The following is a 72,089-nucleotide window of genomic DNA, read 5'->3' as shown; positions in this document are numbered from 1 at the left end:
TGTTGTGTTTCTTCAATTAAAATCTAGTACATTCGTGGCGATTCAAAAGGAACCGGAGGTACGAGTTAGTTTCGTAATTTATAGCTCGTGTTATGAGTGATGGCAACTCATTTATCCAGTTCGTCATATGAAAGTGTTATTAATTCATAAGGCATTGCTCATACTAAATTGGTCAAGTGCACGACTTAAATCTTAATATATTTACAACATTGCTTTGTTGGTGCGGTTTTGTCTATGATTTTTTTAAATAGATTTTTAACCTATTTGGTTGGTAAGCATGCGTACAATCCAAGAATCTGTAAGAAGACATCGTAACTATCCTATGGATGCTTGCAACATCAGTAGCATTGCAAACGCGTTGCAGATCTTACCTTCATGATAAATGTCATAGTAGATAATGTCATTAAATCATCAGTATATGATCAGTTTTGAGGTGAAAATTGTTTTTATGCCATTAGGGTGGCAAATAAGCTAACGGTTCTTTTTTTTTATATCACTAGTTCGGCAAACAAGCGTACGGCTCACCTGATGGTAAGCGATTAACGTAGCTTATAGAGGCCTGCAACACCAGAAGCATCGCAAACGCGTTGTCGACCCAATCCCCAATCCCACCTTACTCACCAACAGGAACACAATACTGCTTGAAAGCAGTATTATTTAGCTGTGATCTTCTGTAAGGTCGAGGTACTACCCCAGTCGGGCTGCTCCATATTTTGAGCAAGAAATTCCTGCTGTGCCCTACCTCAGTTAAGGTTCGAGGGATGGTAAGCTGTTACCGTAGCCGATGGACGCTTGCAACGCCAGGAGCATACAAGCGCCTTATTGATCGTACCTATTATAAAACGCATCCCAGAAAGTTCTGGCAAATTTAGCTACTAAGTTCCTATTTTACTTTTTAACCGGATTAAAAAAAAAAGATTTTTCTTTATGTCTTGTTAGCTAATAAGTTTTTACCGAGTGTACCAATTTTAGCGAATCTTTGTTTATTCAAAAGCTAGTCCTTATCGTGTCACTTCAGCCTGTAAAATCCCACTACTGGGCATAGGCCTCTTTCCTCATGTAGGAGAAGGATCAGAGCTTCATCCACCACATCATCGTTACTCATATTCCATACTATGAGTAACGGTCGCTATCAGGTGTACATGAAAACAACCGGGACCGATGGCTTAACGTGCTCTTCGAGGCACGGTGGGCAGACCCACAAGAAGTACACAAATACTCAGAAAACGGCAAACACCTGTATGGACAATACAAATGTTTGTCATGTGCGGGGATCGAAACAATTATTAGGCATATATAAGTTATTGTTTAATAGTATTAAAACAGAAGTACAATTTCAATTATTTATATGTAATGACTTATGAATTATATAAATAAATTCATTACGTTGCCATAAACGTACCACCTGTCATCGTTTCCCGCCAAGACTTTTTGACAGTGCATGGCGCGAAATGCGAAACGGCGCGCGTGGTTTCGTTTTCGATATTTGAAATTGTTTTCTTTTTTTTTTTGTTTCTGCCCAGTGTTTGTTTGTGTAAAGACTCTATGCTTGGATTAAAAAATAAAGTGACATTTGAAGAAGTAATTAAAAAAAACTAGTGTGCTTTAGACTACGCGACTGAAGTAAAACTTCTGGATAATAATAAGAGAAAGAAAACTCGCACCTCTCTCTCTCTTGCTCCGTTCGCCTCGCCTAATCACACTTTTCGTAACGCTCTCGTCACGCATTCACCAGCTTACTCCTCAAGTCAAGCGTGCGTAAAGAAGTTTACTTCAGTTTCACTTCAATCGTGTGGTCTAAATAGACTTGTTTTTTTTTTCTCTATTTATATGTATATTGTCAGTATTTGTTAATCTGTGTACATAAAGATGTATTACTTAATTTATTTTTATCTATAAAAAATTTACATGTTGCCTATGTTTCTAGTTTTCTTTTGATTTTCAAAATAATTTCCATTCTATCAATTAACTACAATATAAGTGACTCGACTTGGTGCATCTGAACTTTCACTTTCTTAAACTTCTCCAGACTTCTTTATATTCTAACATCATCATAATTTGTATAATGGTTTGATCATCATAGGGTAACAAACAGAAATACAAACTACATTATTAGTAGATAATATTAATATCAGGTAGGTTTTGAGAAGTATGGATTATCAATTTAAATTTATAGACGAACGTAGTACAATGACCCATCTCTGCTTACCATCAAGATTGTCGTTAGGTACTTAGTTGAGATGAATAAAAACTGTAAAATACTAAGTGTATCCCTCGGTCTCATCTGCGGTAGCTGTTAAGCTAAGCTAAATAAATAAAAACTGAATGGATGATAACATTTTAGTTTACTTAGAATACTACGTTATCATTGACTGACGTAGAATGTGTTCTAACGAGAGGAAACGGAACACATAATCGTGTAAACCGCAAGGAATACGCGAAAGCTAGTACCTACATAATAAAATAACCTTATAAATAAGTCGTCTCAGAATTAGAAATCAATTTCAAAGATCCTTACAACTACAGCTAGGTTCGTTTTATTTTCAATTCCTAAACACTAAGTCATCTAGATAGACTAGACTGCATGTTGGACTTCAGCCAGCGGGTTCGATGAACTATCTTGGTTTTCTTTTTTTCGTGTCGCCATTTTAGGTACATTGCGGATTGGTTGAGTGCTTTTTTTAGTGTGAAGGAGGTTTGGACGATGGAGGTTTTAGTTTATCTTAATGGACGCGGTTGTTGTTTATTTTTTGGAAGTGATTTGTTCAAAAAAGTTCGATTATTTTTCTCCTTTTTTTCTTTTGTTACATTTGTTCGAATAGGTTTGATTATTTTTTCCTTTGATGCGTGGAACCAGAACTTATTATGTATCTTGGCGTGTAAATAAATAAATAAAGTAAACAGAGGAATAAAAAATAAATAAATATGCTTTATTTTCATAATTATGTAGACGGACGCTTCGTGGTCTGCTCCTAAAGTTGTCAAACTAATGCCTATGTTTTAGATCACAGTCTAATGATATACATATTTGTTTGTATATCTGTGAATAGCAAATTTGTAAACTAGGTTTATATAAATATGTGTGTATTAAAAATATATATATAATAATTTTTTAAATCTTTGGCTAGTTACATCAAGTACATAATTATTATATATCTTTTATGTAAAATAGCTTAGTAATTTTTACTGTATTTGTTTTTTTATTTAAAAAACATAACTTCGTTATTGAATATTTAAGTAAAATATACAGTAACAAAAGTTTATCAATTCAGTCAGCGAGTGAGGGCTTGATTCTAAATGCACCCATTTGCGAATGTTTACTGTATCATAAATTGTATAGACGATCTCTTAGGCGGTTTCATCACGTGCTTAAAGGTCTTTTACAGAAATACAATATGACTAAGCTTTGACCGTGTCTTCGGTCGTATCTTTATACTTATAACAGTTTTTTAAAAATAGTAACAGCGGAGATTCTTCTCGATTCTTTGAAGAATTGCGAATCGGTGGTTGCTTCACGTCAACTGCAATTAATTCATTATAATTGTATTTGCAGGCAAACGAAAAAAAAAACGACTTCAATTATATCGACAAGTAGTACAACGTAGGTAGACGAAAAATTAGTCAAGTAAATACGCATTATCAAAGATTACTCCAAAAGTTGTAATCAGATCTCGTTGAAATTTAAATGTGACCATATAATAAACATCGTCTTTCGATTAAATTAAAAATCATCAAAATCGGTACCCCCAGTAAAAAGTTATGCGAATTTTCGAGTTTCCCTCGATTTCTCTAAGATCTCATCATCAGATCCTGGTTTCCTTATCATGGTACCACACCAGGGATATCTTCTTTCAAAGAAAAAAAGAATTATCAAAATCGGTTCATAAACGACGAAGTTATCCCCGAACATATAGACATATATTAATACGCTAAGGTTAAAATGTTTGCCTCCCTTTTTAGAAAAAACCTCACAATTAATCCACATTAATTATAAATCATTTTATCTACACTAATGTTGTAACATTCTACTTATGTTTCCAATACTTGACTTATAATTACTACTGTTATAGTGCGGACAACAAAACACTCAATTTAAGCAATTTCACATGATGGTATAATATCCACATCGATATCGTAAAATCTCATTATTACATCGCGCGCATGCGCGCAGCTGCGCTCTCATTGGTTAGATTTTAATGGCGGCAAAATCACTGTGACAATACACGTACGCGTGAATTTAATTTAATAAATTAAAAGTTAAAAATGGATAGCGACGATGATATTTGTACGCCTCCGGATATTCTAGAATTGGCAACAAAATTAACTCACAATCTTTTGCCAGAAAAATCTAGAAAATTATATGAAAAAGAATATAATAACTTATTCCGACTCCGTCTACGAGCTCTACTGCTTGCCCCGCGACCGCTACAGCTGCTGGATCAATAATTAACATTAACTTTCAAAATTGTACCATCCAAAATTTGAACAATTATTATAAATAAAATATTGTCAGCTTTTACTCTTGTTGTTTGATTAATTGCATTAGTGAAGATAAAGTAGTGTATGCAACTGCATATAACACGGGTATTAAAACACTCGTTACTATTATGAAACTCGCTGCGCTCGTTTCATAAACTCACACTCGTGTTTTAATACCCTTCATTATATGACAGTTGCATAAACTACTATTATAGATAATAGATTGCTTTAACGGCGTCAACAACTAAAAAAATTATTATTTCTTTTGTTTTTGTAAATTAATTAATTATTAAAAGTATATATATATTTTTTTTTTTTTTTTTTTATAAATTTTGATCCACGGGCTCAAAATGCCCGTGCCTTTGTTTATCATGCATGCATTATAATACTACAGGCGATTTTTCTACTTATTATACTACAGATCGACAGTCCTGTGACTGCCTAGTAAAACTAGGACGTGGTCCGACGCCGACGGTTTTTTTTTTTTTTTTTTTTTTTCCTTACTAAATACTGTTTATGCAGAAGTATACACATAATTGCTTTCTAATTTCTAACATTATTATTTTTCTTATCTATGTCTATATTTACACTTATTTGCCTAGTTATCATATATGTACACTTATTTCCTAGTTACCATATATGTACACTTATGTTCTACTTACAATGTACACTTAACCTATGTTACTGTTAGTAAGGATTTTTTTTTTTTTTTTCTTATATATATATATATATATATATTATTTTTTTATATAGTTATTATTTGTTTATCTATGTATAAGTTATCTATTTCTGTTATTTACTTAAATTTCACTACATAACTATTTATTTATCTATTTTTTTATTTTATTTTATAGGTACATCCACAAAATACATATGGAACATTATATATAATTCACTATTACATTATTATCTAATATGTATCCCATCACGGGGTACACAACATTCCACAATATATTAATGCCGTGTAGCAAGTATAATTAAAATTACTTCGCATAAAAATTAACAGTAAAGATCCTACTTGTTAATAATAAAATTCATTTAAAAAGGTCATCAATCAAATTTATATAAAGTGTAAAGTTGAGATAATATTAATAATCAAACTTAGCTTAACTAAAATTTAAATAAATATATCAACATGCAAAATAACTGCTATTTGTAACTATTTGATAAACCAAAAGGATATAAGAATTTATATATTTATATATCTACTTTCTTATTACTATGAGTCACGCCTGATCCCAGCATCTTGAGCAGAGCCCTTGCCAACGACATATCACGCTTGTGGATGGTTCTTTTCAGGTTGTGCTCCAAGATTGTTTTTGTCGAGGCACCCAGCGCTCGGCTAACGAACCTGCCGATTGCGTCATCACCGTCGTCAGTGTAGTAGACACAGGTGTTAGTGTGTCTTGTTAACGCTACTACCGCATGAGGCACACTATCGTGGATTTGTAGCCTCTCGGTCTTTGTCTGGACGATGATGACCTCGCTGTAGGTTTGCCCTTGTGCTTCATGAATGGTCATGACGCGCGATCCCTCTCCAGCACCGTATCCCTGGTCCATCAGGAATTTTTTCTCTTCCTGCGTATAGACCAAGTATAGGGTGGCCTTTTGAAGTTTTGGTATTGGCGCGCCAGTGTATCCATTCATTCTGAGGGAGTGGATGGTGGGATTTGACGAGTACATGTTTATATATACCTCGCAGATGGCATATACAACGTCCATGGGACTCCGGTATGTGCAGGACAACTCACGTGAGATGTTGATTGTCAGGTAAGGTCTACAGTACCTTATTTCGAACAGATTTTCTCTGTCTATATAAGGCAACTGGTTGACATCTCCGATGAGAACAACTTCGCTTGCCCCCGAAAGCCGAGCCGCCATTACTATAGCTCCAAAATGGTTCATAAGGGCTTCGTCCACCGTTAAACGGTTACATTTCGTGCCCTTTTTGAACCCATTTGTTAAAATGGAGGCCATAGTACGTACCCTAGACCTGATTTTGTCGCCAAAGCGGCGGGCTAGTTTCTCTTTAAGATCTTTGGCAGCTTCGACCGTCGTGGTAACTACTATTTCTACATTCTCATCGAAGTTCCTAACTATGTGTGTCGTTTTTCCGCACCCAGGTACCCCGTTTATCCACTCCAGCTTCGGCAATTGCCAGCCCACGAGGCCCGCGTCGACATCAAGATCAACTGAAATGGATTTTGCCATCTCAAGCATCCTGTCATCCAGCATTACTCTTGTGCACTTGGCAACCACCAAAACCGGGTCCCTCGGAGGTGTTAAAAATTTTGGTGACGTGTTTTCCCGCCCCGTAGCCTCGGCCGTGCCCACAAAACCACCCGTGCCGCTATAGGCTGCCATATATTTTCCTGACATGTGTCCTTTGATAACCTGGGACGTGTCGTTATTATATATGGCTGCCTCTGCCTCATCGAGCAGCACCATTAGCAGACCTTCGCTGCCTCGCTGATGGGCCTCCAAGATCTTTTTGCATGTGGCCAAGTTGACTTCTCGATTGGCTTTTACTATGGCTAGGAATTCAACCATTGCGTTAACAGCATGGTCTAGCGGGTTCGACGCCGGTCTTAGCCTGGGCGGGGTTACTTGTCCCTTATCGGCCCTAGTTCGGTGAGTTTTCGGCTTAACCGGTTTTCCTAGATGGTCAGCCCTCAGAAACTCCCTTAGAGCCATAGCCTGTCGGTCCGTCGATGTTGAAGGTCGAGGCGCGCGGCGAGACGAATTAAACGTCGTCTTTATTGGAGAGACCAATCTGTGGATGGAATTCTGCAGTGCCACCAAGCGGGTATCGGAAGTCCGCTCACTGTTATTGGTCATGGAAGTGGTGTGTGATCTCTGTGCTGCTATTTTCAGTTGTAGGCGTTCGGATTCACTCAGTGGTGGCTCACTGAGAACCGGCCCCTCAACTGGGGACGATGGCTTAATTTCTGCTTTCAGGAAATTCAGATCTTCCCCCCTGTCTTCATATACGATGATTTCGTGCCTTTCTGATGCTATTAGGCATCCATAGTAATTTGTTATGTCCCCTTTAAAGAAGCCGGTCCTCATGGCATCCACACTAATTTTTCGCGGGCCATTGTCTTGGCCTTCTCCGCAGAGTTTTGAGAGTATTGTGCATGCCCGCGCGAATGGGGTCTCCTCGCCCCATTCGAACAGTACGATAACCTTTTCTTGCAGCTGTACGCATCGATAGTCCGAGCCACTCACCATCCGCAAGTCCAGAGCATCAATCTTGTCACGCTTAATGCTCGTTTTTGCGGTACTCCCTTTTAAGAGCAGGGCGAGTCCCGGCGACACCGTCACTCGATCCGAACTCTCCGAGCGACAGAAACTGATACCTATTTTTTCTGCGGTGTCACTCATGAAAAGGGCTACACCCCGCGTCCTTATACTTGGGTCGCCACGTTCTCCTCTTTCTCTAATTAGCTCTTCAAACGTGGCGTACAGGGTGGTGTGTTGAGACGTTGTCGGTGTTTTTGCCCTCCCAAGAAGTCTCCGCAGCAGTTTAGGGACAGCTTGCAGTGACCTCGCAATTGGATTTTTTGGAATGCTGGATTGTGCAACTGCTGCATTCTGTAATGTGGGCTGTGTTGTATGGACGGCAGATAGTGCAGCGACCGAATCATTTGCTCTGGCAGCCATTTGAGCGACCGTTCTTGCGAATTTGAGAAAAGGCGATCTTGTAGTCTCTTTCTCCAAGATAGTGTTTAGAGAAATTTGGTCTAGTTTTATCTGTAGCTGGGTTTCCAACTCCAGTCTCCTTTGGCTAAACCGTGAACATTCTAAAAGAATATGGATCACCGTTTCCTCGCACTCCGAGTCGCACACGCATGAGGGACTACTTTTAAGGCCGAAGCGATGCAGGTACGCCGAGAAGCCCCCGTGACCGGTTAGAATTTGGACATCGACTGGTGTTAGTGTCATATTCTTGATTATAGTCCTGGCGGTTTTTACGCACGGTAAAAACACCTTCGTGACCGAACCAGCCACAGACGACTCATAGCGCCGCTGCCATCTCCTCACCGTCTCCTCACGTATACGCCTCCTAACGTACGATATTGGGACTTGATCGTAGTCGGGGGCCAACTTGTTCATTAGTGCTGCCTTCTTAGCTAGTTCGTCCGCTCGCTCATTGCCCGGCGTTCCTGCGTGGGCTCTGAGCCAGAAAAACCTCACAATTCTGCCGTCCTCTTGCATATCACGTATGCACTTTTTCATATCGAGAGCGAGGTGGTGGGTGACTGATGGGCTTCTTAATAGGTCGAGCGAGGATCTTGAGTCGCTTAGGATGTTGATCGAGGTCCAATTTGACCGCTTTGCCATAATTACCGCTCTGTAGAGTGCATACATTTCTGACTGAAAAACAGTATTGTGGGGCTCAAGTTATATATATTGTAGCATATATTTTTAATAGCACGTAGTTTCGTTCCTGCTGATGTTTAATAGCACAGTTATGCATTAGCGTTGCTATTTACTTTTTCTAGGCGACTGATTTAAATTTTTGGAATACCCTCGTATCGTATTACGTTGCGGTTCACCTTAGGAGGTAGTTGTGTGGCGACGCGCTGGGTTTGCTGTATATAAGCCTCAGGGCGAGTGTTTGCGGTCTCTTTGCTCTTTTCTTTTTTGGGTTGGTTTCTCTCGCCGTCTTAAGATCTGAGTGCAATTAGTTGTGGGTGAGTCATTGTAGTTTCTTATGGTATAAGCTTTGCTTAAGTGTAAGTTGATTTTTTGAGTTGTTGAAAAAGAAGATTAAGATTCTGTAGGATTTTTTTTTACTCTCTCTCTTGTGTCTCGTGTTAGGAGTTGTGGGTGTCTCTCTGGCCCAACGAACAATTTTTTAACACGTAGCAATATGACGGCTTTAATTTTAAAACAACGGCAACATGATTGACGGTCGGTAAATTTTTTACTTATTTAGTGCGAATTATTCGCACGGGTATTGCTAGTAAAGGTAAATTTTTGATATAGGTACATTTTTTTTACTTTAAACTATACTAACTGATTATCGTAATTAGTAGTGCTGACGCAGTGACGCTAGACCATTTCCTTAGCCCTAAGGTTGCCTGGAAGAGATCACTTTTTAGCGTTCGCCTTAGTTTTATAAGTTCGCCCTTTATACCTAATGAATATATTGTTAAAATTTTTCTTTCTTTACTATGTATTATTTTTTTGTGCTGTGTGGCTACGGCACTAAAGAATTTAGCCACCCCCTCTCTTCCCGTGGGTGTCGTAAGAGGAGACTAAGGGATAACAAGGTTCCACAACCACCTTGGAACTTAAGAAGCCGACCGATGGCGGGATAACCATCCAACTACTGGCTTTGAAATACACAGGCCGAAGACGGGCAGCAGCGTCTTCGGTGCGACAAAGCCAGTACTGCGGTTACCAACCCGCCTGCCTAGCGTGGTGACTATGGGTAAAACACATGAGTTCACGTTATTTTTGGCGTAAACTTGTGGAGGCCTATGTCCAGCAGTGGACTGTGATAGGCTGAAATGATGACCTATGTATTATTTTTATTTTTGGTGTACAATAAAGTGTATTATTATTATTACATATCATTTTTAAGCTACGCACAGCACATTAGTCGAATAAGCCACCGCAAGAATTTACGGGGGTCCGGAAACACTTATAATACAGAAGGACAGACCATAGCCGCCAGTCTTATACTCGAAATTATTATTTATTTATTTATATATATAGGAAGCCAACGTAGTATACATTGGTTTCTATCATAATTACTTAGTTAAACAGAATATCTTACAATATACACCACACTTATAGGCTAATTTAGCATAGAATATACTTTAAATATTTGTTTCGAAGCTTATACTAACAATAAATATCTATCTTATGAAAAATTAAATCATCAATAAAAGTATAAAACAAACTATTAAAAAAAATTATAACAATTAAAATCCATGCTAAAACAGTAAAAAATATTTAAAAGAAAAAAGTAACGTTTAAGTAAAGAAAAAATATAAACGTTTGCCATGAAAATAGTTCGAACCCGCGACCGTCAGAGCAAGTAATAGCTTACATTTCTATTCAAAAAAGATAATTTCGATTCGATTTTATCGATAAATAACGTATTTTTTTAACAAAAACAAAATATAATTTATTCAAGTAAGACAATACCAAACCTTGGCACGTTTGCCAAACTGCGTAATATCAAACAATACTTTCAAGGCGAGCGTTGGTAACGCTTGTAATATTTGAAACCAATATACAAATATTTGGACAAATATTATATTACTTTTGTACTTTCATGGTCACTAATAATATTTAATAATTGTGAAAAAAATAACCGACGTCGATTTACGTCGTATAGTAATACCATGTATATATATAATTATAGTCGTTGGGGTTAACTCAAAAAGTAAGCTTAGCCTACTGCAGTCCACTGCTGGACATAGGCCTCCCCAAGTTCGCGCCACAGACATCCCGGTTTTCCGTAATCCTCATCCAGCCTACACCGGCAATCTTACGTAGATCGTCGGTCCAACGGGCCGAGGGACGTCCCACACTCGTTTGAAACAGAAACGCTGATTTATCCTGAGAATGACGTTTTAACGCGCAACACCTCTTGGAAGTAAGAGATAATTATATTTTTAAATATTGACTGACTGACTGACTGACTGACTGACTGACTGGCGGACTGGCTGACTGACTGACTGGCGGACTGGCTGACTGAATGACTGAATGACTGAATGACTGAATGACTGAATGACTGAATGACTGAATGACTGAATGACCGACCGACCGACCGACCGACACAGAGACACAGTGCAGGCATATTGTGCAGAAGTTTTACTTCAGTCGTGTGGTCTAAAGCACACTCGTTTTTATTTCATACCACGGGCGTTACATCGTTGCTCTAGGAGTAAAATCTTAATGATTCCAATAAATAATCCTTTCATGTGTCTGGTCATTATCACAAACGCCGACCACGACACACGTCTGTAAAAGTATTTGTTATGGCCGCTAACACAATTTCTAGATAATGATTATGACCACTACGCCAAAACAGCCTCGTTAAAATATAATATAATATTTCTTTGTTACCCACGCATAAATTAATTAAAATAGACACTAAGTGAACACACACAACATATTAGAAATACAGTTGTGTGTGTGTCAGTCAGTATAAAAATGAATCATAAGAGCGATGCCAAATATTACAGGAAAGGAACTGTCACTAAAACAGTATATGATCTGTTTTGAGATGAAGCTCTGAAACTATACGTGGAAAAAGATTTTTGAAGTAAAACTTCTTTACACGCGCTTGACTTGGGAGTAAGCTGGTGAATACGTGACGAGAGCGTTACGAAAAGTGTGATCGAGTGAGGTGTACTTAGCAAGAGAGAGGTGTGAGCACATATTTTCTTTCTCTCATAGCCAGTTACGTTTCGTATATGTATTACACTGTGCAAGCCTATTACTAAAGAAGTTTTACTTCAGTCGTGTGGTCTAAAGCATGCTCGTTTTTTTTTTTTTTTATATGGATCAGGTAGCAAACAAGCGTACGGCTCACCCGATTAAGTTTTGGTTGGTGGTAACTTGTTACCGTACCCTATAGACGCTTGCAACATCAGAAGCATCGCAAGCGTGTTTTCGACCCTACCCCCGACCTTGACCCTTACTACATGAACATAACACTAATTGAGAATTGTGATTTTCTTTGAGATTGAGACCTTCCCCAGTCGGGCTGCGTACAATTGAGTAGTTGAGTTATAAATAAATCCAATGATTTCATCTTAATTTTTTTTATATGCTATATAATTTTTCATTGTGCTATTATTAACATTTCGTAAAGTTAGTGTTTATAAGTCGGTCGACGCGTTAGTGCGACGCTCGCGCTTGTCACGGGACTCGGGATAGTGGGTTATAAGTAAACGGTATTAATATTATATCTAATTACGGGAAAATCGCTTAAAAAAATAGCTCAAAACCGTGTTTGTGTGTGTGTGTCATACAGTGATAGCGTTTGTTATTATAGTTGAATTTTGGAGGGACTTTTTTTTCTTAGCCCTTGCGATAAAAAGTTTTCATCATCTGCTATAGATTACGTACGTTGACGCTCAATCTTACCGCGTAGCTTATAATCTGTGCTTGTTTACATTAAAAAAAGATAAAACTTTCTGGATAACCATTTATTTTTATTGTATTCTCTGCTATGGATTTAAATCAGATCTTTACTCTAAAGGCAGTTTCGTTTAGTCGGTATATCCCATCAATTATTTATAGTTCAGGTTAGATACTCAATGCTAATCTCTCGTTAGCTTAGCATTCAGTAGCTCACCACAACAGTTACAAATGATTAACTAATATTTAACTTCAATATTTCATTTTGACAAGATAATATCAATAGAGAGACTTAACGTTGAAAATAAGTCTAATAACTTTTTTGGTTTATTATTAACAAAGAAATATAATAAAAAAGACTAAAAAAATACCCTATAAAAGCTTATTGTACTAAAAAATATTTGAATTTGTTTTGAAAACCAACGATCTTAACGCATTTTAATTTGTTATTCGATTATTAAACATCAAGTCAATTTACATTTCCGAATAGGATTCATAAAGTTGAATCAAATTAAAAAAAAAAAAAAACATAACGTTGTATCAACATCGAGCCGCGTTTGTTTTGAAGAGAGTTTGAATGTGGAACGCTTTTGTTTCGTTTTTTAGGATGTGCAAGATCAAAGATAATACAGCCCTAACTTGTTTACCGACTTCAAAAAACGAGGAGGTTCTTAATTCGACTGTTTTTTGTGTGCTACGTCAGAACTTTTTACTGGGTGAACTGATTTCGATGATTCTTTTTTTAATCGATAGTAGAGATTATTTACATTGATTGAAATTTGACGAGTACTTTTAAATCATCCCTAGAAATTAATTAAATTGTACATTTTTTTGACCACCTAACTTATATTCGTCGATGTAATTGAAGTCGGTTTTTTTTTCGTTTGCACAATTATTTTGTTTCGTAATTTTACTATCGATTTGGGTTTCCGTATTCGTAGTGTGAAATTTATGTTTGGATACATTTTTATGTCATCGGATGATGAGAGGTTAATGTAGCCATATTTTTGGTGAAGTTAATGCTTAGAGGCATACTAACTTGGGTTTTTGATTGATTTCAGTCGTATAGTTTCGTTCTTTATATTATCATATGAATTTTTTAAAAAGCTAAATAAATTACGTGTATATTTATTTTATTTTATTGACACATCCTTAGAAATTTAGAAGTATTATTTCAGATATCATTGCAAATTAAGTCTAGAATATCATATTTATCAAAAATAATACTTTCTTAATTTGTCGCTAATATCATAAATTTTCTTTAATTTAGATGACACACTCGTATTTTATAAACGATTTCAAAAATGCAGACTATTTTCGATGTACAGATTAAAACACTAAAAGTCATATTTACGCGCCATTTTGAACTTTTTGAAAATGGCCGCCGTTTGTCAGCGAGATGTTACAGATTATAAATTCTAATTATGAAGATCCCGTGTTTTGTTTCCTCATTCCTGTTAAATGTGGCTCTGGCTGGCGTCTTGCCAGGTGTTTTTGATAGTTACGTCATAAATAGGTAACCATTCGATCGAGAATGGAGCGAAGGAAACATCTTATTAGTACTAGATCTGTTTTAATTTTTTTCTTAAAGCCGTGTATTTATCAATCTTTTTGAAAAGCGACGAGCTTAAACGACGGCGACAAAAAGACCGTGAAGTAAAATAAATATCTTATAACTTACACACACTGGTTATCTGTTAATAATAATAATAATCATCATTATCTTTATTGTACACAGCAACACAAAAGGTGGTCTTATTGCTACAAGAGCGATCTCTTCCAGACAACCTTTGGGTATATAGGACACAGCGTTGTGAAATGTCTGTTCCTATGGTATGCAACTTAATGCTTGTATCATAGGTACTAGCCGACTGTTATTCTTATTTTTATATAAATAAAAAGGGGAATCGAACCCACCAACCCCTTAGAGAAGAAAGCAGGACCACTACAAACTGCCAATGATATTTTAATTTTCTTCACACACAATATGATTAGTAGCACATATCGCCCAGACCATTTTACACCATATCTATGACTTCAACGAAATATCATTCTGATTTTGGTGTCTTGCCAAGTGGTTACGTCAAATTAGTTACATTTTTTTAATCTGTCAACGTGTATGTCTAATTTCCTTTTCCGTAAAGGTAATAGAGAAAGGAGTGCAATTGAAGGCATAAAATAGTCAGTTTCCTCTTAACAAATAAAACGCTTAACATAATCTGTAATGCCTGGTAACAATTAAAAATCCATAAGATCGCTTATCGATTGCTATTTAGCAATAACATTGTTATTGAGTTTACAAAAACTTTTTAACGTGCAGACGTCAACGCGATCCTGTTGCACTTAGCACTTCTATAGGACTCTCCGTAAATATAGATCGATTGACTCAGACAGACGTACAATATTTTATGTATGTGTACACATATTATAGTAAGTTATTTCTATGTGAGTGTATGCGTGTTTCTGAGATTTGTTGTAAAAGTGACACAAAATAGATATATTATAGAGTCAATAAAAATGTGTTATTAACTAAAGTTTTGGAGTTTAACTTCTATAATAGCGCTTACTGTTTTAGTAGTATAAGTCATTGCGTCATATTTTATAGCCTATATTTTCCTTTTGGTTGATATGAATTAATTATTATTTTGTGCGATCTATAATTTTTAGTAATTTGTTGCCTCAGCCATACTTATTGACTCGGTCGTCCACCTGGACGATATTGACTTGACTGAGGTATAGTGCACAGCAGGAAGGCACACACACAGGTGACTGAGGTATGGTGCTCAAAATCTGGAGCAGACCGACTGGGGGGACCTTATAGAAAATCACAGCTAAATAATACTGCTTTCTAGCAGTATTGTGTTCCTGTGGCTAGTAAGGTGACCAGAGCAACTAGGTGGGGGGTGAATAGCGCAACGCGCTTGCAATGCTTCTGGTGTTGCAGACGTCTATAGGCTACGGTAATCGCTTACCATCAGGTGAGCCGTACGCTTGTTTGCCGACTTGGTTGTTTAAAAAAAAATACAAGAAACCTCTTTATTTTTATTACAAAAAAAATGCTGGATATGGGCATCCATTTCAGCGATTTGAAATTTTTTGCTGATTCTTCTCTGCAGAATCTACGTTCTGAATCGCTGGTAGGTTGTCGCTGGTACCTTCAAATTAACTATAATTAAATAAAGACTTTTTATTTTATTGAATAAGTATTGGGGACTAAAAAAGTTAGATAAAACCAATTTACTATATTATACCAATTTACTATATTATTCTTCATTAAATTTTTAAATAAATAAATAAATTTATCTATTAATTTTTATAGTATAATTATAAACTGAAAACAAAATAAATGTCAACCCGTAAATAATCACGCACAGACGGACAACGAAAATAAAACGAACGCCAATGCATTCTCAGTGCAGTGTTGTTTTTTTTTATTATTTTAAAGTTCTAATTCTGTACGCTGGCACGCTCCAGTATCGGCGCGTACGCACCCGAAGAAACATCTTAACGTTTTTAACCGTCTTCAAAAAAAGGAAGAGGTCTTCGATTCAATTGTATTTTTATTTGTGTGTTTTTACTTCATAACTTCTTAATGGGTGTATAGATTTTGATGATTCTGTTTTTTCGAAAGCAGCTGCTTGTTATGTGGTCCCATTTAAATTTGAGTAATATCTGACGTAGTTTTTGATTTATCCCACACATGTGTGTTTATTTGACTGTTTTGTCGACTTTCGATATAATTGAAGTCCGTTTTCTTTTGCGAGCTAACACAACTATAAATTTTATTCCTTTTTATCTGTGGCAACATTTAACATCGGTAAATATTTACCTATTCAGTTATTTGTATAAATATTTCCCCTTTTTACGTTATATTTGTGATTAACAAGTTTTTTTAAATTGATTTTGTGGTATATACAGTGGTTTTTAAAATAGTTCTAAAGCAAAAAGTTTGCACTTTATAGTACCCAAGCATAGAGTCCTGTGAAGCAGAGCGTTCCAAATTTAAACTAGTTCCATAAATAAAGTGATGAGTTGAGTGGCCGTGTTCTGGCATAGACAATATAGAATTTTATGTGAAAAGCTTACGAAATTAGAAAATATGGGGAAGAAGAAGAAACCGAGCGGGAAAAAGGGCACGAATAGGTTTTTTCGTTGGATAAGAAGGTAACATATTTTTAAAAAGTTGGCTATTTAAAGTAATGCCTTTGTGTAATATTAATATAAAATAAAAAAAAATAACTTATGCATGTTTTTTGTTTTTTTTTTTTATTGTGTGAATTATTTAATTGTGACTAATTAACATTGAACATGACGTAAATGAATAATATTACCTGAATTGCATACTTTGAATGATATGGTGGGATTTTCCCTATTACACACAATAATACCTAGTAAAGAGTAGGTAACAACAATTTGTTTTGTATTTTCTAAAATCATTTTTTTTTTAATTTTGAAAAAATGATATTCCAATACTCTATGAAATAATAAACAAAAATATTATTTAACCTTCATTGAAAAAAAAAAAATGAATCATACTAAATAGTTATAATAGAAATATAATAATTACAGTAAATTATTCTGATACTACAATTTCTTAAGATATAGTTTAACACTGAGTATGTATATTAATGAAAAACACTTAGCGTATTTTTTGAGTATCTTCAGAAACGGGTTGCCTGTGTTCTTGCCAAAAAGTTGAAACTGTTTTGTACTAGCATCGTATACAGTAATTTGTAAATAATCTAATTTTTACGTAATTTATTATTATTATATATTATATAATAATATATATTATATATTTATAATATTATATATATATAATATTATATAATTTATAAGGCCTATGTCCAACAGTGGACTGTATAGGCTGTAATGATGAATGATGATATATTTATATAATTTATTAATTATATATTAAATGTTGTTATCATAAATACCTGATAGTGATTGTTACTCAAAGTAATAATTCCAACTTTATTCATCGCAACGTTAAGAACGTAGTTACTATATCATAGATAGTTCTGTCGTAGTAACTATTTAGTAGTCTGTGGTTTTGTATTAGACAAAATAATAAAATAATTATCTGGCTAACAAAAGCTATAGGGATGGACGAAAACGTGTAACGACAAGTAATAATTTATAATTTTGATGTTTATGTTGTCTGTGATTTACTAAATTAATATTACTTGTTTATTATCTTTATTTCTTACAAATTTAAAGTATGACAGAGATATTCGAAGATTATATTAGAAAGGATTTAATATCTTAAACATTAAATTCAAGAGTATATTAATGACGAAAAATTTGTTGAATTAGTGGCGCTGTATTCCATGCAAGATATTACTAAATTTATAGCAAAAGACGGTTTTAAAAAGAGCAAATGCCGAGTTTCTTGCCAATTTTCTTTGCAGAATCGACATTCTGAATCGACGGTAGCTTGACTTTAACTTTAATTAATTAATTGTAACAAATATAATTTTAATTAGTACAATGAGGAGTCAAAAGTGCTTTTGAAGCCTTATTAATAATATAATTTTTGATTTTGACACACATGAGTTCACGCCATTTTTGGCGCGAACTTGTGGTGGCCTATGTCCAGCCGTGGACTGCGATAAGCTAAAATGATGATGACGATGATAGTGATGTATTTTCGATTTTTATTTTGAATTATTACCAATTTAAAAACTTTGCAGTTTTTGTTTATTCAACACCAGTTGTCGATCCCAGAAAAACCGTCACTTGGTGGTTCCCAAATGAAATTAATGAAAAAACTAAAAACATCATAAACGTTACCTACGTCGAAAACATTTTCAAATGAACACAATATTAGGAATATCTCGAAAACTACTCGTTAGATCCCTATTATAATTCAAATGGGACTATGCGTTAAGCACCAGCTTTCGAACAAAAACGAATCATCAAAATCGACACAGATTAAACAGCTATGAGGTACCACAAATAAAACATACAGTCGTATTGAGAATCTTTTTAAGACGATTTAAAACAGGATGATAATTAAATAGTTGAAAATGGTACGGCAGATACGAAATCAGAAAGCTAAACAGATTAACAGAATGTATTTGTGCCGCGTATTCCTCTTCTAAATATAAGACGTACCATTGCATGACTGTGATATTGAGGAATTCTTAAGAAGGAAGTTGTAATGTAGTTGAGTTAAGTCGGTTTTAAGTAATGGAATTCAACTCAATTCTTGAACGTGCTCATTTTATAATCTGCTGATTCAATTTAGGAAAAAAGTCCAGAGACTATTACCTACTAAAGATTTCTTTATTATTTTTCCACTGACTGACCTGGTCGAATTTCGTACCGCCTTATTTTTTTTTTTGTGGATATAAGAATTATATATATAAATAACTAAGGGATAACACAGTTCTACTACCACCTTGGAACTTAAAAAGCCGACCGATGGCGGGATAACCATCCAACTGCTAGCTTTGAAATACACGGGCCGAAGACATGCAGCAGCGTCTTCGGTGCGACAAAGCCAGCCCCGCGGTCACTAACCCAGCGTGGTGACTATGGGCAAAAACACATGAGTTCGCGCATTTTTGGCGTGAACTTGTGGAGGCCTATGTCCAGTAGTGGACTGCGAAAGGCTGATTTGATGTGATGATAAAAAATTTTTTGCCTATATTTTAAATTGGACAAAGCTGTATATATCTGTGCAAAATTTCACTAAAATCGTTCTAGTAGTTTCGGAGATTAGTCCGGACAAAAATCGTGACACGAGATTTTTATATACAGTGTTCGACTCCTGTGTCCCTTGGCGGGAAGGGTTCTGTTGGTGTAAATAGATCTCGTTCCGTGTGACGAAAAATTCCTAGCATTTTTAAATTTTACTTTGTCTTAATATACGAGCTACTCTTGCAAGGTACTTCTGCATATCCAATGAACGCATAAGCATGGCTATAATCTATAATATAAAAATGAGTCGCTGAATGTGTTGCTAAGCGCAAAACTCGAGAACGGTTGGACCGATTTCGCCGATTCTTTTTTTAAAATGTTCCTTGAAGTACGAGGATGGTTCTTACGGAGAGAAAAATTCTAAAAAAAAAAAAATTAAATTTCCTGAAAAAGTCTAAAAACAACACTTTTCTATACTCCGATACAAAAGATTTGTGATAATACTTAAAAGTCAATTTAAGCTTTAATACCATACGATAAAGTTTGTGTTAGGCGATACGAAGTTCGCCGGGTCAGCTAGTTTACAATAAATAACATTCTACGAAGAAAATCATTACTTCCAATACGCAGTTATTTAGTCGTATTCTTTGGTTAGTAATAATTATGCGGTGTTAAGGAAAAAGGAGATAAGTACATACATTATATATTTGAACTTTTCACGGTGGGCAATAATAAGAAACCAAGTTATATGATTTCTTAGAGAAAGTTAAATTTATTAGTGGCACTTTTAGTATTTACTTAAACATTCGTTATTGATTAGATGTTTTTACTTTAAAAACTAATAAAAATAAATTATTTAATATTCAAATAATTGACATATCCCATTTTACCTTATCGATAAAAAAAATGCAATTATTAATTACATATAAAATGTTGCAACTGTAAACTTACAAATTTAAAATTGTTTTAGTATTCATTAAATTCTTCAACCTTCATGCTGTTCTCTACATGGCTGCTTGAATGTCTATTTGCTTGCACAGTCATCGTAAAGAATTACACCCAATACAGTTCTTAGTAAATCTTAATTTAACAGAAAATTTTGAATAAGCGAAGTCAAAAATTTCAACTTGTGTGTATTTTTTTTAACTATTGTTTCTCTTACTAAGTAATGAAATAGACTATTAAACCAATTAAAGAATTAGGACGGATTTCTTTAAACGTTTAAGAATATAGGCCGCCATTTTGTTTTTCGCGTAAAGTGTCATAATCTTTGAGGGAAATCGACTATAACGTTATTAAACTAGTTACTAGCTGTCCAAGACTTCCTATAAAATGAAGGATGAATCTGAGAGTAAGATGACCCGTACGTTCAAAGGTTTCTTTACGTTATTCTGACTTTTAATTTATTTGGACCTAATTCTGAGGAATCTGATATCTATAACTTTTGAGTTAAGGAGTCAAATATCTTGAAATATTATATGACCATTCCTTGAATTATTTATTGTTAAAAAAAATAACGCGGCCAAGTACAAGTCGGACTCGCGCACCGAGGGTTCCGCACAAACAAAAATTTTATAAATATTTTTATTACGTGATGTAACTAAAAATGTATGCTTTTCGCAATTTCACCTTTACCTGTGCTATAAGACGTTGCTTCGTACCAAATTTCAAGATTCTGAGTTCACGGGAATTATCTTGTAGGGTTGTAGGTTTTGATTCCCTTGCGAGTGTCGAAAATTTGCAGCATAAACGGCTGTATCTTTTGATACGTTGACTTAGAAGTTTGATTTTTTCACAACTCTAAAGGACAGTAGACTTGAATATTTGGTATAAATTTAAGTTTGATACGTCTACGCATTCCAGAGAAAAAGGGTCTCGACAGACGTAGAACAAAGCGATCCTATAAGGGTTTCGTTTTTTCCTTTTGAGGTACGGAACCCTAAAAAATGTAAATAACACCGGACTCAATCGTTAAAAATAACGATAAATTTACAGAACAAAAGCGAATGAAACCACGGACCTTATTAGTCGTTTAATATGTTCAACTCTAATAGACAATAGGACGTTATCAAAGTGTTCTAATCCTGCATCCCGCACTTCCCGCCATCATTCGGAAGATACATTTGATTCAAATTAAACAATGCCTATGACATAAGCGTGTAATTGAGTATTGTAATGTATCCGGCCATTCAAATGGCCGTTATATACGCCGAAGGGCTTGTTTTATATTAAAATTATATAATTCAAATCTTTGTAAATAAAATGAAGCGCGGAAATGTATGTGCATAGTTACCAAACAATTGCACTAAATTGGCATAAAAATAACAACGCGCTTGCAATGTTTCGGGTATTGTAGGGGTATCAAAGGGTAAAATACCATCTTTTATCATCATCTATGAAAAAAAAATGCAATTTATTGACCCAAAACGGCTAGCAGCAGAAACAATTTAATATCAAGTGGTTCGATCTGCTCATTGCTCTTCCTGTATGCTCTTTCTGTAACACTTCAGTCTAACACTCTGTTGGACATAGGCCTTCCCAAGCGTGCATCAAACATCATTGCCGCGAACCCTGTGTATAAAAAAAATATAAAAAAATACGAGCTAAACTGAAGTCCTTATTTAATTTGTATATGACATAATATTATTGATGTCATTCAAGTATTAGTATAATCCGATTACGAAATAGGAAACCTTGTAGTTTTATATTTGATAAAACATTATCTTGTAAACTGGTTACTGACATTGAACTCACGAAATTTATAACAATTATACAATTAATAATCAAATGTCGTTTTGGTTTATCATTTTATCTATAATTTAAATATCTTTTAGCCCTTTTTGTCATCAAGTTATGTCACATACTCCTTAATCTAAAAACTAAATTGTCTTATAAATTTAAAGTCTTCAAAAAAAATATTACAAAACATTCAACGAGGATTGTATTTTATATTTACGACATTTTGACAGAACAATTATTCTTTTCACGGTTAACAAGATAATTAGTTTAGAAGAAATAAATGTCGAACAATTTAACGCCTGATTTATTTTATTACATCCTGTCTGTTACAAACAAGAAATGTATACATTTAAAAGTATTTAATGTAAAACACAGTAAAAGCGCATTCGTTAAAAGATATGTACTAATTGTGTGAACAATAACAAAACGAAAGCATCTGGTACGGTAAAATCATCACATAGAAAATGAAGCACGTGCCTACTAATAAAAAAGTACGTCTGGCCCATGTCCCCCCTTTCATGTACCCACTTAAAGTTAAATACAAGTTAATATCTTGAAGCGAAGCATACATCGCCGTTTTAAAGTATAAAGTACAATGAACGTGGATATCGAACAAGCGTTGGATTGCGTGTAACACGATTCGTTCGATGGTTTCAATTTGTGAGCGAAGTATTTGGTTGATTCCAAGCGTACCGAGACCACGTCATACTGTTGTGCCGCCTACTTGTAAGAGGACGTGCGCCCGAGTTTAAAGGGCTGGCAAGTGAAATTGCCTGGAATAGTGCAAGGGACTGATCTAGTGTCGGAATCATTTTTGGTATATTAAAATCGTTGTGAGAATAATTGTGTTGTCCAAAAGTGTTGATATTTACTTTTTTTTTTTAAATTAGTTTTTTTTCTTATTACTTTAATTATTTAATTGTTAATAATTTTTTAGAATGAAACTTTATTTTAATATGGCAGCGATGTTTTAATGGTTGAAAATGATTAATTAATACATATATATTTTAATTGGAGTTCAAAATGCACGATATGTGTAAGTATTGAATTAAACGTTTTTGTTTTATTTTGTTGTTTTGTGTTTATAATTTGAATATGATCGTTTAACTAATGACTAAGCGGTAAAAAGTAAGTAGGTCGGTATTATTGCTCAAAGGAATATGAATAGTAATACAATACTGATAAAGTTTAATTTTAAACTAATATTCTTTGTCGGTTTGTCAGTGCATTGAGAATAGACGGAACGATTGAATTTTGAGTATATTTCTTTCGATAGACATTTTCATTGCATTGATTAATTTTTTATCTGAATATTAGTTTTAGAAAATGTGGCTCGATAAGATAAAATAACATACTGTATAAGGGCTTATGTAATGCTTGTTATCTATATTAAACTAAAATGAAGTGTCTGTTTATTTGTACTTAGAAACCATGAAGTATAAAAAATTCTTTAACGTTAGAAAGTTTAAGGCTAGGCTATAAAATAACGTGGGATATTATGCAAAAATGTCAATATTAAACCGGATGGAGCTGCGGAAGATGCCTAGTTTCACATGCTTTTATTATCTTTTCATAACGGACAACGGGCGATGTTAATCCGATTAGTATATACGTAATAATGATAATGGAGATATATTTTGACTTACTCAATACATTTTTTTAATTCCTTGTCGACGTGTTGGCGCAGTACGGTAGCAGTTACATGAGTAACTGCGAATGATTGGCCAAAAATTGTTGTAGGTTAAACTGGTCATACAAATATTTGTCGTAGTCTGGCCGTCTGTATGGTCACGGTAACGGGCTAATCCCTTAGGCCTTATTGGCAATAAAGATATTTGTCGTGGTCTGGGCGTTTGTGATTGTGGTATGTTACATGATCTCTGACATAGAATACGTTATATAATGGGAGCCATTGAGAGAGAAGCGTTTATTTATTTAGTTATTTGTGTTATACATGAAGATAGTGAGAGACTGCTAATTGAAGAGCTAGAGTGGAGACCGCGTCTTGGCAAACGCAGTGTGGGACGTTCTCCGGCCCGTTGGACCGACGATCTACGTATGATTGCCGGTGTAGGCTGGATGAGGATTGCGGAAGACCGGGATGTCTGGCGCGAACTTGGGGAGGCCTATGTCCAGCAGTGGACTGCAATAGGCTGAAGTGTGTAAGAAAAATAAATAAGTAAACTAAAAAGGAACTAAACTGACTAGTTCTCCTCATTGAAGTGCCTGTTCTTTTAATTTAACAGAAATTAAATTACTATGGATTAAAAGGTACTTCCTTCCTAGTTGATTAGGTAATTTTTTTATCAAATTTAAGAGAGTTAAGTGTTCACGATTCTTTCTGTTACTAGGGTTATGTAGTAAAAGAAGGAATTCTTCAAGTCTGTGTCCGGCTTCAGTTATCTACGTACCGAATTTCATTACCATCAGATCAGCAGTTTTTTCGTGAAAGAGTAACAAACATTCGACATCCGAAAGGGCGTAAGCGACGCGTTTTGTGTGGCGCTTACGATTTTTTTCACGCGACCGTGATCATTGTCGATAGAACAAATCGCTACGGCCTACCTTCTTACGAATTTTCAGCTTCACTTTTTTCTTTTTTTTATATCACTAGGTCGGCAAACAAGCGTACGGCTCTCCTGATGGTAAGAGATTACCGTAGCTTATAAACGCCTACAATACCAGAAGCATCGAAAGCGCGTTGCCGACCCAATCCCCAATCCCCCCCAGGAGCTCTGGTCACCTTACTCACCAACAGGAACACAATACTGCTTGAAAACATTATTATTTAGCTGTGGTCTTCTGTAAGGTCGAGGTACTACCCCAGTCGGGCTGCTCCATATTTTGAGCAGGAAATTCCTGCTGTGCCCTACCTCAGTTAAAACTTCTGCCGTGTGTGAATTACACACACACACTTTTTTGTTTTACTTATATAAAGTTGATTGTGTTTTACGAGTTCATCTCCTTCATGGAGAAAGAGGGCTATACCCAGTAGTGGAATGTTACAGGCTGAATCGTGACCGTGTAACGAGTAATAAATATACCTCTATGGTGAGTCCCCTTCTTAGTGCCCATTATTATGACTGACACCTGACACAGGACCCATCTGCGTGAGGCCGAATACCCTCCTGATTGGTTGTTTACTATAACAATTTTTTTATGGAATTATATATTTTAATAGAATTCAATGATTATTTTGACTTATATATTTGAGTTATCGCATTTTAAATTAGATTTAACTTTATATGATCGAAAGATGTTTCTTTTTTGTATCTTAAACGTTAAAATTTCATCGTCATCAATCATTTTTTTTTCTATCTTAAAGTTTAAAAGGTCGAGATTGGAATATAGGTGTGGATAATGTCGAATTTTTAATGAAATTTCTATTAAAAAGAACTTGGCACCGCCATATTTTTGTCTATGAATACATCGTTTTTTTTTCTTTCTTACTATCTTTGGCCTGATAATAACGGACACAACAAAAAAAACTAATTTGATGCAACGGTTCGGAAATGATGCGCGTACGTACATTTCGTGAGTTGGTTTTTATTATTATAGTCTTATACTAATATTATATTATTATCTATACTAATATTATAAAGCTAAAAAGTTGGTTTGTTTAAATACGCTAATCTCAGGAACTACTACTTCAAATTTAAAAATTATTTTTGTTATGTATATTTGTCGAGGAACGCTATAGGCTATACTTTTCTTCACATTAACGTGTATGAAACCGCGTGGCACAGCTAGTATACAGATATAGATAAAACAGTTACAATACATTCGTTTACGAAGATCTCGTGATCTCAACTCTTTAACGACGGTTCCACCTACCGTTACAACAGGGTTCATTGTAGCCATCATTTGATCCGTATCATGGCAATTATCATTAAAATCGATGAAACAATTGCTATGGTCTATTTGCGTTAAGAAAATTATGAGGTATCGTTGTCACTTAACTTACCCACGCCCCTTGACTTATCTTGATAATTTCGTAGTAAATTTAGATGCCATATTCAAGTTGACCAGTTGAACCCTTCGGACAATCGTTCTAATTTTCTGCATTTTAAGTGGTCAAATTGTGTGTTTAAGCCAAGTAAAAACGATGAGTCACAATTAACAAAACGCGAATAGATCATATATTGAACTAGAGAACAGCAGAGGATATATTACTCAAAATTTGGAGCTGCCAATAACAGGAACACAACACTGCTTGAAAACACTATGATCTTCTGTACCGGCGACTCTATCTATATCTGCATGAAACTTGATGCCCATTCGGTAAATTTGGAACAACCCAACTAGGAAAGTACCTTAGTGAAGATCGCAACTAAATAACAATGCTCTCAATTAGTGCTGTGTTCCTGTGATGACTAAGTTAGCAAAATCTATCCCAGCCTGGGGAGGCCGGAGAAAGGATCGGCATCGCGATGGCAATGTTTCTGATCATTTTTGAATATCATATCAAAAATTGACCGCTCCAGCGGGGTTCGAACCCGCGTCTCCGACTGACCTGAATGTTTCTGATGTTGCAGACATTCCTACTCCCTAAGATAAGGTATCCGCTTACCATCAGGCAGACCGTACGCTTGTTTGCCAATTTTCCAGTAAAATATCTGTTCAGTAGTTTTCATTCATCCTCACAAACTTTTGCATTTAAAATGTTAAGTAGGATAAATATTTTGATACGTCACGTGTCCACCTCGCGCCTGAGTGGGTAAAAATAAAGTTTTCTTTAAAGCTGACTCAAGGTGTAGTAGTATCAGATCAGATTTCTAATAATAATAATCTTTTCTGTGTTAGAGTTTATTTGTCTTTATTATAAACTTTTTTTTATATAACTAGGTCGGCAAACAAGCGTACGGTTAGCGATTACTGTAGCTTATAGACATCTGCAACACCAAAAGCGTCGCAAGCGCGTTGCCGACCCTACCCAACTACTCTGGTCCACAGGAACACGCCCGCGCTAATGAGCAGTATTATTTATCTTTGAACTTCTATAAGGTTGAAGCACTTCCTCAGTAGGGCTGCTCTGGATTTTGCGCCGGATTTTTTCTTCTGTGCCCTGTCTTAATGACACATTTAAACGTTAAAAGTAATATTAACTAAAGACATCCTCTTTATCCTAGTTTTGAAACACACTCAGCACACATGAGCAGCAGCAGTCAGCTTTAGTCAGTTCTGTACCGTCATACAACCAACAATAGACTGAATCCTGAATGATGAATCATTTAATCAATTGAACCTTTGAATATCTCTCTGTTGAACAACAGTCTCTTTGTAAGGGAAAAAGATTGGAACTCAATCTGCCACGTAGGCTTTCTGCAGCATAACCAATAATTTCTCTACCGTAAGACGATCAGGTCTCTATTATAATAACCAGGACCTAGGGGTTTACGTATTTGCCGTGCCGAGATGGGGAAACACACGAGGACATACATCCAGACTAGTAGCAAATATTTGTACTAATGTTTAGGCAACTTCAAACAAAACTACTGCAGAATATATTACACTTTAAGGGGTTTAAAATTTTAATAGAATTTCTTATAGAGGAATATTATTTTTTGACGACGCGTTAGCGCAGCGGTAATAGCGCTGGCGGTCGCGGGTTCGATTCCCGCTCACGACAGACATTTGTATCGACCATATAGATGTTAGTCGTAGTCTGGGCGTTGTGTTTGTGTATTGTATGTGTTTCCAGACCCCCAACACAGGAGAAAATCCAACTGGGGGATCCGTTGAGTGTAAAGCGCTTATAAGTTTTTAATTTTTATACTTTTAAATATGGCACTTACTGTTATTACCCACCGTGCCTCGGAGAGTATGTTAAGCCGTCGGACTCGGATATTAAGTTGTTATCATGTACACCTGATAACGAACGTTACTCATAGTATATAAGCCGCCAACGCGCATTGGAGCAACGTGGTGGATTAAGCTTTGATCCTTCTCCTACATGGAGAAAGAGGCCTATGCCTAGGATATTACATGCTGAAGCGAACGTAAGTTGTCTTTAGAACAAATTAAAGCAATTAATTAATATCAATGTTAAGCAACCGCAGACAAAATAACAGGAAACTAACGAACTAAAATAAAAACAAATCTTGTCTATGATCGAATAAAAAGATAAAAAGTCTGTGGGAAACACGATACATTCTATGCAATAATGAAAGTTTCCGAGTGTAATGAAACAGTACACAGTGGAAACACTTTCTAACGTATTATATTACAATTATTGACTGGTTCCGTTTTTACTTAGTTTCTAGTTTATCGACTGTGGATTTATAAATAATACTTGCTGTGTACCGCGGTTTTCGTCTGCGTAAATTTGAAAAAAAAAAGACTAATATATTCCTTCCTAAAAAATGGATGATATAACACAAAAATAATGTTTCAATTCGTACCATTACTGTGTGGCTACGGTACTAAAGAATATAGCCACCCCCTCTCTTCCCGTGGGTGTCGTAAGAGGCGACTAAGGTATAACACAGTTCCACTACCACCTTGGAACTTAAAAAGCCGACCGGTGGCGGGATAACCATCCAACTGCTGGCTTTGAAATACACAGGACGAAGACGGGCAGCAGCGTCTTCGGTGCGACTAAGCCAGCCCTGCGGTCACCAACCCGCCTGCCCAGCGTGGTGACTGTGGGCAACACACATGAGTTCACGTTATTTTTGGCGTAAACTTATGGAGGCCTATGTCCAGCAGTGGACTGTATAGGCTGTAATGATGATGATCGTACCATTATTTAATGATAGCGCGTTCAAATAAACACAAAAACAAACCTAACCTCGACCGCACCGATCAATCTCCTTCGTGTGTTCTGCATTCTACGTGACATTGGCGAAATCATCTGTGCTCATTTGGCACTATTGAAAGCCATTAACCCTGAAGAAAAAGAAGACAAAATATTCAGCTTTATAATATTAGTATAGATATCTGTAACGTGTGATATAAGCTGTAAATTTGATTATTTCTAGGTATCTAAAGGTTAAATTAAAAAATGTAGGATTTTTTCTCTCTAATCGATTTTATATAACGTACCACGACCACTCTGACAAGAGTGTACGACTAAGAAGAAGAATACTACTTTATCACTGAATGACGTAGGACAGAATTTTTTTGATTTTTATAGCTAGGTTCTTGTTAAATTTATAAGGGCAAGTCGCGGACGGATACCTAGTCTATATAAATAAAAATGAATCGCTAAATGTGTTTGCTAAGCGCAAAACTCGTAAAAGGCTGAACGGATTGGGCTAATTTTATTTTAATATTTCTAATACCCCGAGTAGAAATTTTCGTCTTCCTTAGAAGGACCAGACCAGGCATGCCTGATCAGGACTAGATAAGGCATGTAACGCAGATGATTGATCTGGACCCGATCAGGAAATCTCATCTCATCCTGATCAGCCGGTTCGGTCCGGTCCTTTTAAAAAACACGAATATATATCCTTAAAAAAATTGCTTAACAAAAAAACGCGAATCGATATTATAAATATGTTACTTAACATATTTATTATGATATTTATGTTTTCACCTTAAATATTAATTATTTTTATTTATTTTATGTTATTAATTAATTATTATTATTAATTAAATTTTATTTATTAACTTCTATTATTATACACATTCTATATTACTCACTCACTCACTCACTTCAGCCTATCGCAGTCCACCGCTGGACATAGGCCTCCCCAAGTTCGCGCCAGACATCCCGGTCTTCCGCAATTCTCATCCAGCCGACACCGGCAATCTTACGTAGATCGTCGGTCCAACGGGCCGGAGGACGTCCCACACTGCGTTTGCCAAGACGTGGTCTCCACTCTAGGACCCGTCTACTCCAACGGCCATCGGTCCTGTGACACAGATGACCAGCCCACTGCCACTTCAACTTGCTAATTCTGTAGGCTACGTCGGTTATTTTCGTTCTCTCGCGGATAGTCTCTTCTATTAATTAACTACTAATTAACTATTTCCTATTACTTACAACTGCTCCACTGTGTAGAAATGGACTCCCTGCTAGACTGCCCTGATAACTTTATATATTAGTATATAAAAACATTAATAGCGCGATTCAGGCTCAGTTCGCGTAATTTCTTTCAGGCTATCCTGATCTGGAACGGACCGGGTTCTGATCCAGTATGCCTTACCATACTTGATTATATTTTACATCAGGCTATCCTGATCTGGACCGGACCGGGTCCCGATCCAGTATGCTTTACTATACTGTATTATATTTGTATTCTTGTCTGGACCAGACCTGGTCCTGTTAGAGCTTGCCGGATCTGGCATGCCTCCGTCTATCCTGATCCGGTCCAGATACATGATTTGGTTGAGCCTGACCTTTTTTCTAGTCGGGACTTTGAAGAAGGTTCTTATATAATAAAAATTAAATGAATATTTTGTTTAAAATTGTAAAATTTCAGAAAACAACGATTATTATTATATTATGTACACTTCATTCGTGTTTTTTTTTTGTTAGCATTTAGTACTACGGTTCAGCTCGTATAAATAATAATTGTGTTTGTTCGTAAATGAAAAAAAAAACCCAATTTCAATAACATCAACTAGTAATACAACGTAGGTCGACGAAAAAATAATCAAGTAAAAACGAAAAGTGCTTGTCAGATCTGAATTAAAATTAAATAGGACCACATGACACGCACCATTTTCGATTAAAAAAAAATACGAAATCGATCCACTCAATCGAAAGTTCTGAAGTAACACACTTTGAAAAAAAAATACAATCGAATTGAGAACCTTCCCCTTTTTTGGAAGTTGGTTGAAAACAAATATTTTCAATTCGAATAATACGAAACCGATTTTCATAAAACTTGTAGTAGCCCGAGTAGAAATTTTTTCGTGTTCCTTAGAAGAACCGGACCGGGCATGCCTAATCTAGACCGGATAAGGTATGTAACGCAGAAAATTAGTCTGGACCTGATCAGGATGATCCTGATCGGGTCCAGATCAGGAAATCTCATCTCATCCTGATCAGCCGGTTCGGTCCGGTCCTTATATGAGCGTAGTAGGAGCGCAGTAGGAGCTTCTGTATCTAGTCGAAACTTAGGCTATAAAACATCCTGTTACGATTTAAACAAGTACAATTATTAATTTCCTTTAACGTAAGTAAAACAATTCGTATAATTTAGTCTTAATAATGTGACAGGGTGACTATAAAATTTATTCGTAACTTAACTCGGTAACGCTGAAGCCACAATAGTTTAACGGTACTTTAAATTGATCTTTGATATTCAATGATCGCTTCTTTACGATCTTTGGGTTTGCTTACTAACGGTTGATTTCTGAAATAAATCATTAATTTAGGTAATTACACTTCTAACCGCTGCTACTGTATCGTGTCCTGTGCCCAAAGGTTATCTGGAAGAAATCGCTTTTTAGCCATAAGTTCGCCTTTGTACATCTTGTATTGTATCTTTTTTTATATTACGTGTCTGTATTTTGGTGTATATTAAAAATAAAAAAAAAATCTATACAAATAAATAAAATTGAAGTGTCTGTTTGTAATATTAAAATTACCGCTTTCTACTAAATTCATATGTTTTATAATTTTTGTCTCTCTGTCTGTCTGTTTGTTCCGGCTAATCTCTGAAACGGCTGGGCCGATTTTGACGGGAGTTTCACTGGCAGATAGCTAATGTAACAAGGCGTTACTTAGGCTACTTATATTTTTTTTTAACTGCTAACTGACCAATTGTACTGTGTGGCTACGGTACTAAAAAATATAGCCACCCCCTCTCTTCCCGTGGGTGTCGTAAGAGGCGACTAAGGGATAACACAGTTCCGCTACCACCTTGGAACTTAAAAAGCTGACCGATGGCGGGATAACCATCCAACTGCTGGCTTTGAAATACACAGGCCGAAGACGGGCAGCAGCGTCTTCAGTGCGACAAAGCCAGTACTGCGGTCACCAACCCGCCTGCCCAGCGTGGTGACTATGGGCAAAACACACGAGTTCACGTTATTTTTGGCGTAAACTTGTGGAGGCCTATGTCCAGCAGTGGACTGTATAGGCTGTAATGATGATGATGATGAACTGACCAATAACTCTTTTGTTAAATTCCACGCGGACAAAGTCGTGGGCACAGCTATTAAATAAATAAATAGTCTCAATGCTGTAATTACGTTGTGTACTTGAAATGTCATGTAAACTTTGTTAGGGTCGTAATAAAACAGAACGCGGCAGGAAAAATCATGCTCAAAATTTTTGACCAGCCCGACTGGAGAAGTACCTCGACCTTACTGAAGATCACGTCTAAATAACACTGCCAAGTAGTGTTATGTTCTTATGGTGTAGCGATTATGTCGTTTTTAAGTTATGTTATTCGCGTGTATAACAAAAACCCACAATCAATTTTATAATTGCCAGAAAATAAATTTAAAGTTTAAAAGAATTAAATATCTAAAGCGTATTTATTATTCGGTTCAAGATTGTATTTATGATAAAGGTGTGTGGGCTTAGTGACGCTGTATTTCATGCAAGATATTACTAATCTATACATCTACTTATACCTACATATAAATAAAATTGAAATGTCTCTCTGTGATTTCAAAATACTTGTGCTTTTTCAAGTGCATATAGATATTACACGATACTAAAACACAAACAAACGATTTTAAAATTTTTGTCGGTCTGTCTGTATTTCTGTTTGTCCGAGCTAAATTTCGGAAAAGCTGAAGCATTTTTTATAGGACTTTTACTAGAATATAAAGGAGGTTGTGGAGCAACATATCGGTTACTTTTTATCACGAAATTTCTGTGAAATCGAGATTTACGCGAGGAACCCGTGTTTACCGCGCACAAATACCTAACGCCCCAGATTGATACGAAATAACGAAACTTTTCCTATGAAATACAACAATTTTACAAGCCAATCTATACATCTATACTAATATTTATAAAGCTGAAAACTTCGTTTGTTTAAGCGCTCTAATCTCAGAACTACTAGTTGAGATTGAAAAATGCTTTTTGTGTTGGATAATTGGAATTTGTGGAGCTTAATTACCGAAAAAGTTATAAGCTATTTTTTCCTCAAATTAATGTAAGTAAAACCGCAGTGTTGAGATAGTTTTATTATAACCAACATTTTTTTAAAAGTTTAACTGCGGAGTTTCTTGCCCATTCTTCTCTGCAGAATGTACCTACATACATTCCGTATCGGTGTCAGCTTCACTCTAACTATTATTAAATATCTTAAATATAATTAATTTATTAAAAAAGATTATAATTTAATCATGAAAATTATTCATAAAAATATTAATAAAAAAATAAAAATAAAAAAAGATTATAATTTTATTTTCTAAAATGGCGATCAAAAACTGCTTTTGGAGCCTACTCGGATAAAGTTATTTTTCATATTGCTATTTTGAAAATCCCGATGTCAGTCGCCCGTGACTATGGCGTCAACAACATCGAATATTGGGAATTTCAAAATGACAATAGCGATAAGGCTCGTATAAAAAAGCAATGAAGTATTTTTAGCAATGATATATGATTAAGACCCGTTAGATGATAAACGTAAGGCAAGTTTATTGAAGGCAATTGGTCAAATCGCTGTCGTTTTGTCAATAAACGTAATTGAATCAGCGTTCACCTCGCGCTCAAAGACGCTCGCGAATGAGGAACAGGAACGATTATTGAGTTATTATGAGTACGTAATGTTGTAAAACCAGTTTTATTTATCATAACTTATGTAAATTATCTATTGAAATAGGAGCAGTAATCGATTTTTATGTAAGTGAAGACGCTCGAGTATTATCTCTATATATATAAAAGCGAAAGGTCACTCACTCATCACGAAATCTCCGAAACTATAACACCTACAAACTTGAAATTTGGCAGGTAGGCTCCTTATAAGACGTAGGCATCCGCTAAGAACGGATTTTACGAAACTTGACCCCTAAGGGGGTAAAACGGGGGTTGGAAGTTTGTATGAAAGTCCTATGTTTTTGAAGTAAGAGACTTGAAATTTAAAATGTATGCTCTATAAATGGTGAGAAGGTGTCTCAATAATGTTTCTTTAGAAATCCATTTCTTTTTGGGGTTAAAACGAGGGATGGTAGTTTGACTTACTCATCACGAAATCTCCGAGGCTATAACACTTACAAGGTTGAAATTTGGCAGATAGGCTCCTTATTGAACGTACTATGTTTTTGAAGTAAGAGACTTGAAATTTAAAATGTATGCTCTATAGATGATGAGGAGGTGTCCAAATAATGGATCGTAATCTATATATATAAAAGAAAAATATCACTCATCACGAGAACTCAATAACCACTGGATGGTCCATCCATCCAGGATGGACAAATATGAAATTTGGCAGGGAGGTAGATTATAGTTAGTAGACGTCTGTTAAGAACGGATTTTGTGATATTCCACCGTTAAGGGAGTTTAATTGGGGTTAATAGTTTGTATGAAACATATACAGCAGCTATAACTTCGCCTGACAGGTTATTCGCCTGATAGGCATTTATACTGCAGCGTGAAAATAAAACTAAAAATGTGGTCTGTAGAGAGGTGTTATAAAAATAACTATTAAATTATACTAAATTGCACCTTTTAAAATGTTACTCAGTGTGATAAGCATTTCAAGTGACTGAAATAAAAAAATAATTTGCGTTAAACATCTTAATATTAATGCGTATCTTCATAACCACGCTAAAGTAGTCGCGGGCGACAGTTAGTGTATTATAAAACAAAGTCCCCAAAAGAATATGTGACCCATTCCTTCAAAATCTACTGAACGGATTTTCACGCGGTTTCACCAATGGAGAGAGGGCTTCAAGAGGAAGGTTTACGGAACGGCTAAGCCGATTTTGATGATAGTTTCACTGTAAGTTTGCCGGAAAAACTTTGTGACACACTGATTACTACGCGGGCGAAGCCGCGGGCACAGCTAGTATCATATATAATTAAAAGTAGTATATATTATATATGTATTCTTATCGAGTAAGTTTAGCCAAAAATTTGGGGGCGGCAAACTTTATTGGCCCGGGGGGTGCTGAATGTTAAAAGCCCTCCCTGATAATATTTATGTAACAATAACAAAGACACACAAATCAGGAGTTAATTTTCAAAAATAATTGTCTGAAAATTTAAAAATTTTAAAGTATATTTTTATATGCTTCCATTGAAGTCGGCAACGCACTATAATGCTGTCACTGAGTGATAAACAGTGGAAAAAAACAGTGAAAACTGGTAGAGTCGAAATCATGTAGCCCGCATAGGCAATGCTGCTCCGAATAGCTAAATATTGATAAACAAATTGGAAAGGACCTTCCTCGAATGGCGACTACGTCTCGGCAAAAGGAGAACAGGCCGTCCCCCAACCAGGTGGACAGACGACTTGAAGAAGACAGCGGGAAGCCGCTCGACTCAGAGGTCGCGGGGATCATTAGGGACGGCCTATGTCCAGAAGTGGACTTTTAAAGGCTAATGAATGGAATAATAATAAATTTTAAATATTTTTTCTTCTGTTGATATTCAATAAAATAAAATTTTCATCTTTAATTTATAAAAAGAATTGAAATGTTCATCCGAAAAATCATATAGCACCTCTTTTTTTAAACCTTTATGTTTTATGTTATAAGGTTTAAATTGAAATGATTGTTTTTTTTTATAAAGAAGCTCACAATAAAATCACCTGCGAGTCACGAAGCCAATTACGAGTTCAACGACCCCCGTCAAGCAATAATTCATTTGAATAGTATATGGTATTTTATGTAATAGAAAAATGTTTTGTTTTTGTTCATTTAGTTTAATTTTGGAATTTTTGTATAACAGACCGCCGACAACATGTCAAAGATACAATTTTTTTATCTAGAATTTTTTTAAACAAATACCATCATTATTTAATTTTCTTTTATTTTAGTAACAAACGGTGTTACAATAGTACCTATATAAAAATACGTCAAAGGTGCGACTCTTGAAGTATTAAAGAAGAAAATAGTTAATACTTTTTTTTTGAATTTTTTTTTTTATTAATAGTGATGTGAAATGTACCAAAGATTGATTATTTATTTAAGAAAACCGAAGTAAAAAAATTTTGGGCATTCAAATCGAGGCTTGTTTACCATTTTTTTTAAATATGACAAAAATATGTGTATGTTTGTTAGTATTAAAGCTTAATTGATTAAACTTCATAGCATCTTATATTCTTATCTATACATCTATGCATATAAAAAAATGGTAGGAAAGTCAAAACTGTACATTGAATATATTTTTTAAAGGATTCTTGGGGTGTGATCTACAGTCGATATCGAAGCCAAAAATATAGTTTTTAGAATTTTTGTCTGTTTGACTGTTTGTCTGTTTGTCTGTATGTATGTCCGGGATAAACTCAAAAAGTACCGCATGGATTTACTTCAAATTTGGCACGAATATTATTAAGAAGTCGGGTCAACATATAGGCTACATATTATCATGCTATCACCTACCGGGAGCGAGCAGTGAACCTTTATTTCCTCAACGCATTCCGTAACAACGTGTAATCTAATGACGCATATTTGAATGTTGTTGTTATTATGTTAATAACCATGCTATATAAGCTAGCTTCACACTATAAAAATCACGCAATATAAGTAACTAAGCTGATAAACATGATTAAATGAATATAAGTAGACAAGACAATTTTAAAGCAGCGCCATCTATGAGATTTTTCTGTAGATATGAAATGTAAAGAAGAAACCGGTAAATGAATGTGATTTTAAAAGGTATAATTGTAGGTATTTTTGGTGCTGTATAGCGTTCACGCAGACGACGTCGCGGGCAGCAGCTAGTCTTATATAAAATTTTACTCGTAATTCACTTCACACTTAATTTGATTATCGCTTTGAGGAAGTTATGCACTGTGTAACAATTGCCTTCGATAATTGATCAGTTGTAAAAGAAAGCTTTGGAATTATATACGCTTATTTTAATGCTGGCAATTAGAATACATGATTTGTAATTTTTTTTAAATGTTTTAAAAACGATGTAAATTTAAAAAATAAATGAAGTATAATACATTAAACAATAACGACAACTCTTTTTTAAACACGAAAAAATCTTATCAAATCTTAAGTACTTACAAAGTAAAAATGTTTACGAAGAGAATATACAAGAGGCGGTTTTACAGTCAGTTTCAATATGCTACCTATCTCTGAATTCGTTTACTACAGACATAATATTGACGTAAGCTCCATACAAATTGTGTCAAAAACCTATCGCTGGCAAACAAAACCACACATATTGAAAACGCCGTTCGTGTTAAAGCAGCAATTGTTCAAACCTCCTGACTTTGAAAAAATTGATATTTTTTATAATTAAAGTAATACTGTAAGATTGACACACCTGCTATGTATTGTTTCTTAAAAAATAGTATTTTGAAAAGCAAATAACATTAGAAATATAAAACCTTATTTGTTTACTGTTCACAATGTACATAATTTATATTTTACACATTAAAATAAAAATAAAAACATGTGTATCTTGGGAGATAAAAATTGTCCGTATACTAAATCCTCACTAAAGCCTTTCCCTATGCCAAATTACACCCAGATCCGATAAGTAGTTTTGTTTTGACTGCCTTACAGATTTTTACATATATAATAGTAACTAAATGATACTGACAAATATGTCTTTCTGGTTTGGGTGTATATCCTCGTAGGTTTCCTTGTGTTATCATAAATACCTGATAGCGATCGTTAGTCATAGTCAGGAATATATCCACCAACCCGCAATGGAGCAGCGTGGTGGATTAAGCTCCATTCCTTCTCTTACAGAGAAAGAGGCCTATAGCCAACAGTGGGATGTTACAGCCTAAATCGTAATCGTAATGTAAATATGCTGTTATGTAGAATTTATGTAATGTAAATAGTAATGTTGGAATCAGTATAACTGTTCTCCAGTTATCACGTGACGCTGTATTTAATGCAAGATATTACTAATTTAGTACTAAAACACAATTGTTTTCAAAAGAGTATCTACGGAGTTTCTTGCCCTTTCTTCTGTACAGATTTTGAATTTCGAATCGGCGCTAGTTTCACTTATAAAAATAATAATCACTTAAAATTGTAATTTGTAAAATGACGATTCGAAAGTGCTTTTGCGGCCTATTTGAATAAAACTATTTTTGATTTTGATTTATATTTTAAGCAAAAATGGGAATTCATTTTTACACATACATATAGATAGATATATGTACATAAAGATTCATGTTTAAAAAGTTTTTAAAACCATTAAATATTACGTCCAATACTTCGCTTTATTGAACACACTACTTCCGTCTCGACGAAAACGTCTAGACAGGATATAGGCCTCGGCAGCGTTCTACGTTCATGGTGCACGGAGTTTAAAATTTTCATTTGTGTTTATGTTAGCAAAAGAAAATTATAAATCTTACTATTAAAAGCTTCGATAATTACTTGCATTATTCTACGGAGGACATTATTTCTATTATTTTTTTTTAATATAAAAATAAAAATCAGGTGATTATAAAATAAAAATTATCAATCGCTGAATAGTTTGGCGTAGATTTTTATACGCTTGTTATTCTTAAGATTTTCATTCTATCAATCGTTAACGAACACTAACGGATAGTTTCAATCATCGTCGAATGAGCAACGCTTAACGCGAAAACCATAGTATGGAATGTTTTAGTTTTATTTATGACAGCACTAGTGACGTTACAACGATGAATAGGTATCGATATATTTGATTCTGTCGATATTATTTTGTTTAATTTGCATATGTTAATCTACCCTCAAAAAAGATAAAAGTGATTAGGTCATTAAAACATTAAGACAATGGATTGTGTATTTAATATTTTAATACCGGATAGTATAATAATGTCTAAACGTACGAGCTTAACTTTTTGTCTTTGAGACAAAGTTTCGTAAAAGTTTTTTTCTGTGCTATCCAAGTTTGTAAATTAATAATGAGAAATAATTATGACCACATGTACAGATTTAGAATCTTGTTCTCGATAGTATAAGGAATGTTCTAACAGAAGAAAATTTAAAGACTGCAGTATACATAGCATCAATTATAGATATATCACATGTTATAATCATGTCATTAAACTGTTAAAACCTTTTACAATGAAACTTTTTCGGATTTCATCGTGGTTTATTGAGTTTTTTAGATGCCCGACGTTTAAACCTAATAAAACACGATAAAATCCGAAAATTTCCTTCTACGTTATCAGTGAAATTCGTGTTAACGTTAGAAAACAATATGTTACAACCTATTATGAATATTATAAAAAAAGGCAAGGTTTTAAAATATCTATTTCAAAGTGAATATTTTATAAATACATATGTGTATACAAATTACTATAAACAAGAAAAAACATAATTCAAATAAATAAAATCATCACTTCTAAATCTTCGAAACAGAAGAATCGATAGTAAAGACCCTTTGAAAAGATAAGTTGAAATTTATTGTGCCTACACTGCAGTACCACATATATACGAACAAAATTGTTTATCGATTCACAGCCGCAATAAAACTGTACTAACATGAACCTGCAATACAAACTTGTAACGAACAAGCAGTTTTGGGTTAATGTGACCTACCGTTTTATAGTTCACATGCGTAACATCCAAACTGGTTTATACGAGCAATTAGGTGTGGCGTAATAAATGAATGAATTAAAACTTGAATGAGAAGTTTGTAAGTACTAAAGAGTTAAATGTTAAAAGGTAATACATACATACATAATACATTAATAATTGTATTTCCGTTTATTATAAACATACAAATGAACGAAAACAGTTTAATACAGGAATTACATAAGTCTGGAACTACAAACCTTTTTAGATAGGCAAATATAGACAAACTAATTTTCGCAGATATTATACCAGGGGAATTGGGGATAGGGTCGGTAACGAAAAAAAGGGGTAAAAAAAATATTCTGAATAGTAAAGCATATTCAAAATTCATATATTCAAAAAATATGCATGTATATTTGTCTTAGTTCCTAAAATCCTTTGATTTTGATCTATCAAAATCTAATCATCAAAAACACCCAAGCTTCGTGAAATTTTCAAATTTATTAATGGTTAACATACATGAAATCTCCAACTCTATATCATCTAACAATTTAAATTATAATTAAAAAAAATTGACAGTGATTACATAATTTACCGATATCGATAAAAAAATACCCAATCACTACGTTCCGTTGATCAGACAAAGAGCGAATCGCACTCAATAATGGATTACAAATGGTCCAACGGTTCTAAGAACTGTTTCAGTATCCTCGACCGTTGAGCTCAGAACTTATTTATGTGCAAACTAGCTTATACCTACGACTTTATTTGCATGAAAATTGAGCTTCTATGATTTAAAAATGGCATATTTGCCGTGTTTCTCGTCGGCGATTTGGAGTGCCCATATTTCGGTACTGTTTCAAGAGTAACAGTATCAATGAAGTATCAGAAAATACCGTGTTCAAAATTTGGAGCAGCCCAACTGGGGAAGTACCTCAACCTTACAGAACATTACAGCTAAATAATAATGCTTTCAGATAGTGTCGTGTTCGTATGGTTATTGTGTTCTGTTAGTAAGGTGACGAGAACTCATAGGGAGAATCGGAATTAGGGTCGGCAAATCGTTTGCGATTCTTCTGGTGTTGCAGGCGTATATATGCTACGGTAATCTGCTCTGACGACCTTACTCACGTAAGGCTACTCACGCGAGCCGCCGGGAGAGGTCGGGTATAGGATCGTAGTGCGTAGATCAAGTGTGTAGTACTGTTCAAGGTACACAGGTACTACAAAAGTATTAAAAAACATCTTACTAGATAGATTGATAAAACATGGAAGATCAGTAGCGTCTTTATAAATTCTACCACGATGAAACTTCGGTTTAGACTTAACTTTATCTCAAAGTCAAATTGGCAATGTTTATAAAACTTAATAAAAATATTCGACACAAAATCCGGCGGAAAAGGCGTTTCCGCTAGTACGACTGTCACGGTGACGTGTGTTGGCAATGGCTCTGCTTACCGCATCAATAACAATATGTATGTCAATCGGCTGTTACTCAAATCACAGGCATTTACTTGCCAACCATAAGAGCAGACGAGTATGTGTTAAATATGTGTATATTTTATATAGCAACGGAGTTGCTTATGCACACGCTAAATTATAATACAATGTGTATTTTTTTTTCATTGGAATTTTTTTAGGTGGTACCGTCACCGACCATAAAATTTGTAGATACGAAATAATTTATTTTGTACTTACTTTAAATTTCGCTTTGTTCTTTAACTTTGTGTGTATCTATAAAAGCATCAAGATTTTTAAATAGTTTGAAACAGATATATTTACATAATTGTATTTACCCGTCTATAAAAATATGTTTAGCAATAAGCGGACTCCATATGTCATATATGCAACCTCATTTACTTACTAGTAAATCTTAGCGTGGTCTGGGTGTTTGTGCAGTACTTGTGGGTCTCCCGTGCCTCGGAAAGCACGTTAAGCCGTCGATCCCGGTTGTTATTATGTACACCTGATAGCGATCGTTACTCATAGTAGGGAATTTATCCGCCAACCCGCAGTGGAGTAGCGTGGTGGATTAAGCTCTGATCCTTCTCCTACATGTGGAAAAGGGCCTATGCCCAGCTGTGGGATATTACAAGCTGAAGCGTTAATCTTAACAAGAAAGAGTGTTAAGCTAAATGTACAAAATTAATACAATGAAAGATAGATTTGTTATTGAAACATACATACATTATATAAGTTTTATCTCAAAGATGTTCCATCCTAAGGTTAAAATACTTGTTCCAAGCCAAGTCGCCCGGTTAGGAATGCTAAAATATAACAGAACCGGTTTCTAACATTTGTACGAAGATTTAATCTATTTGTAACGAGTTCGATCTTTTGATTAAAGACTACCGTAATTAGGCATTTGTTACAATTTTAAATCTTTAACGTTCACTATTAACACTGGGACCTATCCCCAATGCCAGGAGCTCTGGTCACCTTACTCACCAACGGGAACACAACACTGCTTGAAAGCAGTATTGTTTGGCTGTGATCTTCTGTAAGGTCGAGGTAACTACCCCAGTCGGGCTCCTCCATATTTTGAGCAGGGAATTTCCTGCTGTATCCTACCTCAGTTAAAAGTAATCGACAATTGTAGTACGTATCATATTAACTTCCTAGTAGGTAACTATAATATATTGTTGTATAATGACTATTCAAAATCGTTTTACCTTACTTTGATAAAGTATAATTTGATTTGATTGATTTAATATATTATAAAGCACAACTAAAGCTTATTAATTGTAAAAAATAATCATAATGCAATATGTACTACTTGGCTTAAAAATACCATTACCTATGTATCTGCGCTTAGTATGGCATTTGCAAGATATAAAACCTTCTTTAAACTCGAAAAGACAACCCCTGGATCATTAAGCTCTGCAAACTGCACGACCTAGTCAAAATGCGGTATGAAGCGTTAAATGCAATCTCTTGAACAAAATCAAAGAATAAATACATTCTGTAATATTCATATGTACCTACTAAACCTATTAATTAATAATATTATGTATACATAATTATTATATAATTTTACAAAAATATATGTTCATAATCCCCACGGTACTGTGACCGTTATCCAAATGTAAATATGTCACGGAAATTATAATTACCCGATTGTTTAGTCAAAAAATTATCATACACTCATCTATGCGACTATAATTAATAATTTGTTTAGACAAAAAAGTTTATATCTATTCAGACAGTTCAAACAACCTTAATGCACAAATGATTAAAAACCCACATTTGAATTTTTGTTTTTTCTTTTTTTTTTGATAATTAAATTAATTATTTTTACTTTATTCCATTAACTGAAAAAGTTAATAATAGGTATTAAATAATAATATATAGTTGTAAACAGCGATAAACTGACAATTTTAAATTGTATACAAAAGAAAAACAAATTCTTTTTTTTTTTTTGTACATTGTTTAGAACTACGCTCTTTTAATTGTCGAACTAATTCATTAAAATAAAATATACATAAATATATATTTCATTTCGTTTTTTTTTATATATGGACTCATAATATCAAAAAAACTTAAAGGTGTGTACATCCCTAAATTGCCTGACACTGCATGGCACACACTATGGCATTAGATACACATTTTTCAACATTAATGGAAACTCGCACGCGATATTGTTTACGATAAAAATTGATTTTTACAGTGTTGCAAGTGCAAAAAATCGACTATGGCAACACAGTGTAACTTTGGAAAGTTATGGTGTACATTGCGACAAAACTTTTTTAAGACAACGTATTTCAAATGTCGATTTTCTAAAACAAACATTGGTATAACCGCTTCTTTAGAAAGGGAATTAATTAATTGTGTTTGCTCGCAAACGAAAAAAAAAAGGAATTCAACTTACATCGATAAGTAACACAATGTATGTTGTGAAAAAAAATATCAAATAAGCAAGGCATTATTAAGTATAACTCAAAAAAGTACATCGATAATTTCAACATATATTATTTAAAACATAAGTATATCTATATGTATATAATCACGTGTAAGCGATAGGTCTTTATACGCATTTTGTTAAATTAATGTTTTATCATATTTTTAAATTAACCATATTTTTTTTTTGTTGCAAATAAATAAAGAATTAAAATGTAGTAAATTAAAATGTATAAAAATGTAGTATATAGGTATATAATAATCGCACCTAGTTATTTATTTTTTATTAAACAATTGCTGAATAATAACTTCCGTACATTGCGTCAATTATATCTATATCTATTTTATAAATACCTTTTGATATTAACAACTCCTCTTATCAAAGAGGCTCGTAGGCTGAGAAATATAACCCTATGACACAACAATAATAATGCTGTGTAACAACTGCGCCAAAGTATATAACAAGTATCTAGTACGCGAGTGAAACCGCAGGATTTTTCTAGCTCATATAAGATTATAAAAGAGATATGAGTACATGACCAGAAATGTTAGTCGCAAAGTTGAAACTTCTCATACTCGTAACCTACAAAGATGGTCACGAGATTAATAAATTGAAACAAAACGACCCACGGTCCGCTACTTGAAATGATTTTTATACTCTATTGCTAGCAATTTTGATTTCTTGAAGTTTACTTCCATAAGTTCGTTTTTTAATAGGCCGTGAAAAATATTAGGATTGAAATCCTGTGAAACAACACTGAGCCGTGACGCTATATCAAATTTAACCTTTTTCATACAGAGTAAACTCCTGCCGCATGTCAGAACTGACAAACACACTTTTTTACTCTCTTACTCTAGTCTATTTTGAGAAAAGAGTGACTCATCATTGCCACTCAGCTAAGTCACGCTCCTTGACCAGTTAGATCAAAGTAAATTAGAATGCCGTGTTCATATTGACTATTTGATGTAAGGCGTTCAGACAGGCGTTCTAGCTTAGAAATAATTACAGAACTTTTAAACGTGTAAAGCTTAAATAGGTAGTCATTGATTTTTATTTTATTTTCTTAATTTTGACTTTCGTAAGAACCTCAATACTTGATGTATTATTCCGTAAGTAAGCAGCCTAAACAAAAATAAAGTCTATAACCAGAGCAATAGATACTGTAGTTGTTTAACAGACAAACTTTTCAGTTTTAATTTTGTATTATCACAGACAAATTTTTCTAAGTTTATAAAGATTGGGCAAGAAAACTCTCACGGTTCAGAAATGTAGTTCACTGGGTCTTATAAATTTTATATGTTTTACGAGTGTGGGATTAAAAATGCTTTTTTTTTTGTTGTTTTGTTGTGTAAGTATTGTTTTTTTTTTTATTATTATTTCTAACATTTTTATAACCGCAACATTTTTTTGTTATGTTAACACTGTTTTATTGAGATAACCTCTTTTTTGGTGGAATTAATTTTCTTGTTGCATTATTTGGTTTGTTTGCTTTATTATATTATAAATTTTATTTACAAATATGTAAATAACTACTATATAATATGAAGTACTAAGAAAAGAGTTAATGGAATTTATAATTTTTTTTACAGCGATTTACCGGATGAAGAAGACAAGAAATCGCCCGTACTCCTTCTAGGGGTCAATAAAATATCCGAGTCCCCATTCTTCGTCCGAAGGCGCATCACAGACCCGCACTCATCAGGGTCGATAAGGTTCTTCCGTCCACCGAAATCAAAGTACACGAGAGGTTTAAATGGAGACGAGAGATTGGAGAAGATCAGACAAGATCTGCTTGTCCACAAACACAAGCCGGATAGATACATTCCAAACAACAAACATGAGTTCTCCTTAGAACCGGAGACAAGGGGACGTTGCATCAAATTGAGCTGCGTGGGTAACTGTATCTGTGACAGGAAGAAATCCTCATCCAACCGAGGTTCATTCTCCTTTCATAGAACAGAAAATCGACAATCATCCTTATGTCCATCAGAACCATACGAAAGAGCTCAGAATAAAGATAACTCAGAAAATGAGATAGAGTTTAAGTATACGGAGCACATTCCAGATAACCAACCTTCTAGTAGCAAGCAAAATTCGTACAACGTGACGCCAAAATCAACTGAACGACGGCATTTTCTTCTCACCAATCTAAACGAGAGATTCCGCAAAACTCTCAGCTTAGACTCTCGTAAAATAGAAACCAACCGTGTCCTAAGTCTGCCACAGGAATCTCGTCCGAAATCTTTGCTAACCACAAATAATATTTGCGTGCAGCAGTACAAATCTGGTGACCCATTCATCACGTCAAATTTTGATAAAGCAAGTCAGCCGAAAAAGAAACGAAAGTCCTTCTTTTCTCTCGATACATTTTTCGATTCCAAGAAATCGGACACATCATCAATAGACGATTATTGCTCGTCGAAATATAAGCGATTCGAATTGGAAAGTGATGACTCGCCGTTATTCAGACGAGATTTATCTAACGGTGAAAAGACGCCAGATCTACTGAATCTGCCCGTAATCATAGATTCTGTACGTAAAAAGCAATCGGATACTAAAAGACAATTGGAGAAATTGGAAAATCATTATTACAAAAGTTTGAATAAGACTAGAGCTGTTATAGATGCTGTTCCAGCTGATGCGACTGATGACCAAGGTCCGAGCGGGAATTCCAACCACTTATTTGTATACGATGATGAAGTAGAGTACATAGAACCGATAAGAAGTAACTTTACAAGTCAAAGCACTTTGATTCTAGAAAAGAATCTATCTGCAGATGATACGCTAAAACCTGATTCAATTCTGACCATAAATACCGATGAAACAGATATAAAACTACCAAGTTCGACGGTATCTCCGAAGTCTAATGAAGTCAGAATCTCAGGAAACGACTTCGACAGTATAGGCGCTTATGAGATTGAAGTCAAAGAGTTGGATTTGTTGAAGAATTCTTCTAAGAAGCTAGTAGTCAAAGTGATGGATAAGTCGGTGGATTCAATCGGTAGTTGCTCGTTGGACGTCGACGCAAGCACGGACTGTTCAGGTACACTAAGCTACTTTCAAACCAATTTATACGAAGTAAACTTTGACTCAAAAACTGTATATCAACTACTAAAAAAGTGAGCTTTTCTATTCTCCATTCTTGCACTTGAAAGCACGAAAAGGAATCTCAAGCTCGATCTTATGAGATGTATATATATATTTTTTTTATATTTGTTAGTAAGGCCAGTAGTAACATTTAACATTTAATTATAATGGTCTCAAGAGAAATGGCCGAATTAACTATACAGCCTACTTATCTTCATTTTGTACGAATTGGTTTGAAATAGACAAAAATGTGTGTTTCTTCAGCATGTTCTGTAGTATCATTATTTATTTCATGCCTTGCATGGCGATAAATAAATTAAAAAAACATAATTATTCTTTATATTTCATTTAAGTATTAATAAAATATTTTTATTTTTATTATTTCAATGTGTTTTACTTTCTCCTTTCATTTTTAACGTGCTTAAATGTGATTGTCTGTTTCATTGTGAGCTATTAATTATTATTTGAACACATATTTTAGCTTACTTTTATTGTTTTAATGTATTTTATTAAATTAATGTTTTATTTACGAGAAACTTTCAATAATATAAAGAACAAAAATATATGCGCTCCAGCCTGTAATATCCCACTACTGGGCATAGGCCTCTTTCCCCGTGTAGGAGAAGGATCAGAGCTTAATCCACCACGCTGCTCCAATGCGGGTTGGCGGATATATTCCCTACTATGAGTAACGATCGCTATCAGGTGTATATGATAACAACCGGGACCGACGGCTTAACGTGCTCTCCGAGGCACGGTGGGGAGACCCACAAGGACTGCACAAACACCCAGACCACGGCAAACACCTGTGTGGCCAATACAAATGTTTTTTCATGTGCGGGGATCGAACCCGCAACCGCCAGCGCAACAGGTACAATCCATGGCTGTGACCGTTGCGCCAACGCGGCGTCAACAAAAATATATGTAATATTTGATTTTGTAAATACATATACATAGGTATTTGACTTTTTAATAATGTAATTATAAAGTTAGAGAATCTGGTTTTATTTTCGGATAAATTGTAAACATAATTGGACATAGGCCTCTTTCTCCACATAGGAGGAGGATCAGAGCTCAAATCACCACATTGTTGCACTGTTGGCTGGCAGATAATATGTATACATATTCATTATTATTGCTGATTAAAAAAATTATACATATCTAGAAACGTAATTTTATATTGATTAGTGGTAAATAACGCTGGAATTAAATAAATTGTATTTTTTGTTTGAAATTTAAATATACAGTTATGACTTGTCTGCCATGGTCTAGTAATTAAATTGCTTATAAATTAGTCAACATATTTGCATAATATTATCATAATTAACTTAACAATATATTATGCGTATCATCGTGTACGTGTAACATGCATAATTACGTCTGCATGTGTTCGATTTGCCTTAACTGTTAATAAAGTGCATTTTTTTTTAATAGTTTTAATGCTTATTATTATTATTATTTTTTACTTAATAGTTGACCGTGCCATTTTCATATCCATATTAAAGATTTAAAATAAATTTCCAGTTTTGTATGGAAAGCAGAGATAACCTTTTTATATGACATACTAGCTGACTCGGCAACCTTTGTCTTGCCGCTAAACGCTATTTAAAAATAGGGGTTGGTGCTAGAAAGGTGAAAATTTTGGGTTGTGTGTATTTCTCAATGCTAAATCATAATAAAAATATAAATAAATAATTTTATAAGGGGTTATAATAAATAAATAATTAACGGGTGGACTACCCTTAACATTTAAGGGGATGAAAAATAGATGTTCGAATCTCAGACCTACCCAATATGCACACAAAATTTCACGAGAATCGGTCAAGCCGTTTCGGAGGAGTTTAACAACAAACACCGCGACACGAGAATATTATATATTAGATTAGTTAGAAAAATATACCTACGCGGCAAAATTAAAGTTAAAAAAATCCATAACTACCTGTAATAAAATAAATTGTTTACGATACGAAAATTGTGTTTATTGTATTTGAAATCAGTCAATAAATTTTAAATAAATAGTGCTGGGACAATGATTATTATTTTTTGACGGAACACAGTTGTCAGTATGTCCTGGTCTCCACCACGGTCTTTTGTATACAGGTCATGTAACTGAGCCCAATTTCAGTAGGTACTAAGAAATTAGTACGATAGTGTCATAACTTTTTGTTCGTGTCAACGCCGCTGTACGTCACTGCTATCGATGGATGCGGTCACATGGTGCGGTGCGCAGTGCACACTGCGCACGCCGATTGAGTGACGTTTCATTATAATTGGTTATATTGAGTGACGGTTCATTGTAATTAGTTATATTGACTGAAGTTTCATTCTAATTGATTATATTTTAAAATATAATCTATTGTCATACCTCTGGCGGCCGTAAATTGAAAAGAAAAGCGCAACCATTAAGCCGACGTAACCCCACTACTGTTGTTGCACGACCTGGGTATAAAACCATGTTCTCCACTCTACATGACATTGGCGGAATCAATCGTTACCTACTGGCACAATTGAAAGCCATTAAATCAATTAATTCTTTATGCTTTACAAAAAGATTTTTTTTTGCAGAAAAATGCATTTTATAGATGATACCAATTAGTTGAACTAAAAAAAAAATAATAATTAAAAATGAGAATTCTTTACAATACAATTAAGCAAATATTTGACGTGCAGGAATTCATATTTATCCATATTATTAGAGATTAGTCAACTCTCAATTGTTTTAATTGTGTACGTTCCTTTACACGTCTGCTTCGCCTCATTGCTCGTAATCGTAATAAAATTACATAATTTAATGTTTTAAAATCTAGTTAATGTCTCGAATGAGTGTTAGTTAAAATATCCGAGGATAAAAATATATTCATTTGGTTTTCTAAAATATGTTCTGCTATGAGTATTCATTTTACTACAATAATAATACAAGCCCACAAAAAAGTGCTCTATATCTTTCATCAGTTATGTATTTCGATGCGAAGAATCCGAATTTGGGATACATTCGGTCTCTTCACACCTACTAACTTTGAGTAAATTTTAAAACTGCCAAAAATGGTTTAAATTAATCGCAAAAAATGCATTTATGTATATAAATTCCTTATTTTTTTGTGGGCCAGTGTAATTTATTTATTCCTATATATATGATAGTAGTTAAGTATGATAGTAGTTAATAAGTTTTGAGTATTTAATAAGCACTTTGCGTTACATATTTGTGAAAGCTATTAATTATAATAAATGAATGAATGATAGAGGCACACGTACACGCTTAAAGTAATAAAAACGGTAACTTCCAAAAAGTATCTTTTCGATATATTTTTGAAGAGCTGATCGCCTTAGAACATGTCACACAAACCAAACACGATGACGCAAGATCGAATCTAGAACACGTTTTTGCTAAAATAAACTTGTTTCTTATTAATAGGTAGCCTTATATTTTAAAAACACAAGTAAAAATTCATACACGACCTGACACGATTCTTTTGAGAAAATGTTTGAAAACAAGTGTTTTGTAAGATCTTAAATTATATTATATAATATATTTCAATAACATTTAAAAATATTTGCATTAAAGTTGCAAATATGTGCACTTTCTCGTGTTGGCGTCATTTTACTCATCTACATATTTTTCTGTTCTAATTTTATTGATTTATGAATGTTTTAATTACGTAACCTCAGTTGTTTTCAATATCTGGGTTCTACATAGCGCATAGAATGCAAATTTAAAATTGCATATCGCTAACAAAGATCACATATTTATTACACACAAGCATATTGACACATCGGCCTCGATTGTGCCCACGCACTTCTCACTAGTTCGGTCATTGGCGTCTGAACACTTGACGGATACGCGCGTACACATCATAATAAGCCATTTATCGTGTGTATACTCATAAACACTATAAAATCTATGTATAAACGGTTCCGTGAATGAATTATTAAATGAAGATTCACGCTCGCCGACCGTGAAACGGAACGGACTAAACCGGCCGTAACTGCAGTATAAGGGTGACGTCTCGCAAAAAAAAATAAAAAGTTTTGAGTTTGACATATCCAATTTCATAGGCTAGTTTTCTGAAATACTTTTGTAAATTTTACGTAAAGTAATATGATATGTGAAAAATAAGTGCGTACGTTGTCGTTTGTTGTTCGTAATTGTTGTACAATTTGCGTCTTTGTTGTCCTACACCGGTGAGTTGTTTCTATTGTTTCGTGTTTAAATTTTAGTTGACCAATAAGTTCTACCTACGATTTTCCTTGACAAATTATTTTTGATTCAGTAAAAGTTTTGTTATTTCTCAAGATTGTGTGATATCTTTGATTTCGAATTGAGATGAGTAATGTTTCTGTTAGTTACGTCCGTGTTCATATTACAAGAGTTGGTCATAAATCATATTAATTCATTCTCTCCTTATATGAAGAAAGCATAATTTATGTTTTTTATATCTTCAAAGACAGTTAAAATAAATTTCAATAATTTGTAGAAATAGACAATTAATAATTTATTTTCTAAATATGTATGAACATCGAAAAAAGGCAATCAAATGACATCACATTTTAACACCTATTTTATATCATCGATGAGGAAATTATTATTTAAAGCTATATAGTAGTAATGTACATTTTACAACCAATATGACACACAGTTGACACTAAAAATGTTTATGTAACCATCGTTATGTGAATTTTAAAGTTACCTAAATTTGTATATAAGTTTTAAGGCCGGTTTCACCAGTTATGGATATCCTGCACATAAGTTACAAATAGGCTTTAAACTTAAGCCATTAGGTATGTTTCACATAAATCAATAAATTACAACTTCCAGATTCATATTTGCAAATAGAAATATTTCATAAATAAAATGGGTTTTGATGGTAAAAAAGAACATCAAATGTCATAACAGTGAAACAGGCCCTTAATGTTTATGTTTAATAATATTTCTAGCAAAACATTCAATCATTTGTTGTGATCAATGAATTGTTATGGTGACAAATAAGTATGGACGATTTCTCCAATGTCATGTGAACTGATAATCTAATAAAACAGGCTATTCACCAAATTTGTAGTCAATCACTAAAAATTTCCAATATATCAGCCCTGTTACAAGGGAAATGGTCACCATGATAGTATTACGTTTTAATTAATTAAATGTAGAGAACTAACAAAGAGAATGTAGATTGAACGCAAATTTAAGTACAGATTTTACTAAAATATTCTTCTTCAAATGATATCAGTGACATGACAAGAATGAGGCATCTCATAATAATTTACTGACCTTTTTCTTAAAAATATCTTATAGAATTATTTCTCTCCGTACTCCGGTTAATTGTAGCCATATTATATTAAGTCACAAACAAAATCTCATCCTCAATATGATATAAATAAAATGCTACAAACTCAAATACTCCTAAAATTATTGCAACTATGTAGTCAGATATATAAAAAAAAAATCACTCAAATACGAGCATTAATTTCAAATTTGGTTGTAAACCTACATGAGCCTCAGTTACTGCTTCTATTTGATTCTGATTTTTTTTATGTAGCCTACAAATAGTTGGTATTACGTGTGATTTAATTTAATATTTTTTATGTTAGGGGATTTACCGCATTTGTAACTTTGATCCTTTTCTTATTTGGAGTTTCCAAATGACATTCACAGTAAGCCCATTAGGATAAAAAGTGGTCCTAATGACTGTGAAAGTTTATAAATTTATATCTCGTTTAATTTCTCTTATTGTGTCCACCTGTTTATATCACTAAATTCTTTATTTATGTCATCCAAATATTTGTTAACCAATATCCTTCAGCAAATATGCTGTGTCAATTGGTTGCATAATACCATTTAATATTTATTTTGTGTGGGTTAACTGGTCTTGTAAGTAAAATCGAAATAGTCGCTTGCACTATTCTGATTTTGGCAATAATTCTATAAAATTGGGTTAACGCCAACATATATAAAATTATCTGCATGTAAATAAAAATGTTTCACAAAATATTCAAAGACTACAAAACTCAGCAAAGGTTACAGCAATTTGGCTATTTTTTTTAACTCTATATGTTTTAAAACGTTCTTAAGAAATGAAGAGTTAAGAATATTGGAAAATTTTAGAAAAAAGTAGCATACATTTATGTATTTAACAGCCCGGATGTTAGAATAATGTCTGTTAGCACAAGCTTTACTACAAATGAAAACAAATTGGAAGAAACAAAAGAAAATAAACCTCCTTTTAACAATAACATTAACAGAACTTAAATAAAACATTACTTTTCTAATTAGCTGCCTACTGTAAAACTAAAACAATTAAAAACTTAAAAATATTTAAATATCAATATTACTAATAAACCAAATTTTTATTTGCAATTATTCATAAGTTTAAATTTTTAAATTACTTTAGCCAAAATTATACAAAACCGCGATATTAACATATTATATACCTATACACATAAAATGTTATATAAAATCTTATATTTAAATTAATTGTTTACAAACAGTAAACAATCAGATACGTCGTAAAGGTTTCGTAACAGCCATTAATTACAGACTAATGATAATTTTTTTTATGAAACCTTGCATATGAAATAACTACCTATTTACTTTAAAACATTAAAAAAAAAATAGAAAAACACACATTATATTGTTGTATATCATCAAAAATATTTAATTATGATGGGTTGGCTAAATTCTCTTAGTATAAACTGCATTGTTATCAATTGATTGTTCAATCCCTGCTCTTATGGCCGAAAACCTATAGAAAACTTGATTAAGAGCTAAATGTTTCTTGTGTTTTGTGTTTCTGGCCAACCAACATGATATCTTTTCCTTGCACACACACAAACATACACAGAAACACAAACATACACACCAACACAAACATACACATATACCAACACACACTTACATACACGCACACACAAATACATATTGGTAACTCTTAGATGAAATCATGCAGACATATCTGTTACAAAATTACTATTTTATTTCATTTTTTTTTGGTTTTGTTTGTTTCTTGTTTTTTATTATTTCACTCTTAACCTACTTAATATTAAAAATTATGTATGTTATCTTTTGTAGAATGTAATGTAACTTTATAATCTATAATGTAACTTAGAACTCTGAACAACTCGTGGCAAACTAATGAAAAGTAAAAATTGTAGAATTCTTAGGAGGCAAATCTCTTCTCCTTACTACAGATAGCTCAGCTACCTAGCTAGGAGAAGTAGAGATCCAAATAGTAATTGCTTTCAAATTAAACCTAGAAACTGATTGTTCCTTTTTTGTCACTTGTTACTTGAATATGTTGTGTAAATACGAAAATAAATAAATATTAAATATTATCTTTTCCTCAGGTCTGTCCGAGTGTAAAGCATCTTAATAATTTATTTTAGAATCTTAAAAATAGTTAATGATTGGCAATATCCAGATCTTTTGCAATGTAATATGTACATATTCAACAATGTGTTGTCAAAAATATTGATAACCAATTATATAATTGTAAATAAATAAATGTGTGTTTATACTATGTGTTTGAAGAATACACAGTTGTCTACCCTAAGGCAGGCAATTTAAGGCCTTTTTGGTAACAGCTGATTGATCCAAATTTATAATATTTAGTGTTAAAATACAAACTTACTAACTGTAAAAATTGTGCCCACGACTCTGGAGCGGAAAGCACTTGACAAAATAGAAAGTCAATTTGGATTTAGAATTTGTTCCATAGAAGTATTGCTTATTTAAGTTATTAATAAAAATATTGTTTTCTGATTACCCTCCTTGAATATGTTTATTTTTTTTTTTTTTTGTTAATTATTATTTTAATATTATTTATGCCACATCTCAGTTAGATATTTGTTCATTTTCAGAAAGGCCTGTGTTTTAGATAAAAGCTGGCTGTAAGCTGTAGCTGATTTTTTTTTTAAATATACAAAATTGATAATCAATCAATCAATCAATCAAAAAAAAGCTTTACTCCAATAGGCCCCAAGAGCACTTTCGAATCGTCATTTCAAAAATTAAAACTTTAAAAATAAATTATTATTTTTGTAAAAGTAAAGCTACCACCGATTCGGTATGTAATTAGAGTCCGGACAGGAATCGATCCAACAAATACTGGATACAAATGCAAAATTAACCACAAAGTTTGTCAGATTAGTTTATATACATATATGTATAATTATAAGTATGAATGTTGCAAGAAATGTGAGACGTGCTGTTTAATGACATAAAGTTGGCTCTGCACCGTCAAGGTCAAGGTACAATCTAATTGCCTTTTATATGAAACAGGACCTGTTTTGAATAGCCAACATTGTATACCTATAACAAATATGATATGTACCTAATTATACTAGATACATATGTATATATATATATATATATATATATATATATATATATATATATACACACATATGTATCTATCATATATTAAGACTAGACAGTTAGCGCAATGTGTAGTGACCCTGCTTTCTGCTCAGGTGGGTTCAATTCAGCCCGAATCTGAGTGTGATATAGAAATTTATATATAAATAGGTATATTTATTGAAAAAAAATGTATATCAGTCAGCTATTACCTATATACATAAACATTAAGTTGCTTACCTTAAAAACAGGCGACTGTGTCTGTATGTTGAAAATATAAAAAAAAATTGTACCTATTTATAGTTTGTTTATAAATTGCAATAGTCGGCGAATGTGCAGGTGTACACCTGACGTTAAGTGGTTATTGTTGCCAGTAATCTTGTGTTAGCAATGAGCTTATTTCAGATTTTCTGGCTTTTAAAATATTGTAAACAGTAGGATAGAGCCAAGAGTAATTGAGTGTTTTCTCTAAATTCTAATTGTCATTATTATTATTATTTGACTTTTTATTTTATTGAAAAAAAAAAATGTAGAAATCGATAATTTGGCCCTCATTACTATCAATATTCTATTGAATTTAAATGTGGATTAGTTTACTTTAATTGTTAAAGACACCCCTTTTTAAGCGACTTAAAAAACGATGTTGAGAACCCATTCAATTGTTTTTTTTTTTTTTTTTTTTTTAATGTGTGTTACCTCATCTTATCCATTTACTAGATGTAGGTACTGAATTTGATAATACTTTTTCCTGTATTCAAAAGCTCTTTCATTTCATGTTGTCCTATTTACATTTGGGCAACATCTGAGCCGTAATTTTTCAGCTATACCAAATACTACGTATTTTATTGACTTGGAATATGTCAATGATATTCTCATTTGATCACTGGTTAAAGTGTAAAAAAGTAATTATTTTTTTTGAAAAGATACGCCAATGTTTAGGACACTTTTACTAGATTTGTTTTGACATCACAATCACGACCTTGTATGATAAGAACTAATCTAGCAGATATTATATTTATTTATCAATAGTAATTCATGCATCGTGTTGCTTAATTCTGTTGTTACTTAAGAATGTGTGACTATTTCCTAATTTATTACAATCGTAAGTTATTAACTAATTCTATTGTTTACTTTTAATTTTAAAGCTTCACCTCATTGCCTGAGACCAGGTTTTGTTGTGTGTTCGTGTCTGTCTGTGTATTTTGTTTTATTAGATATTTCTTCATCAGTCATTAAAAATACCTCTGTTAATAGATATGTAACATTGTTAGTGGAAAATGTTCATATTGATCATGTTGGTTAAAAATAATTAAAAATTTTGACTGTATAATTTTCTTTGCATTGTTTTTTTTTTCTGTGTGCTTGATATTTATGTCCTTATCCAGTTAAGAATTCGTCATTATTAAATTATTCTAGATTATTCCTAAAATAATATCCTCAGATGATTATTTGTTTGAAAACTTACGAAATTTGTTTATTGTTACAGATACCACATCCGGCAGTTTGAATCTCTTGACGCCGTCGTCAACAACTAGTCGGATAAGGGATTTCACGTCACGGATACAAGAACGTGCGGCGTCTAACTTACAGCCCAGTTTGACGCCTAAGGCAATATCACCAGCCCGGACCCCAGACGATCAAACACCGACCCCAAGAAGATCGGACAATCTCCTCAAGCCACCCCCGAAAATCCACGTTGATTCGTCAAGTCATAGATCCAGAAGTCACCACAAAAAACGTGACGAAGTTCCTCAGAAGAAACCTAGTTATCTTAACTTAGCCTGTTCAGTAAACGGATATACTAACCTAACTACCTACGACTCGAAGCTACGTCAGGACATCAACAAAAGTCGCGAAGCTTCCCCCATAAGACCGATCACACACACATACCAGTATCGTAGTGAAAATAACTCCCTCCTTGTACCGGTGCCCGTCAGCGCTAACAAACTGCTGGTACCGACCTTCGGACCTCATGATACTCGCACGAATTTGACACCAAAAGCGCCTTCAAAGGCGCACACAGATCCTCACATAGCTTCGCCCTCGCATGCCTTCATGGCTGCTGAAAATAAACAATTAAAAAACGATTTTTTAGGCCCCAGCATGACGACCGCGAGTCGTCCCTATATATCAAACGAGAGCAAGACTTTTGCGACGTCGATGCTCCATCAGAAAGATGAGGTGGATAACGCTAAAGAAATGACGTTCAAGTCGAGTTATTCGGAGACCAACTTCAGGCAAACGGTCACGAACGGGAAGGAGTCGAGGTTCACGTCGGAATCGTACACGATATCCTCCAATGGGATGTCGAAACGCATGGAAATTACGAAGGAGAATGGAGAAAAGTTGACGAGTCCAATGAAAAGCTTCATACAACAAAGGGTCGAAAGGTTATACGGTCCGGGAGCGCTAGCTCAAGGATTTTTCAACCAGAAGAGGCACAAATTGAAGAGTTCCAGCGAAGATGATGACCCAAAAGTCTTAACGGAGAAATCACTGAATTGTCCTAGCGAAAGATTCGTAACACCGCGCAAATCTAGCGATAGCTTCGACAGTGAGAACATTTTTACAAGTCCGACTAACGAGGATCCGACGGTACTCCCAGTTCTAAGGCATTTGAGGCCAGAGTTCCGCGCGCAATTACCTGTCTTATCTCCCAGAAAAAGCTTAAAATCAGATCTTTCCCCTCAAAAAGTAGAACAAGACATTCCCGAGCCAATAAAGACTGAACCTGAGAAAGTTTGTGAAGTGACAAATGGTGTTTCTGTGATAAATTTAGACGAATCAAGTGAATCGGTAAATGGTGTGAATGGTGTTGAGAACTTGCAAAAGGTCAACGGTGATGTGGTTAAGGATGCACATTATTTCTTAGATTTGGAAAAAAAGGAGACTGAAAGGCTAATCGCTCTGGCTGTCGGGGCGGAAAAGGAGTTGGAGAGTTTACAGGTAATTATTTAAATTTTTCTTAATGTTACTTAAAATCTAGGAGACATTTCAAGACATTTTTTTTAATGTGATTCTTTACGTATACTGACTGACTATCGTCTACTAAGTATGTACCAACTTTACTTCCTTTCTAAATCAGTTCAATATACTTAATGTAAATTAAGGGATTAAGGGATTTGCAGAAAATAGGATGTAAATTAAGGAACTGAAACACAAAAAATAATTTAAAATTTTCTTTTTTAAAAAAATAGTCATTAACTATAAATTATTTTACTTTAAAACATTGTCATAAAAGTGATCTTGACTAGGTTCGAAAATTACATCCTAAATTATTCTTTATCGAGAATAAAAATTATAATGTCTAATGAAATGTATAATTTGTATTTTTACATTTATTATGTTGTGCTCATGTAAGTGAATCCAGTGAGAAAAAATTCTTATAATGTGAATTTTGGATTTAAAACTTTACATATACACTGTACATCCACAGAGTATAAATATATATTGTTTTCTAATGTTTACGCGAATGTTATAAAATATTTATTTATTATTTATTTATTTAGTTTTAGATTTAAAAATTAAATCTGATGTTCGTCTACAGCTTCTGCTCTATTTTCGAAAATTTCATGCACGCTTAGCTCTGAATGTATTTAATATGAAACAATTTTTTCATCTTGTCATCAAGCAACAAACGTAAAGCTCCCCTAAAAAAAATCAGATTATTGTTTTATTAAGGCAGAATTAACATACAAATCTTTGACTTTTGCTAATATTTCTTCATTCAAATTGGCTGAGTGCTTACAACAGCAAAGAATATAGCCCTCTCTTTTCCCGTGGGTGTCGTAAGAGGCGACTAAGGGATAACACTGTTCCACTACCACCTTGGAACTTAAAAAGCCGACCGATGACGAGATAACCATCCAACTGCTGGTTTTGAAATAAACAGGTTGAAGACGGGCAGACGGCGTCTTCGGTGCGACAAAGCTAGCCCTGCGGTCACCAAACCGCCTGCCCAGTGTGGTGACTATGGTAATGGGCAAAACATGTGAGCTCACGTCATTTTTGGCGCGAACTTGTGGAAGCTTATGTCCAGATGTTGACTGCGATAGGCTGATGTGTGTGTGCGCGTGTGTGCTTGTGCGTGCGCGTGCGTGCGCGCACACGCGTACATGTGTGTGTTCGTGCGTACGTGCGCTCACACGCGTACATGTGTGTGTTCGTGCGTGCGTGCATGCGTGCATGCGTGCGGGAGTGCGTGCGGGCGTGCGTGCGGGCGTGCGTGCGTGCGGGCGTGAGTGCGTGCGTGCGTGCGTGCGTGCGGGCGTGCGTGCGTGCGTGCGTGCGTGCGGGCGTGCGTGCGTGCGTGCGGGCGTGCGTGCGTGCATGCGTGCGGGCGTGCGTGCGGGCGTGCGTGCGTGCGTGCGTGCGTTTGTCTGTGTGTATGTATGTATATTCAATAAATAAATAAATAAATAAAACACTATCAAATTAATTTCAGAATAAAGAGAATGTAAGTGAGGAAGTACTTGGTTTACTCCGTGCGGCTTCAGGAAAGGCGAGACTGTTGGCAACACAGAAGATGCAGCAATTTGAAGGTGCAGTTAAAACTTAAATTTAGTATTACTATTTTACTTATAAATTGAGCAAATATTACAAGTGTTTCTACTGTGTGAAAAATTAATAATATCAATATAATAAATGTCGACAGGTGTTTTGTTAATTTAAATAGAATAATATATATTTACACGTTTGGAAGTTCGAATATTTCGTTACTTTTGGTAGGGGAGCTCTACCAAAGGGGAGGGGAGTTTGGTAGTGACTCCCGTCAGAATAACATAATGGGGGTAGCTTTGCACTTTATGAATTACTTTCACCGTAGGTACTCGAGCTCTTTATAGGTATTATAGTGGCGAAGGTCTAGGGCAATCATCAGATTCGTCGAATTGATTATTAGAAAAACTCGAGCGCGTCAGATTATTACAGACACTTCATCTTGATGTTCTCGTTGTACTGACCCTAAATCTGACAATTATGTGAAAAAATTCCTTAAGCTGATAGTTTGAAACAAAATTTATCCATTCTTACGATCACACCCACCACGAAAACCGTAATATTAATATTTTCCCCTCATCAGAAACACGTAGGGCCCATATACTATTAACATCTGACGCGATCGTGTATCTATTTCTTTATGACTGACTACACGCTCTACCCACCGCTGAAAGGGCATACGTCATATTAACTTTTTTCTCTTTAGCCTCTAAAAAATCAATAATGTTCCACAACGTTCGAGTAAATCCATATTTAGCTTTTTGACCTCCCACTACAATTTCTTTAATGTCTCTAAATGCACAATAAAATAATAAATAAATAAATTTTCAGGCCTCTGTTACAACAATATAAACGAGCGGGGTGATGAGCCGTTCCCGACCACTCTGGAAGACCTGCAGGGCTTCTGGGACATGGTCTGTCTTCAGGTCAGGAACGTGGAGGCCCTGTATGAACACCTGGATCAGTTACGTGCTAATGATTGGCAGGAGGTGAGTTCTTTGTTATGTTTTCTTATATTGATAAACAATGATGATAACAATGATGCTATTTTGCTGTGGGTTTTTGAGTAATTTCTCTATATCATTAGGAAACAACCGCTCTGGTGTAAAGGTGTGAGTAGTAGCCTAAAACGCCTTTGCGGTTGCTATTCCCGCTCGGGATGGATATTTGTATCTGTACAAATATTTCTTTCCAGTTTGGATCTCCATCTTTGTGGGTCTCCCAATCTTGAATCGGAGAGCACGTTAAGCTGTCGGTCCCGGTTTTTATGCGCATAGTTGGGAATATATTCGCTGACCCGCAGTGGAGCAGCATGTTGGATTAAGCTCCAATCCGTCTCCTACACGGAGAAAAAGGCCTATGCCCAGCAGTGGGATTATTTGTGACGGTGAAGAGACCCACAAGGACTGCACTAATACCCAGACCACGGCAAACATCTGTATGGCCAATACAAATGTTTGACATGTGCGTGTACCGAATTCGCAACTGACAGCGCAACAGCCACAAACCAGAGTTGTGGCCGTTGCGCCGACGCGTCGTCAATTATAATTTTGAACAACGCGACTTGACGACGCGTTGTTCAAACTTATAATTTAAGTTAATTATGATCGAATTTCGCCCACTGGGCGACCACTATTTATATATTTTATAGTTATACATTTAATACTAAATAATAATAAAACCACATTATTTCCCAGCTGGCGCCCCCAGTGTCGAAGGCGGCTCCATCCCCCAGACGCACCCCTCGTCCCCCCGCCCCTGCTACCCCTAGTGTGAAAAATGAAAAGGCTCGCCTTGCCGCTGAGAAGAGGGAGGCGGATAGGAAGGCTATGTTGGAGCACCGCAGGTGTGTTTACTAATACTGTTTAACCGACTTCAAAAAAAAGGACTTGAAGTAATACTTCTTTACACACGCTCGACTTGGGGAGTGTTGGTGCAGTCCTTGTGGGTCTCCCCACCGTGTCCCGGAGAGCACGCTAAGCCGTCGGTCCCGGTTGTTATCATGTACACCTGATAGCGATCGTTACTCATAGTAGGGAATATATCCGCAAACCCACATTGGAGCAGCGTGGTGGATTAAGCTCTGATCCTTCTCCTGCATGGAGAAAGAGGCCTTAGCCCAGCAGTGGGAAATTACAGGCTGAAGCGACTCTAGATAGCATTCTCTATAATATATGCGTTAACGTTCTACTAATATTATACTGGTAAATGCAAAAGAATATGACGATGGATGTATCTATGCTCGTTACTCTGCCGCATAATAATTGTATTTACTAGCAAAAACCGACTTCAATTACATCGACAAGTAATACAACGTAAGTAGACGAAAAAATTAACAAACACTAGTCGTCATTACGATTTTCGAGGTTTCCTCTCGATTTCTCTAGGATTCCATTATAAGATCCTGGTTTCCTTATCATGGTACCACCCTTGGGATATCTCCTTTCCAACAAAAAAGAATTATCAAAATCGGTTCATACACGACGAAGTTATCCCCGAACATACATTAATATATATATATACGGTCGAATTGAGTAACCTCCTCCTTTTTTGAAGTCGGTTAAAAACTACTGGACCAATTTTAATGAAACTTGGTACGCAGAAAGCTACTTTTTATCCCGACATTCCCCCGGGATCGGAAACTACACGGGTGAAACCGCGTAGTGCAGCTAGTTCGTATGTTGTACCATACATAAAATGTATAAATTTATTTTTTTATAATCTAGAACAGCAATGGCCAAATGCTTACATTCTATTCTAATAAAGGGTTATCTATAAATTACGTTCCGCCTTAAGGGGGTTCCACGAAGTGTGACATTGTGTGACAAGGGGTTGGGAAAGGTCCAATTTTGTGACATTACATTTAAAAATTTTATATATATATAATTGTTAATATTAAAATAAATTTGTTTTTCATACCTATGTATAATAAAATCATCATCAATCCAGATGATGATTTTATTGAAAATAATTTAAAAGAAATATAAATAATGTAAATTTTTTTCTATACAACTAGCAATCGGCAAACAAGCGTTCAACTCACTTGATGGTAAGCGATTACCGTAGCTTATAGCCTGCAACACCAGAAGCATCGCAAGCGCGTTGCATACCCTACCACCAACTCCCCCCAGGATGTTAGAACTGGATGTTTTTATTTAATAAAGAAAGCATAAAGTTTGAAACACACACGTTGGTGACGTCACACTAGGTGGGGAGGCCTCATAAATTTGACCATCTGTGACGGACGGAGGAGGGCCAAAAAATCTTTAAATTCGTGTGAAGCAATTTGTGGATAGATTAAGTCGTCTATATTTGGACAAAATAATGAGCTGATTTATATTATCATTACAATTTTTATTTCAAATAGGTATATGACGTTATATAACATGATTTGAAATTAATTGAATTGTGTCTAATTCAGCTAGCTAAAAGCGGATTTCGTAAGGATTCACGTTTTTTTTATGATTGTCGATCCTATGCATGTAAAAATATTAACATTGAAACAGTCAAAATATTTTTTGTACCCGTATCAATTTTAATGAACTTTTTAATGTGTTATTAAGCTATCATAAATCACACTGTTACCCCGTTTTAATAAATTATTGATTCGTTTACTTAAACTTGTCCACCACAAAAATAATCAAATCATCCTTATTTAATATCTTTACCACCAAATGTGTCTGTACGATGATGAATCCCCGCTCTTCCTATTTATGTCAATGTGTATGTATGTATGTACATATGTTTATGTATGTTAATATTCTCAGACGCGTGGCTCGCTCTCGTCAGGTAGCGAGTGGAACGATGCCAGACCGGAATACAACCGGCGAGGGAAGCCAGGTGGGGCGCTTTGTATATTATTATTTATAATAATAAATAAATATCTTTACCAAACTAACATACACGGTCGTCTGTTCCTAAGGTAAGCAACTAATGCTTGTATTATAGGTAACATCCGACCGATACAAGTACATGTTTTTTATTTATAAATACATGTAGAAATAAGTATAAATAATCACCCGGACCCAATTGGGAATCGAACCCACAACCCCTGGAGCAGAAATCAGGGCCACTACAACTGTTCCAACGGGCTAGTCTTCGTATACTTTATTACCACCCATCTGTGCAAATACAAGTTTTAATTCGTTTTTTTATACATATAGTATTAGATATCAGAAATTAAAAGATTTATTACAATGGCAATAACCAACAATAAGAGTATGCAGCTTTTTACTTACTATTTTATATATTAATATCTATTGAATATCTTACAATTGGCCAGAGTTGAATGAACAATTTCAACTTTTAAATTTACTAAAAAAAAATTATTTCTAAAAATGAAACTAAAAACAACCTCGCTAACATTTCTTTTTTCTTTTTACAGGAGGTAGAAATCTTTGTAGGTAAAAGTACAAAATCAAAGGTCGCCCAAGGGGACTGTCCCGAGAACGTTTCAAAGGAATCCGTCACACAGAGCTGATTTATTATAACCTCTTAGTGTACACCGTCTGAAACGTAATCAGGGTCACAGCATATTCGTGATTGTCAGTTTTAATTTGCATTATTGTATACTCATATAAAAAAAGCAAAAAAAAAATTACAAAACAAAAAAAAGTCATATTTATCATTGGACAAGTATCTAAATTTGCTTAAGAGCAATGAATGTAAATTAAAACTGAAATAAATTTTGTATGTTAATTTTTTAACAATTTTTCAGTTTTGTCTGTTCTGAAATTATTGCTTAATAGTTTAATACAAACACAATGTCACAGGAGACAAAATTGAAAATAAAATCATTCCTATTATAAAATGACAAATCCTATCGGCATATTTATGAACTATATAAAGAAAATTAATGCTCGTAGTCGGCCTGAATTTAATATTATAGTAAAATGCACTTAAGCTGATCAAATAAGGATTATTATAGATATAGCTTTTTAATATGCACCAGATGTCAACACAATAATAATTTTTTTTTCATAGATCTTAACCAATTTATAATAAGCGCTTAACGGAAATATATGTAATATTTTCCTTTTAAAACATTAAAAATTACATTACATTAATTAGAAAAGTTAAAAATGCTATTCAGGAATTATTTTAGACTAGCTGACCCGGCGAACTTCGTATCGCCTAACAGTCGATTCTTTAATTTTATTAATTTTTTTTTTTACAATTTTTCTCTCCGTAAGAACCATCCTCGTACTTCAAGGAATATTTTAAAAAAAGAATTAGCGAAATCGGTCCAACCGTTCTCGAGTTTTGCGCTTAGCAACACATTCAGCGACTCATTTTTATATTATAGATGTATCAAAAATAGTATGCAAAAGTTGATAATTAAATATAAAGAAGTGTAAAGATTTCTTTCTGTGTATTTCAAAATGTCTAAAAGTTGTTTATGGTAAGTTTTGGATTGTGTATCAATGAAGTTAATTGGTCGCTTAGAAACGTTTCATCTCAAATATCCTAGTACTTACAATCAATATCAATCGATATTATAGTAGGTATTGTTACTAAAAAAATAATAGAAGTAAAATATTATATATATTTCTAGTTCTATTTATATATCAAAATGACAACGGATTATGATCTCTAACAATGTTTATCGCTTGATTCGACAAAATTTGATAAAGGAATCTTAGTATTGCTAGCAATTTAACGGTGAATTATAATATTGCCAGTTAAAAAAAATCAAAATTCAAACAACAGTATTATTTGTCAATGTAATTCAAGTTTGTGGGTAAATCCTTGTGTATGGTCTCAAATATTTTTTTTATACAATCAAATTTAAACCAATTTCTAACAGGCATGGGATTGAATAAATGTATATATATGAAAACTGATAGAATTTGGTTGTTTAATGATGACAATGAGATAACAGTCCAAATTATTTTTTTTACGACTGATATTTTGAAATTTTTTAACAGGTTTTTATGTACAATGTATGTTTTATTTAATATACGATGAAATGTAATTTCGCTCACAGTGTTGTGATCATTAAAAAATCAAACGAATTATTATAATTTTTTGAATACCTACTCAATTATGGAACTTTAAGTCTTATTGTACACTAATAACTTTGTTTAAAATTGATAATGAATTTGAATAAATTATTGTTTAAATGTATGTTTTTAGTTTTATTTGATTTCTACGATTTTTTGTTATTGATTGTTAATATCCCTCTTGCTTCAATAGACAAGATATTTTAAAGTCGACGGTCTATTGTTCAGTTACGTTCAATCCTTTGATCTTTAGGATTTTTTTTTTTTTTTTACATGTGATATACATCCACGGGCTTATGAACCCATGTCCTTTTTTATTTTCAAAAACATGCTATTTTTATTTTTTCTATTTCAAGGTAGGCGTTGCTCAGCAACATCGCTGTTCAAGTCAGACTATGTTTTTAATGTCTCCAAAAGAGACGTGAGTCCACCGACCGGTTCTTAATCTAATGTATCGTACAATTTTTTTTTTTTTTTTTAATTATTTCCTTATATATAATACTATACTTATATCTAGCTTAATCATATTTTTTTTTTTTTACATGCGTAATAATCGTTTTCTTAAAAATATATTTTTTAATATTATCTATATTATTACCAACTTACTCCTCCCAAGCAAAGCAACCTATTCGAATTTTATTTTGACATCCCGAGAATACTCTCAACGACGGCGGTGTCTCTATTATGAATCGCCATCTTGAGACTATGCTCGAGGATGTCTTTTTTCCGTAGCCTCCGCCGCCCTCCCGACGAAACGACAGATCGCGTCATCTCTGTAGTCGGTGTAGTAGACACAAGCCTTGGTGTGTCTAGTCACCGCGACTATCGCGTGCGAAACGCTGTCATGTATTCGCAGCCTCCCACTCCTCGTCTGGATGACGATGACACTCACTCGTCTGGCCCTGCGCCTCGTGGATAGTCAAGACACGCGACTCCTCCCCTTTCCCGTATCCCCGGTCCACCAGCAACTTCTTCTCTTTCTGCGTGAAGACCAGGTATAGGGTCCAGTTCTGTCTTGCAGAGATTTGCGCGCCCGTGAAGCTTTCCACGCGCAGGGAACGGATTATTGGGCTTGAGCTATAAATATCATTGTAGACCTCGCTGATGGCGAAGGCGACATCCTTGGGGTTTCGGTGCGTACAAGATAGCTCCCACGATATGCCTGTTATCAGGGTTGGTCTGCTGTACCGCATCTTGAACAGGTTTTCCCTGTCGATGTACGGCAGCTGGTTAATATCTCCGATGAGGACCACCTTCTTGGCCCCTTATAGTCGGGCTGCCATCACTATGGCCCCGAAGTGGTTCATGAGGGCTTCATCTACCGTAAGACGGCTGATTTTTGCGCCCCCTCGAAAACCATTGACCAGTACGGAGGCCATAGTGCGCACCTTAGATTTGGCTTTAACGCCATAGCGGTGCGCCAGCTTCTCCTTAAGTTCTTTGGCAGCCTCGACTGTGGTCGTGATGACGACTTCCTCGTCCTCATCGAATCATCCCCGACTATGCGAGTTGTCTTGCCACATCCTGGAACCCCATTTATCCATTCCAGTGATGGTAGCCCCCAGGCCACGGAAGAATCATCGGCGTCACGGTTCCCCGCGATGGTTTGCGCCATCCGGAGTATCCGATCATCCAGCATTACTCTCGTGCATCTGGCCACTACCACCACCGGGTCCCCTGGTGGTGTATTGAAGATCTGAGGCTCTTGTTCCTGCCCATCAGACTCGACTGCGCTCACGAAGCCTGCTGTGATGTTATATGCAGCCATATACCTCCCCGACATATTTCCTTTGAGTATCTGTCGACTGTCGTTGTTGTAAATGGCTGCTTCGGCTTCTTCGAGTTCCACCTCCAGTAACTTTAGGTTGTTGTACTGGTAGGTCTGCATGATCTTATTGCATGTGGCCAGGCTCGCCTCTCGGTTTGCCTTTGTTATGGCCAGGAACTCGGTAAGGGCATTTTGCGCGTGTTCAGACGGTGTGGACGCTGGTCGAAGTCTTGGTGGTGTTACTTGCCCCATATCGGCCCTTGTTCGAACAGTTGGTGGCGCCTCCGGGTGCTTCGAACTTTCGTCCTCGGTGAACCTTTTCAACGCCTTAATTTGCACCTCTCTTGTATCGACCTGATTGGGGGACAAGTGGGGCGGTTTTTTGCCTCGTTTTGGGGAGATCGTCGATTGGATAAACTTCGCCATCGACATCAGGCTCGGTTTCGGTATGGCTTTTGTTAGATTGCTTAACTCAGCCTTTTGGGCCTCGACCTGTTTCTGTAGGCGCTCCGATCCGCTGGGTGTGGGCTCTTCAAGAGCCGGCGATGCGGGGGGCTTAGATGTCCTGATCTTGGGTTTTAGGTAGCCTAGATCCTCCCCCCTGTCTTCGTATATAATAACCTCGTTGTTCAGTGAGGCCGTTAGACACCCGTACCTGTCTGATACGTTGCCTTTGTCATATCCGACTCTCATTGAGTCCACACTGATCCTTCCGGGGGGGCCCCCGGAGGCCTTGTCCAGCCGCTGTAGCCACAAACTTGACTGCGCGAAGGCAGACCTTTCTCCTTCCTCGAAAAGCACGATTGTTTTATTTTTCAACCGCACCAGACGGTAAATTAAGTCGTCCTTCGGTTTTTGCGCAAGCGCCTCGATCTTAGAGCGCTTTATGCTTGTGTTTTGCGTGCTACCTGTCATCAGCAGGGCAAGCCCCGGCGAGACTACCAGATGATCCTGATCTTCGGAGCGACAAAAACTCATTCCGACTCTCTCCGCTTCGCTGTCCATAAACAGAGCCACGCATCTGGTCTTTATTCCCACTTCACCGCTTCCTTTCCATTCTTTGAATAAGGCCACTGGCGTTTTGCTGTGAGTAGGTTGCGGAGGTACGTTTTTATTGGCTCTCTTCTGGAACAAACCCTGCAGAGAAGATGGTGTGGTCTGTGTTATTTGGCCCCGCAGCGTTTGGGTATTTGGGGGCTGAGAAGCAGTTGCCCCAGGCTGGTAAACGGTATATGGGACACGGACCTGAACGTGTGTCGGTGTCTGTGTAATTGTGTTTGTGTTGGTAGTTGTTGTGACGGTACTGGCACCATGTGGTATGAATGCAGCCTGTGGTAGAGCGGTCGTGTTATTTCTTTTTGCAGCCAAGGAAGCGGCTTTTCTTGCGAATGTCAGGAAAGACGTTCTGCCCGATTCATTTTCCAAGATGGTGCGGAGCGAGGTCTGGTCTAGTTTTGTCTGAAGTTTAAGTTCCAGAGCCAGCCTTTCTCTGTCGAACCTCGGGCATTCCAGTAGAATGTGCAGAACTGTCTCCTGACAGTTTGAGTCGCAGATACACGAAGGGCTGTCCCTAAGGTGGAATCTGTGTAGATACGCCGCAAATCCTCCGTGACCGGTCAGTACTTGTGTGTCGACAGATGTTAGTGCCGATTTTCTTACCAGTTTGTAAGCGGTCTTTACGTCTGGTAGAAAGATTTTGATGACCGAGCCAGTTACCGAAGAATTGTATCTTTCTTGCCACAACTCGACAGTCTCTTCACGTATCCGCCTTCTGACATACGACACTGGAACTTTGTCCGCTCTTTCATTTCCCGGTGTACCTACGTGGGCCTTCAACCAAAAGAACCGCACCGTTCTATTGTCTTCTCGGATTTGCCTGATGCGACTCTTCATCTCAATGGCCAGAGGGTGGGTTACCGAAGGACTCCTTAGTAGATCAAGTGACGATCTAGAGTCGCTCAAGATGTTAATAGAGCTTTTTTTCGATTTCCTCGCCATGTCCACGGCTCGGAAGAGTGCGTACATCTCCGATTGGAAAACGGTGTTATGCGGTTCAAGCCGGAACGTGGAGTATCTTACTTCCTTACCTTGATCCCACCACGTTAGGGCTGCTCCTACTTTGCCATCTATTTTGCTACCGTCGGTGTAGATGTATGAGCCGACGATGTGGTGTTTTTCGAGGTCTTCAGGGTTCAGACTCTCCAAGCGCTCATACTCAGTTGGCATGAGTAGAGATGGATGGGGGTTTTGCATCGGACCCACCTTGCGCTCCAGCTCTCTGCCCGGTGGCAGAAGGTCCTCGCAGTGGCCTTTCTAAATTTTAAACAGCATGGCCGCTTCTCGGATCCGAAGGTCGAGTGATCTTTAGGATTAAACTTTAAGCAGTGAAAGTGACGACCGCTCTGGTCTTAATGGTGCGTGTGCGTTGTCGGCGGCGCCTACAGACCGCGAGGTCGCGTGTTCGCTTTCCGCTCGTACTGGATATTTGCGCTTATACAAATATTTATTTCCAGTCTTGTGGTTAGCCCTTGTGGGTTTACCCACCGTACCTATAATTATCATGTAAACCTGATAGCGATCGTTACTCATAGTAAAAATATATCCGCCTATCCGCAGTGGAGCAGTGTGATAGATTAGGCTCCGATCCTTCTCCTACATGGAGAAAGAGGCCTATGCCCAGCAGTGGGTTATTACATGCTGAAGCAGTTAAAGCGAAATTTAGCAAGACATCAAGTAAGGGCCAATTTTTTACTGCTTTCAGATGTTTACATGAAAAAACTAACGGCATCCAACTGTTAACTTCGACCTTAGTTACATTTAAACAATTTTTTTAATATCATATCAAAAATCGACCGCTCCAGCGGGGATCGAACCTGCATCTCCTACTTACCGTGTCGGTGCTTTAGCCAATTAAGCTATGGAACGATGTACCAGCTAGATCGAAATTTTTGATATGATGATTTTATATTCGGTTTAAGCGACCGTGGCGCCGTCTATAGTCTTAGTTACATTTTTTCGTGTCCACCATTTAACCCTACTTTATCTATTACTATTCCGATACATCTAGGGTAAACAGGCTCTAAGGGCTTTATCTTCAGCTTACTATAATTATGATAACCAATCAGTAACTTAGGTGCGAGATAAATTATCAGCAACTTAACTTAAATCAAGAGTGAATAGGCATCTTCTAGGCAAGCGCGCACCATCTTAGGCTGCATCTTCACTTACCATCAGGTGAGGTCGCAGTCAAGCGCTAGTCTATATATTTAAAAAAAACGGAATTTTTAGCGGAGAAAGAAGAGAATACACTTGTCATTCGTTGTATTTAGGAAATTAATAAGAGTGAAGATTCTGCGAGAAAACCAGTTTTTTTCCTCCTCCTTTTTCTCCAAATAAATGGACTTCCAACAATGCCAAAGTAGAACGGATGGTTTCGCCAATGTTATGTATCATTTTCATTATTTAATTCATTTATTGTGGTAAGCCATTAATATAAGTTAAGATACTATTACAGTCACTGTGATTCTACGGGACTTACTATAATTATTACATAATTTTTGATTCGGAATTTAATGTCGTTATTATTTTGAAGTTCCCGATATTTTGGCGATTCAGCGAAGTTACATGCACGGCTTTATACACAGGTCGGGCAATTGCCTGACCCGTGTATAAAACCGTGCGTTTAACAGTGGATGCCATCTCACATAGTGGTGGGGGCATATCGGTTTAATGGCTTATAGCCGCTAGAGGCATGACGATCGCTTGGTATGTTGTGCAACGAAGACAGAATAGTATTCTGTCTCTTTTTCTATCACATATCACGCATATGTTTTAAAATATAACCAATAACAATAAAATGTGACTCAGTATAACCAATAATAATGAAACTTCACTCAATCGTCGCGCGAGTGCGCACCGCACCACGTGACCGCTCACAATGATAGCAGTGACGTACAGCGACCTTGGACTGAACGAAAAGTTGACATTATCGAACAATCTCTCACTATTCAAATTAGGCTTCGTTTCCTGACCTGTATATAAAAGCGAATACAGAAATACCAGTACTTTCAAAATAATAATCGATTCCGCGACGATCGACATTTCGAGGTACAACGATAGTGATACTCCATTCTAGATACAATTACACAAATCAAAGAGATAGGGAAAACTGTTATTTTACAGTGGATGCCATCTCACATTAGTCTAGCGGACAACGAGTTAGTCGATACTTTAGCTAAAGAAGTTTCCACTGAGGTTATCCCTATTGACCTTCTTTAACCACATATATATATATATATATATATATATATATATATATATATATATATATATATATACGCTTCAGCCTGTAATATCCCACTACTGGGCATAGGCCTCTTTCCCCATGTAGGAGAAGGATCAGAGCTTAATCCACCACGCTGCTCCAATGCGGGTTGGCGGATATATTCCCTACTATGAGTAACGATCGCTATCAGGTGTACATGATAACTGAAATGTTTTTAAATAAAAGGACAGCGAGTTGTCAGTGACACCGTTTATTCACGACTGACGCGGTCATCGAGCGCGACAATCGATGCGTCGATCGACCGTTATATTACACCTCCACCCTTATTTAAGACATACATTAAAAAAAAAAAAACGATTTACAAATATACAGTATTTACATAACCTTACATAAGCACATACACACAACAGCTATGAACTATTACCTACAACAATCTATTTTGGTACAATTAATAGCTTATTTAAATGTTAAACCCTAGTTATTCTATTAATTAAACAACAACAAAAAATAAAATAAAAATAACAACAAAGAAACAACTATAAGTCGAAAGATGATATTATTTCATCCTACATCTACGTATGGGACGAGACCGAGGCGGTTCAATGGGAGGCGAGGGTTGCTGTGTGTTAGTTGGGATTGATTCCACGCATTCCTCAATTTTCTCACGTTCGCGAGTCGGGCTG

General features: G+C 35.3%; 1 protein-coding gene across 1 annotated transcript; it reads left to right on the top strand.

The window, feature by feature from the left end:
• The first annotated feature begins 12,264 nt into the window (after positions 1–12,264).
• On the top strand, positions 12,265–65,477 carry LOC123667986. Its single transcript, XM_045601810.1, has 10 exons — positions 12,265–12,401; positions 16,551–16,752; positions 45,013–46,466; positions 56,341–57,800; positions 59,299–59,395; positions 60,183–60,340; positions 61,049–61,197; positions 63,119–63,191; positions 63,736–63,787; positions 64,799–65,477. Exons 2-10 carry the CDS (start codon positions 16,688–16,690, stop codon positions 64,819–64,821), a joined length of 3,531 nt encoding a protein of 1,176 aa, XP_045457766.1. The 5' UTR covers positions 12,265–12,401; positions 16,551–16,687; the 3' UTR covers positions 64,822–65,477.
• Positions 65,478–72,089: the final 6,612 nt, after the last annotated feature.

This window comes from Melitaea cinxia, chromosome 29 (genome assembly GCF_905220565.1).
Source record: "Melitaea cinxia chromosome 29, ilMelCinx1.1, whole genome shotgun sequence".
In the NCBI taxonomy this organism is placed as follows: Eukaryota; Metazoa; Arthropoda; class Insecta; order Lepidoptera; family Nymphalidae; genus Melitaea; species Melitaea cinxia.
Note: the sequence above shows the minus strand (reverse complement) of the source record. Positions and strands in the feature narration are given on the sequence as shown.

Bases quoted from the DNA above. Each gene is read 5' to 3' on its own strand.
- LOC123667986 (XM_045601810.1), top strand. From the start codon at position 16,688: ATGGGGAAGAAGAAGAAACCGAGCGGGAAAAAGGGCACGAATAGGTTT. The intron at 57,801-59,298 runs GTAATTATTTAA...AATTAATTTCAG, and splicing joins AGGAGTTGGAGAGTTTACAG to AATAAAGAGAATGTAAGTGA. The intron at 63,192-63,735 runs GTGGGGCGCTTT...TTCTTTTTACAG, and splicing joins CAACCGGCGAGGGAAGCCAG to GAGGTAGAAATCTTTGTAGG.